Raw genomic sequence first — 59,287 nt, forward strand, 5'->3', positions numbered from 1 at the left:
TGGACATTTAGATAGAGTTTTGAGCTAAAATCTCTTTACAAATATACAAAAATAAAACCCAAGACTGATTATTTCCTAAGAAAAATGGGAAATTTAACCCAAAGAAAAAAAGATGCTGGCTAGATTCTAGCAGCAGGATTGGCATTTCCATAATAAAGAACAGTTTTTAAATACTAATAAAGAATATTAAAAAGTTAATTTCAAGGCCAAAAAGGAAAGTCAGTAAAATTGTCTCTGTTAAAAGAATTTACTAAAGAATATGCCTTAAAATAATAAATTGGATTTAAATCTCAAGAATTATTAAAATATATTAATTATAAAAATCTAAGTAGCCCAGGTAAAAGAGGCTACGCCCTCTATTTAAGGTTGGCTTCCCAAAGCAATTTCTAATAGAGGAAGGGCTAGCCTCTCTTCCCCCAACAGAGCAGGTAGGCCAAAAATTTCCTGCCAGTGACAATTTTTAAAGAGAGGCTTGCCTCTCAGTTTCCCATCCTTAGAAGAAAGAATGTAACTAATTTTCATTTTAATGGTTACCTGTTTTCAGTCAATGGTACCCCAAGATTTAGGAGCTTGCTAAATTGAATTAAATATTCTGAAATAACAAATAAAATATTAATCTAAATTTCCCTCACAAAAAATCTAGTAGACAGAATTAAATCTATTGATTATGTCATGTATTTTTGAAGTTTATTCTTAAAAATGTTACTAATTAAGAAATACTAAATATTTAACTTGCCAGCTAAGAGTTTAAAGTTCTGGTTACATAAATTGGAAGAAATCATATAATTATAATAAAATTTCAACATTTATCTAATTGAAAAAAGAGAATAAATTCTATAATCCCAACCAAAATTTTTAAATACAAAGATCAGTTTTAATTTAATTGATATCTCTTAATAATTATAAAATGTATATAATCTTTAAATTATATATACACATATATATTTAATAGTTTTTTAAGTTAGATTTCAAAACTATAATCAAGGAATGACTTTAGGACATTTCATGGGCCCTGAAATGTTTTCAAAAGTTTATTCTCTTTTCTTAAAGAATTTTTTAATAGAGCCAATTTAATATACTTGAAATCACATAGAAAGCTTTATCAGATAAATATTAATAAATATATATTTTAAATTTTTGCCTCTAAGAAAGGGAAAAACAAGTTATCTTATTTTATATTTCTTAAAATACAGCAGTAGAATTTTAAAATATAATTTAAAATAACAAAAAGATCATTAATAATTTTTAATATTTTACAACAGCATATTAACATTTATTCCAAACAAGCTTACAAACTAATTGTTTGGCAGGAATTTAATAAGAACATAAAAGGATTTTATCCCTTCCACTGTGTGGAAGGCCCCCTGGGAAGGCACTTAGGCATTCTATATTGACCTCTCTTGACTCTTTTTACCAAAGGGGGTCTCTCTTCCAATTGCCCACAGCTGTTACCTAAGCTCTCTGTTCATACTGAGGTTAAAGCCTCATGGTGGCTGGTACCATGGATCTGTCTCTTGCCCAATGGCGTAAGCTGGGCCCTCTTTGGAGAAGAAATCTGGGTTTCCCATGATCAATGCCAGGGCCCCGCCAGCTGGTGAGGGGATCACAAGGCAGTTACTGGGCATGGAGGCCACAGGGGCATATGCTACCAAGGAGACAAAACTAAACCTCACATCACCCTGCTTGGCTCCGGAGGATGGCTGGTTAGTCAACGACGGGTAAGACCCCTCTGGGAGGGGCAACCTAAGACAGGCACAGTCACAGGGGGACGCAGGGGAGAACTTGGGGGTCAACAGAGGTGGGGCAGAAATCCTCACCACCCCAACTATGCAGGGGCTTGAACACTCGCCCCTTCTGAGGGAGGTCTCCTGCCCCCATGGCTGCTGCGCTTCCCATGCCCAGCTCAAATCGGGACCCAGATAACAGAAAGAGACTTAGGCCAGCCGAAATCGGTACCCAGATAACAGAGACTTGGCTAACAGCAGCTACCCTATATCTAAATCCAGCTTAACACCAGGATGCTCAGGGCCTTCTCAAGGATGCAAAATAATCCTTTCCATTAATATTTACAGTGTAAACTAAGATTGTTATTAAATTATTAAATTTAACAGTAAAATAGTAGTCAAGTTTTCAGATTAATTAAATTTTACTAATTAATATAAGTAATTATTCAAAAAGTATTAACCAAAATTTTCATTTCATGGATAAATTGCTTAACACACAATAAACCTAAAACAATCATATTTTTATACAAAAAAATTAAAATTAAAAGTTATCAAGACTACATTATAAAATTTCCAAAAAACCTCCTAATATTAATAAATAAAAAATGGGGGGATAGTGGAATAATAAACTTTTAAGTAAATGCCTTAATTGCTTTAATATTTTTACTTGAAAATTAATTTTTTCATTTATAATGCTAATAGCAAGACACCCATGAAAAACATACGTGGTGTCAAAATAAGCCAAAGGAAAATCATTTGGACAAAAATTAAAAGAATCCCAAGTCTAAATTATAGATATGATTCCTTTATTAACCTTTGGTCGAGAATACATTTGTATATTTTCAGAAAACAACTCCAAGACCATGTGGATTCCTGCAACAGAGAGGAATTATCAGGACTGCTCCAGCCACAGAATAGCAGTGGCTCCGTGAGACAACAAGAAGAGAAGCAGTCCAGAAATGAAGAGGGTGACAACGCTTTATCATGCTAGCAGTCAGCAGCTGTGCATCACTGCAGGTTGCCCAGGACCAAACCAGAGAGGGTCGAACCTACATTGCCACCATTTGTCCACCATCCAGAACTGAAATATTACTGCTGACATGTACTCATAAAAAACTGTCGGACACTGAAACATGAACTTCGCCTAAAAAACAAAGAAGGGGGATCTGTTGGGGGCCAGATGTAAGCTGGCAAGGTCCTTGCACCTGCAGGGGCTAGCAAGGCTGGGACCCTTACCCACACAGTTTTCCCAGACTTGTTTGGATGGCGATTATCAGTAGAATGGGAGTAACATTTGTAGAATGAGAACAGCCTTTCATAGCTTGCCAAGAAGTCTGGAACTATTTACTGAGATATGCTGTACTGAGAACTTGTCCTTCTGCTGTATCTCTCCCTTAGAGAGTAAGAGGAACAAAGAATACATTCCTCTTGACAGACCTCCTATTCAGTGTGTTGTGTATAAATAGGATTGTATAGCTAATAAACTCGCTTCAGTTCATCAAGAGAACTGGGGTCCTCCCGACCCTGCTTTCCTGTCTTTCTTTCTTTTCTCAATTCCCACCTCCCTGCCTCAGCCCGGCTCAACCCTGTCAGGCTGGCCCTGACAGAGATAGATGATGACTAACTAAGAAAAACACCTGGATATGATGGCAAGAACATACATTGGAGTCAAGATAGTTTCTTCAATAAATAGTGTTGGGAAAATTGGACAGATACATGCAAAAAAATGAAACTAGACCACCAACTTACACCATACACAAAAATAATCTCAAAATGGGTAAAGGACTTAAATGTATGATGGGAAACCATAAAAATACTAGAAGAATCCAAAGGCAACAAAATCTCAGACATATGCCGAAGCAATTTCTTTACTGATACAGCTCCTAGAGCATTGGAAACTAAAGAGAAAATAAACAAATGGGACTACATCAAAATAAAAAGCTTCTGCACAGCAGAAGAAACCATCAACAAAACAACAAGAAAGCCCACTGCATGGGAGAACATATTTACCAATGTTATCACTGATAAGGGTTTAATCTCCAACATTTATAGGGAACTCATACAACTTAACAGAAGGAAGATAAACAATTCAATAAAAAAAATGGGCACTTTTCAAAAGAGGACACTTTTCAAAATAGACACTTTTCAAAAGAGGACATTCAGAAAGCCAAGAGACATGAAAACATGCTTGAAGTCACTAATCATCCAAGAAATGCAAATCAAAACAACAATGAGGTACCATCTCACACCTGTCAGAATGGCTATCATCAACAAACGGCAAGTGCTGGAGAGGATGTGGAAAAAAAGGAACACTCGTGCACTGCTGGTGGGAATGCAGACTGGTGCAGCCACTATGGAAGACAGTATGGAGTTTCCTCAAAAAATCTAAAAATGGAACTCAAATTTGACCCCGTGATCCCACTTCTAAGAATATATCCCAAGAAAACAGAAACACCAGTCAGAAAGGATATATGCACCCCTATGTTCATAGCAGCACAATTCACCATAGCTAAGATCTGGAAACAGCCTAAGTGCCCATCAGTAGATGAATGGATTAGAAAACTGTGGTACTACAGTTTTCTACACCAGGGGTCCTCAAACTACGGCCCACGGGCCACATGCAAATACAAATAATGTATTTGTTCCCATTTTGTTTTTTTACTTCAAAATAAGATATGTGCAGTGTACATAGGAATTTGTTCATAGTTTTTTTTTAAACTATAGTCCGGCCCTCCAACGGTCTGAGGGACAGTGAACTTGCCCCCTGTTTAAAAAGTTTGAGGACCCCTGATCTACATGATGGAATACTATGCTGCTGTAAAAAAGAAGGAATTCTTACCATTGGCAACAGCATGGATGGAACTGGAGAGCATTATGCTAAGTGAAATAAGCCAGTCAATGAAGGAAAAATACCACATGATCTCACTCATTTATGGATAATAAAGACCATTATAAACTTATGAACAAAAATAGATACAGAGGCAGAGCTGCCTCGAACAGACTGTCAAACTACAGCAGGAAGGCTGGGGAGGGTTGGGGGGGGGGGTAAGAGATCAACTGAAGGACTTGTATGCATGCATATAAGCATAACCAATGGACACAAGACACTGGGGGGTAGGGGAGGCCAGGAGATTGTCAAGGGTGGGGAATAAAAGTAGACATATGTAATACTCTTTGTAATACTTTAAGCAATAAAACAATTTAAAAAAATTGTAAAAAGTAAAAAGAAAAAGAAAAAAAACATATCCTTGACAGAGGATTAAAATATATTTATATATTAGCTAATTTTACTAGGGCTTTTTAGAAGGTAGTCCTTATGGTATTTTAATATATATTATCTCATTTAATACTTACAATCACCTGGACTAAGAACTATGATTATCTCCACTTCCCAAACGAGGAAACTGAGGAGTGGAACATTAAAGTCACCTTGCCCAAGGCCAAATTTTCCAGTCCATTGGGATTGGTGGAGGTCCCACAGCTATGGGTACAAAGCCTGGGGTGCTTGGGACTCCTCTGGTCTCCTCTGTCTGTCCTGCTTTTTATATTTCAGAACTTGTGAAACTGGGTTAGGACCAGCTTTGAGCTCTAGACATCTGGGTAAATGCCCAAACCCAATGCAACCTGCAAAAACCCTGCACAGGACTATGCCCTTCTCTGCCACTCCATATGCTTTGTAGTCACTCTGGAACAGTGATGGCGAACCTGTGACACACGTGTCAGAGGGGAAACGCGAACTCATTTTTTTGGTTGATTTTTCTTTGTTAAATGGCATTTAAATATATAAAACAAATATCAAAAATATGTCTTTGTTTTACTATGGTTACAAATATCAAAAAATTTCTATATGTGACACGGCACCAGAGTTAAGTTAGGGTTTTTCAAAATGCTGACACACCGAGCTCAAAAGGGTCGCCATCACTGCTCTAGAATAGCCCTTTAGAGTTACAACCTGCTTTCATACCCATTGATAGTTTTGCTCCCACAATAACCCATGACATAGGCATGAGAAGGCAGTTTTATTCTAAATTTACACCTGAAGAAATTATGAACCATAGGAGTGAGATGACTTGCAGTAGCAGATCCTACATTAAAATTACTCTGTGCCCTACCCAGTTTTGGCTCAGTGGACAGAGAGTCTCAGGTTCAATTCCAGGTCAGGGCACATGCCCAAGTTGTGGGCTCAATCCCAGTAGGGGGCATGTAGGAGGCAGCCAATCAATGATTCTCTCTCATCATTGATGTTTCTATCTCTCACCCTCTCCCTTCCTCTCTGAAATTCATAAAAATAAATGTGTGTGTATATATATATATATATATATATATATATATATATATATATATATATATATATTTTAGGGGCCCGGTGCACGAAATTTGTGCACTGGGTGTGTGTGGGGAGGGGAGTGTCCCTCAGCCCAGCCTGCCCCCTCTCACATACTGGGAGCCCTCAGGCGTTGACCCCCATCACCCTCCAATCGCAGGATCGGCCCCTTGCCCAGGCCTGACACCTCCGCCAGAGGCATAGACCCCCATCACCCTCCGATTGCCTGATCGGCCCCTTGCCCAGGCCTGACGCCTCCGCCAGAGGTGTCAGGCTTGGACAGGGGACCCCCGTCTCCCCCTGATCACTGGCTCTGGCCCCCCATTAGGCCTGAGGCCTCTGGCCCAGGAATCATGCCTGGGCAGGGGACCCCCATCTCCCTCTGATCGCTTGCTCCACCCCCCGCCCAAGCCTGACGCCTCTGACCCAGGCTTCAGGCCTGGGCAAGGGGACCATCATATCCCCCCAATCCCCAGCTCAGCCCCCCGCCCAGGCCTGATGCCTCGGCCAGAGGAGTTGACCCTCATCACCCTCCGATCACCAATCACCGGATCGGCCCCTTGACCAGGCCTGAGGCCTCCGGCAGAGGTGTCAGTCCTGGGCAGGGGACCCCCAGCTCCTCGCGGTTGCAGGCTCCGCCCTTGCCCAGGCCTAACGCCTCTGGCTGAGGTGTCCGGCCCGGGCAGCGGGGACCCGCAGCTGCAGCAGCCCCGCGATCGTGGGCTCTGCTTTAGGCCCAGGCAAGGAACCCCTAGCTCCCGGGACTGCCAGCTTCGACCGTGCCTAGCTCCCATCGCTGGCTCCACCCCTACTTCCTTCTATCACTGGCCAGGGAGGCAAAGGCACCTGATTCTCCGGTCATGGCTAGGGGGCAGGGCAAAGGCGGCCCCAGTGCCGCCTTTGCCCTGCCCCCAGCTCTTAGCTCCCCCCTGGGTTTTCGATCACTGTCAGTGGCAGGGGGCTTCTTCCTGCTTTCCCTTTCGCCTCCCTGCATTGTGCCTACATATGCAAATTAACCACCATCTTGTTGGCAGTTAACTGCCAATCTTAGTTGGCAGTTAATTTGCATATAGCCCTGATTAGCCAATGAAAGGGTATCGTCGTACGCCAATTACCATTTTTCTCTTTTATTAGATAGGATATATATATATATAATACAAGAGAATAATTTTGCTGGAGTAAAAACAGTTGCTAGGCATCACAACGTAATACATACAAGAATCATATACGATGGTTCTCCAAACACCATTGTTACCTATGCAGTTCATGCTATTAAATGGGCGAGTGAGCTAGTGGGTAGTATGAAGTCCCTGACCGACAGAACAGTATTGTTGGTGCTCTTATCCCAACATCAAGAAGGGTTCAGGAATCTGGAGAAGGGGCTGTGCATAGATGAATCCAGAGACTAATAAAGAGTCTGGAGACCAAAGATAATTTTGAAAGGCATTGGGGTTCAGAGGAGCTTAGCTAAAGGAGCTAAGTTCTAAGATCTTAAAGCAGCGGCTCTCAACCTATGGGTTGCGACCCATTTGGGGGTCGAACGACCCTTTCACAGGGGTTGCCTAAGACCATCGGAAAACACATATATAATTACATATTGTTTTTGTGATTAATCACTATGCTTTAATTACATTCAATTTGTAACAATGAAAATACATCCTGCATATCAGATATTTACATTACGATTCATAACAGTAGCAAAATTACAGTTATGAAGTAGCAACGGAAATAATTTTATGGTTGGGGGTCACCACAACATGAGGAACTGTATTAAAGGGTCGCGGCATTAGGAAGGTTGAGAACCACTGTCTTAAAGTCTAAGGTCTTAGGTTCTCTCCTCCTCCCCAGGACCCCATGCTTTTTATTAACACAAATTGTCCTGAGGCGAGGCAGAGATATACACTTCAAAGGGTCAGGGTTTGGTACGGAGTCCGAGTCTGTTGTCAGAATGGGAGAATTAGCCTGCTGCTGTTCAGGTGTTTGGCCAGTAGGAGGCAACAACATGTAGATTAAGATGCCTTTTAGCTGTCTGGCAGGAGCAATCAGTTTAATGTATCCTATTCAGGTTTGGGGACAGGCCTTTAGCCATTCCCAGATGCAGATGACTACATGTGTGACTCAACCCTGTTGAGTCCCCAAGTGTCATCAACCTTTTGATGAAACTCTTGAAATTATGACATGCTGGACATGCTGGAATTGGTAAACACTACGTGGTCTTGAAGTTCACTGTTACCACACCCTGTTCTTCAGAAAGGGGAAGACCCTTCTTTAAATAGAGAAAGAAAGAAAATGAGATAGAAATAAAATAGAAGGGGCTGGGGAACCAAAGATCATCCATATACCTCCTACCCAGAGACAGTGTTTATCTATCTATATTGATCCATCATCCTTCCAGGTGCTTTTCCTATGCATATCTACATGTAAATATTCTCTAATGAATTCATACTAAACATACCATTTGGTATATTTAGCAGTTGAACAGATGAAACCTAAAATATTCAACAAATGAAAGCATTCAAAAGCTATAAAAATGTCCAATTGAAATTAAAGTACTGCTTCTCGCTGAAACCGGTTTGGCTCAGTGGATAGAGCGTCGGCCTGCGGACTGAAAGGTCCCAGGTTCGATTCCGGTCGAGGGCATGTACCTGGGTTGCGGGCACATCCCCAGTGGGAGATGTGCAGGAGGCAGCTGATCGATGTTTCTCTATCATCGATGTTTCTAACTCTCTGTCTCTCTCCCTTCCTCTCTGTAAAATATCAATAAAATATATTAAAAAAAAAAAAAAGAAATTAAAGTACTGCTTCTCAAATGTAAGTTTCCAAAAGAATCATCTGGGTATTTTTAATAACATATAGATTCCCCCACTTTATTCCCTCCGAGACTCTGAAATAGTAGGTCCTGTCTTGTTTTTGTGTTTTGTTTATTTATTTATTGTATTATTTATTTATTTATTTATTTATTTATTTATTTATTTATTTATTTATTTTTAACCAAGAGATCTTTCTCAATCCTGTTGGAATCACTTGTGGCTTTAAAACCAGAGGTGCCTCCTTGGTTCTGTCCCTTGAGATTCAAATTCAGTTGGTATGGAGTGGGGCCTGGGCATTGTATTTTTCTCAAAACTCCCCAAGGCAATATTAATGGGTCAGAGAGTATCTGTAAGTGGCTTCAGCTTTATAATTCTAGAAATCTATAATATTCCTAAATAAAGAGCATTCTAAATGCTCTTTATTTAAAATACTAGAAAGACTATACTTTCAGGGATCATTTCTATAGTTCGTTAAAATACTAGAGGCCCGGTACACGAATTTGTGCATGGGTGGGGTCCGGCTGGCTGGACTGGATCGGGGCGATTGGGCCGGGCCAGCTAGGGGGAGGGGACGTGGGGGGTTGGCTGGCCACCCCACCCCTGATGGGATTGGGGGGGGGGGGGCGATTGGGGGTGGGGCTGACCGGGGCCGGGGCAGGGGTCTCGGGCAGTTGACCAGCCGGCCCTGCCCCCTGGTTGAACTCCTGGTCAAGGGAACAATTTGCATATTAGCCTTTTATTATATAGGATAAACACAGTGTATGATATAAGTTGTGTTTATGACAAATGAGGAGCACCAGGATCTGGTCCTATGCTTTCCACCACTGTATTTGAGATAGCGCTTTGGGTGTTTGGGTCAGTGTGTTGGGTATAGTCACATCAGGCACTGTTTTGGGCTTATTAAAAGGGTAACCTTCCTTTCCAGAGTCCCCTTCCCCTAAAGACATGCAGCATGATTGGTGAGACCGAGAGAGAGAGAGAGAGAGAGAGAGAGAGAGAGAGAGAGAAGAGGATGTGAGAGAAGGCGCATAGAAACTGGAAGGTGCAATAGAGATGTGAGGTCTAATAATAATATTATGAAAAGTTTTAGAAAACCCTAGCCAATTACTCATAGCCAAATAATGCAGAAGAAAATGACCGTCTTGACTAAGCAGTTTTGGGCCTTCCCAGGGACATTTTTTTCTTTAAAAAAAAAATTATATATATATTTAATTGACTTCAGAGAGGAAAAAAGGGGAGAGATAGAAATATCAATGATGAGAGAGAATCATTGATAGAGAGAATCGTTGATAGGCTTCCTCCTGCTCGCTCCACCCTGGGGTCGGGCCTGCAACTGAGGTGTCTGCCCTGACCAGGAATAGAACCGTAACCTCCTGGCTCATTGCTCAATGCTCAACCACTGAGACACAGCCGGTGGGCCCAGGTACATTTTTTACACTAATATAAGTATTTCAGAATTAGTTGAAAGCAGATGTACAACGTTCTCCTGAAGATGTCCAAAACTTCTGTCAAATTTTGTTTGAAATATATTAGTAAGAAAGGCATCAAAATGTTCTCATATTTTGTCAGCTTCGAATTTAAAGTTCTCTATTTCACACTTTAATGTCATACTTGGTTATTTTACGAAGAAAAATGTAAATAATGATTGAGTGCAAAAATAACATAAGAAAAATGACTGCTGCGATTGCTATATGCCCACTTCTGCACAACATACCTTAATTATAGTTGCTTTGAAAAAGAAATAACTACTGGACAAGGTATTTTTAAAATTAGGCAAGTTGTAACAATGCTATTATGTTTTAAAGCAGGGGTGGGGAACATTTTTTCTACCAAGGACCATTTGGATATTTATAACATCATTTTCGGGCCATACAAAATGATCAACTTAAACATTAGCCTGCTATATTTGGTCAAACATTTAATTAACTTACCCCTAATGTTTTGGCAGGGCCAGACCAAATGATTTTGTGGGCCTTCCTTATACAGCCCCTGGTTTAAAGCAACAACCATTTCTCACTTTGAGATGACACAGATTTTCTCCTTGAAATATACCAGCATTCTGTTCTTTTTTTATTGTTATTGTTTAAAGTATTACATATGTTTCCTTTTTCCCCAATTGACCCCGCCTCCCCACCACTCTTACCCCTGAGGACAAGCCCCAACGCCCCAGTGTCTGTGTCCATTGGTTATGCTAATATACATGCATACAAGTCCTTTGGTTGGTCTCTAACCGCCCCCTCCCCTGCCTTCTCTCTGAGGTTGGACAGTCTGTTCAGTGTTACATTCTCTCTGGATCTATTTTTGTTCATCAGTTTATGTTGATCATTATATCCCACATATGAGTGAGATCTGTGATATTTATCTTTCTCCAACTGGCTTATTTCATTTAGCATAATGCTCTCCAGTTCCATCCATGCTGTTGCAAATGGTAAGATTTCATTCTTTTTTACATTGTGTGGCTGTACCACAGTTTTCTAATCCACTCATCTGCTGATTGGCACTTAGGCTGTTTCCAAATCTTTTTTTTTTTTAATATATTTTATTGATTTTTTACAGAGAGGAAGGGAGAGGGATAGAGAGTTAGAAACATCGATGAGAGAGAAACATTGGTCAGCTGCCTCCTGCACATCTCCTACTGGGGATGTGCCTGCAACCCAGGTACATGCCCTTTGACCAGAATCGAACCTGGGACCCTTCAGTCCGCAGGCCGACGCTCTATCCACTGAGCCAAACCGGTTTCGGCTCCAAATCTTAGCTATGGTAAACTGTGCTGCTATGAACATAGGGGTGCATATATCCTTTCTGATTGGTGTTTCTGTTTTCTTGGGATATATTCCTAGAAGTGGGATCACTGGGTCAAATGAAAGTTTCATTTTTAACTTTTTGAGGACACTCCATACTATTTTCCCCAAGTGGCTGCACCAGTCTGCATTCCCACCAGTAGCGCACGAGGGTTCCTTTTTGTCCACATCCTCGCCAGCACTAGTTTGTTGATTTGTTGATGATAGCCATTCTAACAGGTGTGAGATGGAACCGCATTGTTGTTTTGATTTGCATTTCTCAGATGATTAGTGACTTTGAACATGTTTTCATATGTCTCTTGGCTTTCTGTATGTCTGCTTTTGAAAAGTATCTACTTAGGTCCTTTGCCCATTTTTTGATTGGATTGTTTATCTTCCTTTAGTTAAATTGTATGAATTATCTGTAAATTTTGGAGATTAAACCCTTATTGGAGATAACATTGGCAAATATGTTCTCCTATGCAGTGAGCTTTCTTGTTTTGTTGATGGTTTCTTTTGCTGTGCAGAAGCTTTTTATTTTTTTAAATATATTTTATTGATTTTTTACAGAGAGGAGGGGAGAGGAATAGAGAGTTAGAAACATTGATGAGAGAGAAACATCGATCAGCTGCCTTCTGCACACTCCCTACTGGGGATGTGCCCGAAACCAAGGTACATGCCCTTGACCGGAATCGAACCTGGGACCCTTCAGTCTGCATGCCGACGCTCTATCCACTGAGCCAAACCGGTTAGGGCCAGAAGCTTTTTATTTTGATGTAGTCCCACTTGTTTATTTTCTCCTTAGTTTCCATTGCCCTAGGAGCTGTATCGGTAAAGATATTGCTATGACAGATGTCTGATATTTTGCTGCCTATGGAAACTTCTAAGATTTTTTATGGTTTCCCATCTTACATTTAAGTCCTTTAACCATTTTGAGTTTGTTTTTGTGTATGGTGTAAGTTGGTGATCTAGTTTAATTTTCTTGCATGTATCTGACCGAATTTCCCAGCACCATTTATTAAAAAGACTGTCTTGACTCCATTGTATGCTCTTGCCTCCTTTGTCAAATATTAATTGAATATAATGGCTTGGGTCTATTTCTGGGTTCTCTGTTCTATTCCATTGGTCCATATGTCTGTTCTTGTGCTAGTACCGGGCAGTTTTGAGAACTGTGGCTTTGTAACATAGCTTGATATCTGGTATTGTGATCCCTCCAACTTTGTTCTTCTTTCTCAGGATTACTGTGGCTAATCGGGGTCTTTTTTTATTCCAGATGGATTTTTGGAGAGTTTGTTCTAGGTCTGTGAAATATGCCTTTGGTATTTTAATGGGGATTTCATTGAATCTATAAATTGCTTTGGATAGTATGAACATTTTAATGATGCTGATTCTACCAATCCATGAATACGGTATGTTCTTCCATTGGTTTATGTCTTCCTCTATCTCTTTTTTCAACGTCCTATAGTTTTTTGAGTACAGGTCTTTTACCTCCTTAGTTAAGTTTATTCCTAGGTATCTTAATTTTTTGGTGCAATGGTAAATGGGATTTTTTGTTGTTGTTGTTTCTCTTTCTGTAAGTTCACTATTGGTGTATAAAAAGGCCATAGATTTCTGGGTATTAATTTTGTATCCCGTTACATTGCTGAATTCATTTACTAAGTCTAGTAGTTTTATGTTGGTCTTTGGGGTTTTCTATGTATAATATCATGTCATCCAAGCATTCTATTCTTTATAAATTCTCTCTCGCCTCTGTAGAATTGCTGAATCTTTCCTCATATTCTGCTCTGCCACTGTATGAATCTCACAGAAGATGGAGTCTTGAGGTCCTAAGAAACCCCATTCCTTTTTTACTCCCAATTTTCCTCTTCAAATAAAAAGAAGAAAATGCTGGGTATCATTCATAACTACTCAACTTGTATTGCTCAGAACACTCATTCATTTATTCAACACATGCATTAAGGATCTGCTATGTACCAGGCATTTAGTTGCTGAGACTAGAGTAGTGAGTAAGCAGACAAAGTTCCTCTTCTTATCTCCCTTAGTCCTTTTTTTTTTTTTTACAGATTTTTTTAAATTAAATCTTTATTGTTCAGATTATTACATTTGTTCCTCTTCCCCCCCCCCATAACTCCCCTCCTCCCAGTTCCCGCCCCACCCTCCGCCCTCACTCCCCACCCACTGTCCTCATCCATAGGTGCACGATTTTTGTCCAGTCTCTTCCCACATCTCCCACACCCCTTTCCCCCCCAAGAATAGTCAGTCCATTCCCTTTCTATGTCCCTGATTCTATTATAATCAACAGTTCATTCTGTTCATCAGATTATTTATTCACTTGATTCTTAGATTCACTTGTTGATAGATGCATATTTGTTGTTCATAATTTGTATCTTTACCTTTTTCTTCTTCTTCCTCTTCTTAAAGGATACCTTTCAGCATTTCATATAATCCTGGTTTGGTGGTGATGAACTCCTTTAGCTTTTCCTTATCTGTGAAGCTCTTTATCTGACCTTCAATTCTGAATGATAGCTTTGCTGGATAAAGTAATCTTGGTTGTAGGTTCTTGGTATTCATCACTTTGAATATTTCTTGCCACTCCCTTCTGGCCTGCAAAGTTTCTGTTGAGAAATCAGCTGACAGTCGTATGGGTATTCCCTTGTAGGTAACTGAGTTACTTTCTCTTGCTGTTTTTAAGATTCTCTCTTTATCTTTTGCTCTTGGTATTTTAATTATGATGTGTCTTGGTGTGGTCCTCTTTGGATTCCTTTTGTTTGGGGTTCTCCACGCTTCTTGGACCTGTAAGTCCATTTCTTTCACCAGGTGGGGGAAGTTTTCTGTCATTATTTCTTCAAATAGGTTTTCAATATCTTGCTCTCTCTCATCTTCTGGCACCCCTATAATTCTGATGTTGGTACGCTTGAAGCTGTCCCAGAGGCTCCTTACACTATCCTCACATTTTTGGATTCTTTTTTCATTTTGCTTTTCCGGTTGGGTGTTTTTTGCTTCCTCGCATTTCAAATTATTGACTTGATTCTTGCGCTCCTCTGGTCTGCTGTCAGGAGTCTGTATAATATTCGTTATTTCAGTCCGTGTATGCTTAATTTCTAGTTGGTTCCCCAATATAACATCAAGGGTCTCATTAGTTTTCTTGTAGATCTCATTAAGTTTATCGGCGGCTTCTAAACAGTTCTTGAGAGACCTTAAAAGTGTGGTTCTGAACTCTATATCTTCCATTGACAATTTTGTCCTGTTTCTTTGTCTCCGCATTTTGTTATGCTTCCTTGGTGCACCCCCTAGTGGTCTTTGTTCGCAGTCTTATAGTTAAACCTTGATTGTTGTAGCTAATGCCAGGGAGGGTTTAACCTCCAGGCCAAGTGGCTATGAGAATCAGCTGTGTCAGCAGTGAGAGAACTTCTGTCCTCTAGGGAGGTGCTAATCTAGCCTTTGCCTGAGGCTATCTGGCAAATGCCTCTGTGCAGGGCTTGGGCGGGGCGGGTCGCACAGGATCAACAGGGTGGGCCGGAGAGAGCAGTTATGGCGGCTCTCAGTCCTGTCCCCAGGGGCTCTGCCTCTCTGAGTCCCAGCACCCGCTGCAAAGCTGGGAGAGAAAGCTGCACTCGCTCTGACCGAAGCCAGACAGTCCTGCTTCTCCCGTTTGAGTCTGGGTCCTTAAAGACTCACCTGTATCTGGAGCTCAGAGTCTGCGACTCCCTCCCGATTGAAAACGCCAACCGCGCCCTCCGCCGCCAGCCCGCTCTGCGCACTCCGCACCTCAGAATTTGACTTCAGCACTGCGCCTCCTCTGAGTGTCCGTATGCGTTTCTCTTTCCTCCTAGTTGTAGGACTTCCACTCAGCCAGCGTTCCTGTGGTTCTGGGTGATGTCCATTCCGTCTTTTAGTTTCACTTTTGAAGTAGTTGTTCAAAGCAGCAAACTCCGGCGTTAACCTATGCCGCCATCTTGGTTCTCCCGACTCCCTTAGTCTTTAATGTGTTAGATCCTGTGGAAAAACAATAATAAAGCAGGGTAAGTGGATAGAGAGTGAAATTTCAGAGAGTAATGTTTTGTTGAGAGGACAAGGAAGTCATCTCTAATAGGTAACACAGAGTAAATCTTAAGGCAGAGAGAGCTGTGTGGATATCTGGGGGAAGAGCTTTTCTCTAGTGCAAACGCCTTGCTGTGGGAGTGTGCTTGACATGTTCAGGGCAGTGAGGAGGTTAATGTGACAGATGTGGAGCAGGCCAGGAGGAAAGAAGTAGGAGAGGACACCAGTAAGGTAGCCAAGAACCATCATGTAGGGTCTTAGAGGCGTTGGCAAGGACTTTGCGTTTTATCCTCAGAGATATGGGAAATGAATGGCAAGCAAAGAAATAACTTGATCTGATTTATGTGTTAAAAGTATCATTCTAGCCGAAACCGGTTTGGCTCAGTGGATAGAGCGTCAGCCTGCGGACCGAAGGGTCCCGGGTTCGATTCCGGTCAAGGGCATGTACCTGGGTTGCGGGCACATCCCCAGTAGGAGATGTGCAGGAGGCAGCTGATCGATCTTTCTCTCTCATCGATGTTTCTAACTCTCTATCTCTCTCCCTTCCTCTCTGTAAAAAATCAATAAAATTTATTAAAAAAAAAAAAGTATCATTCTAGCCTTAGCTGCTTTGGCTGAGTGGATAGAGTGTCAGCCTGTGGACTGAAGGGTCTCAGGTTAGATTCTGGTCAAGGCCACATGTCCTGGTTGCGGGCTGGATCCCCAGTTGGGGGCATGCAGGAGGCAGCCGGTCAGTGATTCTCTCTCATCACTGATGTTTCTACCTCTCTCTCCCTCTCTGAAATCAAATATATATATACTTAAAAGTATCATTGTAGTCGCCTGTGAAGAACAGAATATACGGGACCAAGGTGGAAGCAAAGAGACTAGTTAGATAGCTGTTGTAATCGTATCGTGCTGGCAAGTAATGATAGTGGTGACGGTTGGTAAAGGTGATAAAAAGTGGTTGGGTTCTAGGCATTTTCCAAGAAAGAGACAATAGAATTTGTGGATGAATGGATATGGCATATGAGAAAGTAGAATCAAAGATAATTTTAATTCTTTGGCATGAAAAACTTAATGACTAGCAGTGGTTCTCAACCTTCTGGCACTTTAAACACAGTTCCTCATGTTGTGACCCCCAACCATAAAATTATTTTCGTTGCTACTTCATCACTGTAATGTTGCTATTGTTATGAATTGTAATGTAAATATCTGATATGCAGGATGGTCTTAGGCGACTCCTGTGAAAGGGTCGTTTGACCGCCAAAGGGGTCGGACCCACAGATTGAGAACCGCTGGACTAGAGCCAGCATTTACTGTGATGCAGAAGAAGGTGGAGAAAGTAGAGGATAGGAAGCAAGGGCTTGATTTGGTACATGTCAAGCTTTAGATGCTCGTTAAATATTCAAATGGAGATGATGAGTAGGATGGATATACAGGACTAGAATTTAAGAAAGATCAGAGTTAGAAATAAAATTGGGTATTTCAAATCAAGAGACTGAATGAAATCGATTAAAATATAGGGATAAAAAATGAGTAAGTTTAAGAACCGAACCCGGGAACTTTTCGACGTTTATTGATGGGAGAGATTCCCAACACTGAGCATAGGAGAATGAGAAGCCTTAGGTAGGAGAGAACCAAGAGTGAATGGAGCCCTGTGAGCCCTGTGGGCCCAAAGAAAGAATAAATAACTAACAAATGCTGCTAATACACTTTATTTTTCAAAGGCAATTTTTTGTTTTCACAGAGAATTTTTGTGTGGTTGTTGTTTCTCTTTCTAAATGCCTTGGTGGGGTAGCTTAAGGATATTTTACTGATCTCATTCCACCCCACTCAGGCCTCTTACCGTCTTAAGACAGCTTCTCTCCGTATCTTCCCAAAAGTCTTAGCTTAATCATTTCTAGGACAAGGAAAGCCATTACATGAAACGCAAAAGTGAAATTGTTTGAATTAAAATGAAACATGTTCTCCAACCCACCACTGGGTCCGTTTATACAAAAGACCTCCTTTCCAACTTTATTCTGTTTGTTAAGAATATCAGGAATCAAAATCACATTTCAAGCCCTAGCTGGTTTGGCCTGTGGACTGAAAGGTCCTGAATTCAATTCTGGTCAAGGGCACATGCCCTGATTGTGGGCTCAATCCCCAGTAGGGGGCATGAAGGAGGCAGCCAATCAGTGATTCCCTCTTATCATTGATGGTTCTGTCTCTCTCCCCCTCTCCCTTCCTCTCTGAAATCAATAAAAACATACATTTTTAAAAAATCACATTTCAAAACTGCTATTTCTACCATTGCCACATTGTACAAACAGTACCTCATAATGGAAAAATCACTGGATTTGAAGTTAGAAAAGTATCAGTTGTTTGCTGGAGTCCTTGCTCACTGTTTTATTGGTTCTTGTAATTTATCTGCAGATTTTAAAAAATTGATCTTAAGATGGTAATTTAATTCTCATTTTCTAATCTATTTATTTACTTATTCACTTATTTATTTATCTATTTATTTAGTCTCATTTCTTTGGCCAAGACACCAGTTAACTAATGAATAATAGCAGTGACTGGAGAAACCTTGTCTTACTCCTGACTTTCACAGTATTGCTTTCAAAGATTCAGCCTTTAAGTATGGTGTTTTCTGTAGCTTCTCACAAATTCTTAAAATTCTGAGTGAGTATTGAATTTTATCAGCATTTTATTACATCTTCTGACATGATCATATGTCATTTGCCTTAGTCAGTGTGATGGATTCCACTGGTAAATTTTTGTGATGTGGGCCTATTCTCACAATCCTGAGATAACTGATAATCAGTCCTGACATGTTTTTAATACATGAATGGATTTGATTTGTTATTTTTCATGTGGGATCCTTGCAACTTTATTCACAAGTAACACGGGTCTATAATGTTCTCTGTTTTAAAAAACATTTATTTATTTGTTTATTTGTTTGTTTGTTTATTTATTTATTTATTTATTTATTTATTCGCTGTTGTTGTTAATCCTCACCCAAGGATATTTTTCCATTGATTTTCAGAGAAGAGACAGAGAGAAACATCAATGTGAGGGAAACACATCGATTGGTTGCCTCCCACACATACCCCGACCAGGGCCAGGGATGGAGCCTGAAACTGAGGTAGACTTTGAGACAAAGTGATAATGAGGGGCATTTCATAATGATAAAGGGATGAATTTATTTGGAGGTATAACAATCATAGATGTATATCACTAGTAATAACAGATCTTCAAAATACAAAAGGCAAATAATTTCTTTGAGATCGATCTCCAGGAGTGTGATTGCTGGGTTATATGGTAAATATATGTTTAGTTTTTAAAGAAACAGACAAGCTTCTGACCCAGCAATTCCACTTCTGGGAATTTATCTGAAGAAACCAGAAACACTAATTTCAAAGAATATATGCACCCCTATGTTCACAGTGTGGTGATTGCAGGGGGTGGGGAAGTAGAGGGTGGGTAGAAGGACAAAGATTACATGGAAAAGTAGGAATTACAGGCATGGGGAAGGTCACAGTGGTTACAGGTTACGGGAAATGTGTGTGCTTCTAGGAGCCAGGATGCTGTAAATTCTTCCATAATGATGGGAAGTTCTCTGGACAGGAGAATGGACTGCATTCCAGTGTTAGCATTCCATGTCCTGGGGCGTACAGCTCTCAGCCAGGTTGGAATGTGCTTTCTCTAATAAGAATAGAACAATCACAGTTAACAGAGCCTGATTAATATTTCTTATAAATATAGCTATTCTCCATTATTCTATTTCTGCCCCTAGCAATCTTACTGTTTACTATACTCTTATTATAGAATGTACTCTTTCTACTTTTGCAAAAAAAAAAAAAAAAGTTTGGCCCTGACCAGTTTGGCTCAGTGGCTAGAGCGTGGGCCTTTGGACTGAAGGGTCCCAGGTTTGATTAGGTCAAGGGCATGTACCTTGGTTTCGGGCACATCCCCAGTAGGGGGTGTGCAAGAGGCAGCTGATGATGTTTCTCTCTCATGGATGTTTCTAACTCTCTAACCCTCTCCTTTCCTCTCTGTAAAAAATCAATAAAATATATTTTTAAAAAAAGAAAAAAGAGCCAAAGCCGGTTTGGCTCAGTGGATAGAGCATCGGCCTGCAGACTGAAGGGTCCCGGGTTCGATTCCGGTCAAGGGCATGTACTTGGGTTGCGGGCACATCCCCAGTAGGAGATGTGCAAGAGGCAGCTGATCAATGTTTCTCTCTCATCGATGTTTCTAACTCTCTATCTCTCTCCCTTCCTCTCTGTAAAAAATCAATAAAATATATATTTAAAAAAAAAAGAAAAAAAAGAAAAAAGAAAAGTTTGCTGTCAAACAGTATGCCATGTTAAGCCAGCAGCAGCAGCAGCAGCAGCCTCATACATCGTTTTTACTGCCTGTTTGATTGCATTACTTTTTCTTGTGTTGATTGGATTCAGCTCTACCACTTATGTTTCCTTTTTTTCCTTCTTCTTTTTTTAAGGAGGAAAAGCAATATCTATTGTTCTGAGTCCCTTCCCCAAGCAAGAAGTCTCTTCCCAGCGGTGCTGCTGAGTGTCACACCAGAGCAGGAACGTCTTCAGGGTCGTCCGGGTTTGGAGCAACGTCTTGTGTCACCAGTTCTGCTCGGCGTCCATAGTTCTCTGTCCTTCTGATCCTTTCCAGGCCTCCCCATGTGCCACCTCTGGCTCCGCGCCCCGGACGTGGTTGGTTACCAACATTAACCTCCCGCTGGGAAGTGATGTCACTGGCCGCCTTCGGAACACAGGGACCTCATCCACTCAGTCGTCCTCCACACTGTTATCTCTCTATCAGGACTTGGGTGTCACCACTGCTTCGGAAGGGACCGTGGACTCGCTTTCCGGATGTTACATTCAGGCTTCGGTGTGGACTGTTCTTGAAGAGTTTTCCACTCATCTAGGGTCATCCTTGAACCTGAGTTTCTTCTTCTACTCAGGAACTTTGGCTGGAGACGCCTCCTCCAGGGGGTCCGGAGACTCCTCCAACACCCCGGGCTCCTCCATAGGCGCAGCTGGCTCACGTCACTGGTATCTTTCCCGGATCCCCAGGTGCGAACTCCACATCCACGCGTGATGTCTTCCGTTCTGGTCGCTATTTTATCATCCCCGCCATAGCTCTCAGATTCCCGTTTTCCTCTTTGGTCAAAACGATCAAAAGCTCTGTTCCCAGGACCACCTCGGCCTCTGCTCCGCAGGCCCCCTCTTGGGCTGCCACGTCCTCGCAGGGGTCTGTCTGTCTCGATCAAACCTGCCCACTGGTGTTTCTCCTGCGACCTTCTCAGGGGTGAGGTCGGCCGGCCTCTCGGTCTCCCGAGGTTGGGATTCCCTGTAGGATCTCCGCTGGGCTCTATCCAGCATCACCTCTGTGCCCGCTATCATTCCATCCCTGCTGCTGCCCTCTTCCAGGAGTTCGCTCCTGACCCGGGAGCCTCCGGGTGCCCGGCGGGGCGCGCATCCCGGGGCTGTCAGGCTGCTGCGCGCCGCCCCTGGGGGTGTCCGCCTGCTGCGCGCCGGGCCCGGGACGCCCTTGCGATCCTTCCGGGACTCCCGCCGCCGCCGCCCGCGCTCGGTCGGTGGCCCGAGGCCCCGGCCCGGCTCCTGCCGCCGCCTTGTCCTGCCTCTTGCTCTGCAGCTGCTGCTGGCGCTCGGCCTCGCGCGGGATGTCGAACGGGTCTGACTGGTGGAAGCCGCTGGCCGCGACGCAGCCCAAACTTTCCGGCATCGCGGCGCCCACGTGGCGGCCGGGACCACCGGGCTCCCCGGAGAGCCCGTCCTGCCGCCGGGGGCAGCCCACGCGAGCGAGTCTCAGCGGAGCCGGCGGCGAGGACCCATCAAGCCCGTCGCTGCAGCCCTCCCAGCCCGGTGCCCTCCTCCCCGCTCCCGTGCAGCCCCCGCCGCCTGCCCAGCCCATGTTTCCTTCTTTTAAAAAAATCCGCTTTAGCCCCAGCTGGTTTGGCTCAGTGAGGAGAGCACGGGCCCTCGGACTGAAGGGTCTCAGGTTCCATTCCGGCCCCGATTGGGATGCACGTGAGAGACAACCAGTCCATGTGTCTCTCTCACATCCATGATTCTCTCTCTCTCTCTCTGTCCCTCCCCTTCCCTTCCACTCTCTCTAAAAAAATCAATGGAAAAAAATATCCTCGGATGAACATTAACACACACACAAAATCACTTTATGTCTCTGTTGACCTTTTAACTATTCCTATTGGCTTTATTTTCTTCGTGGTTTCTCTTGATTTCCCACTTGAATATTCTTTTCTATGAAGTACCTATTTGATTCTCTTGTCTATTGCGGTTGTCTGCCTGATTCTTAGTGATGAGTATGACTTCTTTATATATTACGGATACAAGATTCTTAAGGAATAATGTGTTACAAATCTTCGCCCATTATGTGGCTTGCCTTTTTACTCTCATAATGGTTTCTTTTGATTTAAAAAATGTTATAATTTTGCTGTTCTATATTCTAAGCCTTCATTTTTTCATCTGTAAAGTATGGATTATGATAGTATTTCACTCACAGAGCTGTTATGAGAATTAAATAGAAGAATGCATGTACTCCTGGCACTAAATGACACTCAGTGAATATTATTTTTACTCCTAGTGTCACCTGTTTCTTTCCCCATCAAACCTTCCATTTCCTTCTGTTTCCTCTGTTTTGAGTCTCAGAGAGAGCATGTTGTAACAGAAAAGGCTGGTCATTTGACCTTGATTCATTCTTAACTTATTCTGAGCCTGTGGTTATTTGTAAAATGGGGTTTCCATCACCTTTGGGGTACAATTTTCCCCCTTTCCTATTGAACATTACTATGTACCAGCCACTAAAAAGGGAAAAAACAAAATTAGACAGAACTCAAGCTCACTTGTCGATCTCATGACCCCTCCCTCCTACTGAAATGAAACCTCAGTGCTAGGGGAGAGAAGTGGTTCACTTTAACCACGGCCCTCCAGAGAACAGCATGCCTGTTTCCCCAGCGAGCTTCAGCCTCATCTTTCTCCTCTGCCAGCTCACAGGTGAGTCCAGCAGATGCTCCTCTTCTCCTGACTGCCTTTCCCATTAGGACAGCGGTTCTCAACCTGTGGGTCTCCAACAATGAAAATACATCCTGCAGATCAGATATTTAAATAACGATTCATAACAGTAGCAAAATTACAGTTATGAAGTAGAAACGGAAATAATTTTATGGTTGGGGGTCACCACAACATGAGGAACCGTATTAAAGGGTCGCGGCATTAGGAAGGTGGAGAACCACTGCATTAGGAGGTGTAGCTCCAGGTCCTGGGTCCACTCTGGGGCTCTCACTCAACTCAGGAGGCTCTGCTCCCTTATCTAATATTGCCTTTTACATCCTGTGGTCTCTGAATCACAGAGGCAGAAAGAGACTGAAGAGAGAGGAGAAGGACCATGTGGACTGGCTCCCCTTCTGAGTGTCCAGGGAAGGAAGGGCTAGAAGAAGTGGTGTTGGGTATCAGGAGGTCCTGTGTTCTAATCACAACTTCTGCCACAGATTACCAGTAGATGAAGCATGTCATCTTCCCTGGACCTTAGCCCTCCCTCCCTTTGAGGACATTTTTAAAAACAAAATAATATCGTACAGGTGTATGTTTATTTTTTCATAAATATATATTTAGCCCCGGCCTGTGTGCTCAGTGGTTAGAGTGTTGGTTTGCAAAGGGTCACAGGTTTGATTCCCAGTCAAAGGCACACAGTTGGGTTACAGATTCAATCCCTGATCCCTGGCCCTGCTTGGGGCTCATAGGGTTGGTAACTAATTAATGTGTCTCTCTCTCATCGATGTTTCTTCTTTCTTTCTTTCTTTCTTTCTTTCTTTCTTTCTTTCTTTCTTTCTTTCTTTTTCTCTCTCTCTCTCCCTCCCTCTCTCTCTCCCTCCTTCCCTCCCACTCTCTCTAAAAACCAATGGAAAAAGTATTCTTAGGTGAGGATTATATATATATCCTATCTAATAAAAGAGAAAAATGGTAATTGGCGTACGACGATACCCTTTTCATTGGCTAATCAGGGCTATATGCAAATTAACTGCCAACTATGATTGGCAGTTAACTGCCAACTAAGATTGGCAGTTAACTGCCAACAAGATGGCGGTTAATTTGCATATGTAGGCACAATGCAGGGAGGCGAAAGGGAAAGCAGGAAGAAGCCCCCTGCCACTGACAGTGATCAGAAACCCAGGGGGGAGCTAAGAGCTGGGGGGCAGGGCAAAGGCAGCCCTGGGGCCGCCTTTGCCCTGCCCCCCAGCCATGATTGGAGAATCAGGCGCCTTTTTCGCCCTGGCCAGTGATAGCAAGAAGTAGGGGTGGAGCCAGCGATGGGAGCTGGGCACGGTCGAAGCTGGCAGTCCCGGGAGCTAGGGGTTCCTTGCCTGGGCCTAAAGCGAAGCCCACGATCGCGGGGCCGCTGCAGCTGTGGGTCCCTGCTGCCCGGGCCGGACGCCTAGGCCAGAGGCCTCAGGCCTGGGCAAGGGGCCGATCCGGTGATTGGTGATCGGAGGGTGATGAGGGTCAACTCCTCTGGCCCAGGCATCAGGCCTGGGTGGGGGGCGGAGCCGGGGATTGGGGGGATATGATGGTCCCCTTGCCCAGGCCTGAAGCCTGGGTCAGAGGCGTCAGGCTTGGGCGGGGGGTGGACCAAGCGATCAGAGGGAGATGGGGGTCCCCTGCCCAGGCATGATTCCTGGGCCAGAGGCCTCAGGCCTGGGTGGGGGCCAGAGCCAGTGATCAGGGGGAGATGGGGGTCTCCTGTCCAAGCCTGACACCTCTGGCGCAGGCGTCAGGCCTGGGCAAGGGGGCGATCAGGCGATCGGAGGGTGATGGGGGTCAACGCCTGAAGGCTCCCAGTATGTGAGAGGGGGCAGGCTGGGCTGAGGGACACTCCCCCACACACACCCAGTGCACGAATTTCGTGCACCGGGCCCCTAGTATATATATATATGATATTTCCTTTAAATATATTTATAAGATACTTATATATTATATATTTAGAAATATATTTTTAAATGATTATGTAAAACAGTTATATTGGTGAAGGGAAACATTTTAATTTTATCTCTCTTTTTTTTTTTATTGATGAGAGTATTACAGATCTCCCGTCCCCCTTGCCCCCCCATTGCTCCCCTCCACTCAGTTCCCGCTCCACCCCAGGCCTTCACCACCCTATTTTCTGTTTCCATTGGTAATACATATATACATATAAGATCTCTGGTTAACTACTTCCTGCCCGCCCTTCCCTTCCCTCTGAGATATGTCAATCTGTTCCTTGTGTCCATACTTCTGATTCTATTTTATTCATCAGTGTATTTTGTTCATTAGATTTCTTGTTTATTTTGATTTTTAAATACAATTGTTGATAGATTTGTATTTACTGCCATCTTATTGTTCATATTTTTTATCTTTTTCGTCTTCTTCGTCTCTTAAAGAATACCCTTCAATATTTCATGTAGTGCTGGTTTTGTGGTGATCAACTCCTTTAGCTTTTTCTTGTCTTTGAATTTCAATTCTCTTTATCTGAACTTCAATTCTGAATGATAGCTTTGCTGGGTAAAGTAATCTTGGTTGTAGGTTCTTGCTTTTCATCACTTTGAATATTTCTTGGCACTCCTTTCTGGCCTGCAAAGTTTCTGTTGAGAAATCAGCTGACAGTCATATGGGCACTCCCTGTGGGTAACTAACTGCTTTTCTCTTGCTGCTTTTAAGATTCTCTCTTTGTCTTTAACCCTTGGCATTTTAATTATGATGTAACTTGGTGTGGGCCTCTTTGAGTTCATCTTGTTTGTGACTCTCTGTGCTTCCTAGACTTGTAAGTCTATTTCTTTCACCAGATAGGGGAAGTTTTCTGTCATTATTTCTTCAAATAGGTTTTCAATATGTTGCGCTCGCTTTTCTTCTGGTACCCCATAATGCAAATGTTGGTTCGCTTGAAGTTGTTCCAGAGGCTCCTTACACTAGCTTCATGTTTTTGGATTCTTTTTTTCTTTTTGCTTTTCTGATTGGGTGTCTTTGGCTTCTTCATATTTCACATAGTTGAATTGTTTCTCGGACTCCTCTACTCTACTGTTAAGTTCCCGTAAATTCTTCTTTATTTCAATTAGTATTTGCTTAATGTCTGACTGGTCCTTTTTTATGTCTTTGAAATTCTCACAGATTTTTGAAAGTCTCACTCAGTCCCTTGAAGCTGTCATTAAGTCCATTGAAGCTTGCGTTAAGATCCTTGAACAACCTTCTAGCCATTGTTTTGAACTCTGTATCTAGTAGTTTGCTTGCTTTCATTTCTTTCCATTGTGACATGTTTCCTTGAGCTGCTTCCCTGTGTTTGTTTCTCTATATTCGGTAGATCTGATATGTCTCCCAGACTTGGAAAAGTGGCCTTGTGTAGTAGGTGTCCTGCAGGGCCCAGTGACTCAGCCTCCCCTGTCAGCTGAGCTGGGCAATCTAGGTGTGGGCTGTGTGCACAGTCTTGTTGTGGTTGCGCCTTGATTGCCGTTGGCATCACTGGAAGGAATTGGCCTCCAGGCTGATTGGCTGTGAGGATCAGCTTCATCTACAATGGAAGAGCTGCTATGCAGGAGACACCCTATGGAGCAGGACTTTAGTGGGGCTTTGGTGCCTACTGAGTCTGCCCCTTGAATGTGTTGCTTGTGGATGTGTAGAGTTGTAATCTGGTATGGTCTGAGGCTGTCTACCAGGTTCACTGGCTCTGGGGCCTCCAGGGAGGTGCAAAGTCAGCCACTGCCTGGGGTCATCCATTGGGAGCTACAGAGAGATCTGAAGATGGCTGCTATTTGTATTGGGCTAGAAAGTGTCCAGGTGAGGCCCAGCTGTGAAATAAGGCGGGCTGGTGCTAGGTCTTAGGCCCATTATTGAAAGGTTTGGGGCACATTGACTCCAGCTGCTACTTGTTTAGAGATTTTAGAAAAGTCTGAAGTCTGAGCCAGGACAGGCCATCATATGAAAAAGTAGCTGCAAACAACTTGGGTGGGGCTGCAAATTGGATGAGGTGGGGTCTCAGGGAATCACCAGGGTGGAGCGAACTGTGTGGACCATGCTGATGAAGCCTCAGATATGGCCACCAGTCAGCTTTGCGATGGAGGAGGTCCCAGCACAGGAACAATGACCCCTATGAGCACTCCTGTCTGGAAGAAAGCTGCCCCCAAACTCCCACCTGGCTAGACAGTTCAGTTCCTCTCTGTATATCCCTGGATTCCCCCAAAGCCACTACCTGGTGCTGGAGCTGAGAGGAAGTGGAACCATGTAAGTTTGTTGGGCCCTTTAAGAGGAACACCTGGGACTTCAGCAGCCTTCATGTTAATCAGCCACAGTTCCCGCTGGTTTTCATAGCCAGAAGTTACAGGGACTTAACTCTGGACTCTGGGATGGGGGTCTGGTGTGGGGCTAGGATCCCTTGCTTCTCTAGGTAGGCCTAGGAGATATCCCTCTCAATTAAAGAAATGACACACATGGGTGTCAGACCAGCCCAGTCCCGCCTCTGTCCCCTACCAGACTCAATGAGCTTTCTTCTTTACTTCTCTAGTTGTAGGACTTCCATTCAGCCAGATTTCAGGCAGTTCTGAATGTTGGTTTTTCTGTATTTTGTTGTAATTTTGATGTAGCTGTGGGAGGCAGCATTTACCTAGGCCACCATCTTGGTTCTCTAATTTCATCTCTTAAGCCAAGCAATTTTGTTTGTTTTGTTAATCCTCATCCGAGGATATTCCATTGCCTTTATTTTTTTTTAATTAATTTTTTTTGAGAGAGAGAGAGTGGAAGGGAGGAGTATGGAGAGAGAGAGAGAGAGAGAGAGAGAGAGAGAGAGAGAGAGAGGGAGAGATCTATTGGTTGCTTCTCACACTTGTGAACCAGGTACATGCCCTTGGCTGGGAATCAAACCCCTAACCCTTCAGTGCACAGGCCTATGCTTTAACCACTGAGCTACACCAGCCAGGACTTAACACAAGCAATATAATCATTCGCTATGTAGAAAACAAACTCATACTGGCCCTAGCCAGTTTGGCTTATGGATAGAGAATCAGCGTGTGGACCAAAGTGTCCCAGGTTCAATTCCAGTCAAGGGCACATACCTTGGTTGCAGGGCGCAGGCTTTTCCCTGGCCTGGGCCCTGGCCAGGGCTCGTGCAGGAGGCAACCAGTCGATGTGTTTCTCCCACATTGATGTTTCTCTTTGTCATTCCTTCTCTCTTCCACTCTCCCTAATAATAATAATAATAATAATAATAATAATAATAATGGAAAAATATCCTAGGGTGAAGATTAACAAAAAAAAAAAAGGAAGAAAAAGAAAACTAACTCATATTGTAGGTACTTTGTGTTTAAGGCTATGAAGGAATGGAAACTTTCTCCACCTGTCACAGTACTCTAGTCTGAACATTTTACTATCCTCAGGGATCTCAGAACCAATCAGGAGCTCCATAAGTTAGGAGTATGCCTCCGGTCATCAGACTCCTGGGGGACTTCCAGCAGATGTCTCTCTCTGAAGATCTGACAGAGCTGATTTGTTTACATGAGCCCCGAGCCTGTGTGAAGTGATCTGCCCAAACCACACAGTCGGTCAGCACTCCCAGGCCTTTCTTCCCCACCACCTGGCCTCACCAACTGTTCAGCCTGAGCGGACACTCGCCCTCCTTGAGTTCATTAGAAGTTTATATGTTTAGGAAGCCCCTGGTTCTAAGCAGTTGATCCTAAAATGGGTTCTCACCTTATAAACTTTCCCCCTGAACAGAAATAGTGATTAAAGTGAGACTTAGAGAAGGGGAAGTGGGGGAGGACATGGCAGGGACTTAGCTTAAACCTGAACTGTGAGCAGACTTGAGGGAATAGGTTAGGGCAGCCGTGGGCAAACTACGGCCCATTTGAAATGAATAAAACTATTGAAAAAAAAGATCGTGCCCTTTTATGTAATGATGTTTACTTTGAATTTATGCCCCGACCCGCGGGACAACAACGGGGGAACGCAGAGACACCCTAGGAGAATGAAACAAACAAGGGACACGAAGGAATGGAGGCAAGACAAGTCCTGATCAAGCCTCCAACTTTATTCTCACAATGGCAGGATATATACTGTTTTAGGGACGGGGGTGGGTGGAGAAGCCTATTAGCTTATCAGCAGGGTTGTAGCAGGCTCCAATGTGGCGGTAGTTGCTTTAGGGAATAGGATGGTTATCTTTAGCTGCTGACCAAACCTCAGGACATACGTGGTTTCTGGTAATTAGGAGTTTCTGGAGGAACCAGAAACTTATAATTCTTAAGATCGCTTTGTCTAAGCCAATATCTTTAATGGCTCCCAACAAATTTATATTAGTTCACACAAACACTCCATCCATGCTTTTGTTCCGGCCCTCCTGTCCAGTTTAAGAACCCATTGTGGCCCTCGAGTCAAAAAGTTTGCCCACCCCTGGGTTAGGGGATGGAGCTGATAACCCAAAGTGCAGAAAAGTGGCTAAGGGAAGGAGCTCTTTCTACTATGGAAGGCATCTTAAAGCGGACTCTTCTGATACCAAAAATATCAGTGTCTTGGCTAAAGCAGAAGGCACAGTGTCTCCTGCCCCAGCTCCCTTCACCTCTGAAGGCAGGAATATTAGTGAACATTCCCTGCATGGTGTGAAGTAATCAGCGGCTGGTCTATAGGCATCAGGTTCCAGACCAACCTTCAGAAAAGCTTCCCTTGCCAAGAAGCTATGCCAAAACTGAAATCTGTGTGTGTGTGTGTGTGTGTGTGTGTTTGTGTTTTCAGTTTTAGCATCCTTATGAAAATGAGACAAAAAAAAGAGAAGTTTTAAGGTCTGTTTCTTATAAACACCCCCCCCCCCAACACACACACCCCTTCACCTGCTTCTCACCATGTTTTAGACTGCTCTGTGCTTCCCAAATCCAAATGCTCACTTCCTCCTCCCCCAAATCCTGGCCAATAAATAAAGGTTGTTCTTTTTCTCCTATGAAAGGTGAGACCACCGAAACTGAAAGTGGTAAGCGGTGAGACGGTAGTGGACAGAACGCAGACCTCCGAGACAGAGGAACTAACTAGCTTCTCCTCCCACTTCTCTCATTTTCAAGTGTGGGGAGTTGGGAACATCACTTAGCATCTTGGAGCCCCAGTGTCCTCAACCATAACGTGGAGCTTTACCTCTATCTCATGGAATTGCTTTGAGGATGAAGAAAGATAATGCCCTTTAAACTAGTGTTGTTATTATGAAGGAACCAGAAGGAAACCCAGCTCTCCTGACTTCCAGTTAACCCAGAGCTCTAACGTGTTCACAGCACTCTGCGTGCCTGGGAGGAGAAGCCAGCTCCACCCCTCCTGGGTGATCTGGAACCAAGTGCCTGTAGACTTTGGCTAATTCACAGAAAAAGGCTATGGCCAATAACCACCTTGAGGAACACCTCCTTCTGAAGAATTCAAAGTAAACGATAAATGACTGGTGGGTTTTTACTGGGTGGATGTGAGAAAGGGCTGGAGACTTCCTTGGGGAAGGGCTTTGAGCTAGGCTTTATGGGTCCTGAATACGGTTAGAGAAGCCGAGAGAAAGACACAGCACAAACAAAAGCGTGTGAGGTGGAAGGTAAATGGGATCCGGTGAGGACAGGGGACTGGCTGCTTGTCTGGTGGTAGTAGGTGGGTGGCAGCTCCGGGCTTCCTATCTTCCCACAGCATCGTATGGTCATCCGGCCTTAGAGCAAAACTCCTGGGCTTCTCTCAGATACAATCATCCCAGGTTATGTGGGAGCCCTGAATTAATTACCATGCCTGAGAAAGGCTGCCATCGAGCTGGGAACCTGCCATTCTTACCCAACCGCCTGGGTGCCACACAGTGAGGAAGGGGTGAAATGGATGCAAATGAGGGAAGTTACGCCATTCACTGCACTGATGCAGGAGTGAAGGTCAGATGAGTGTCATGAGGCCAAATCTCAGGTCTTGTAGGCGTTAGTAGCCACTCATGCTCTAGAATCAGCTGATCCCACAGTCATGTTACGTTCCCCCATTGTATTTTCCCCAAGCACTGGCTACTCTCCTTTTTATAACACGTACTTAATTATTAGATGACAATCTCCCAACCCCATGGCTGGCTTGCCCCCCAGTTCTATCCTCAGCTCCTAAACAGCGCCTGGCATAAATATGGAACCATAAAAATTCTTGTTAAAGAAAGGAATGGCTGAATGAGGAAAGCGTGACCTACCTAGACATGGTAAACTCTGTAGGGTCACCCTGGCAGGCGGAGAAGCCATCACAGAAAGGAAAAATGCAGTCCAGTTTGGGACAGTTGAGAAGTCTTTTATTTCTACATCACTTTTTATAGTAAATTGGAAAGAGGAAACAAAACTTTTTGGGACTTACCCACTTATTTTCTAAATTCATGTTTAGGGACTGGCATGGAGCTACTTTCTTCTTTCATGACCCCTCTTCCCTCCCTGAAGATACAATTAAGATAGAGCAATATACTCTATCTAGACTCATGTTGGCAATTTGTACTGTCATCCTCCAGTTTCATTTGAACTATAAATGTGGAGACATCTATATATATAAAAAGCCAGTGTCCATGACGACCAGGACGACCAAATGACCAGTCACCATGAGGTGCATTGAGCACCTCTTGTTCCCTCCCCCATGGCCCACAGGCTCCGAGTGCAGCAAGGCAGGTGGCGGACGGGCAGGGCAGCAAGCACCGTGAGCAGTGGCAGGTGGGTGGGCTGTGGGGTGGGTGAGTGGGTGGGGCTGTGAACAGAAGCAGGCTATGTGTGATTTTGCACACTGGGCCTCTAGTTTTCTTATATCACTACATATCACTACATAAAGATATCTTTTGACATTTACCCTCAGAATGTAGCACCTCTCCATGTGTGAAGTGTAAAGGGTATTTGTTTAAAGCTTAAATGTGTGCTAAAGCATGAAAGCCCATACTTACAGTTTTGTCACTTCCTTGATTTATATCTCCCTAAAACCTCAGGTGAAGAAAAAATAACTTATAGTTGCCCTAAATGCAAGAATTACACCTACTTGAGAACAAGTGATGCCCAACCTTTATTTGACTGTAAAATATTAATTCCTTCATCTCTGTTGTTGAAGTGAAAGAATAAATGCATTAACTGATCCATCAATAATTAAAAATAAAATTGATTTCATCTGTAACATTTACTGGGACTACTTTGGTCCCCTTGAGATGATCAGAGAGCAACTGAAAAACCATCCTACCTTAGAATTAAGGAGGCAGGGAGAGCAGTTGTTTGAAAATCAGATTCCTTAACAGGATGATTTAATAAAGGCCTGAGGGACTCAAAGAATATATCCACTGACCGATAATTATAGGGAGAATAATGTGTGTGTTTTGTGCATGTGTGTGTGTTTTCTGCTTTTTGAAAATACTCAACATTGCATTTATTTATTTATTTATTTGTTTGTTTTAACTTATCTTTATTATTGAAAGTACTAGTAGCCCGGTGCACAAAATTCGTGCACTGGGGTAGGGGGGAAAGGGGCCACTCAGTCTGGCCTTCACCCTCTCCAATCTGAGACCCCTCAGGGAATGTCCAACTACCTGTTTGTGCCCACACTTTTAACAGATAACAGCTCCATTCTTGTTTCTTTCTTATGCTTAAAACTATTGGAATTAGTAGGTATTCAAAGTGTGTATACATTTTGGGGGGACACCCTGTATATCTCTAGTCAGCGGTGAAAGAAACCAACAACAGATTTGGAACCCCCAGACAGGGAACCTCGCTCACTCCCCACATGTCTCCCCACTTCACTTTCCACCTTCGTGGGCAGCAGGAGAATCAACGTTTTCTCTCATTAATTCGGAAAAGCACGTCCTGTCACCCGCTGCCCGGCAGGAGTGCACTAGGCCCCAAGCAAGCGAGGCTCAGTCAGGGCAGCCTTCACTCCTGGGTGCTGGCACCCAAAGTGCACATTCCTCCTCTACAGTCGCCCGACTATCCCACTGTTTCACTGAGAGGACGGAATTCCTCTCAGCCTCTGGGTTCTTGATCTTGAACGCTGACCGAAGGCACCTTAGCAAGGGCCGCCCGTGCCCACCAGGTGTGTCTGTCTGCACCTGCTCCTGCCTCAGCACCTGCATTAACCCCCCAGAGGTGATCTCATAGCTGCACTGGCCTCCATGGGAACAGGGCCTCACCACTCCGCCCTCTCACTGTCATCTCACAGGCGCCCACCCTTAGCACCCAGAACACCCAGACACTCTCCAAAGGACGTGAGCGCATCAGAGGGGATGTGTGCACATCCTGTGGGGGTGTTAGGCATGCTGGGTTGATGGAAGTGCGGTGGAGAGGCGGGGGGAACTTGTGCACACCTTGGTTTGCAACTGTTGCAGGCGCGGGAGGGTGACAGTGTGCTGGGGGATGTTCGCATGCCAGGGGAGGATGTGCACACCGGAGGCCTCTGGCTTTGCAGATCCGCAACCCCCCATGGTGTGGCCAGGAGGACGTCAGTCTGGCCCACCATGGTGGCTGTCCCTGCGATCCTGCACCTTCTGGGCCAGGAGGCAGATCTTGCGCAGCCACTCCTGGGTGCTGATGGCCTGCAGGCGCTACTTCAGCTAAGCCTGCAGGCTCCGTTTGGTGTGCTCACAGCTGTCACCACTGCCATGTGGGGAGTACAGGCCACCCTCTGCCGGCCTGAATCCCCTGTCCAGAGGCTCTCTGCACTGTTCACCAGCCCAGAGTGACTGGGGCTGGGTGGAAACCAGGCGTCCTGCCCTGCCCAACCCTGGCCGATCCGCCCCTGTGTGAGCTGCTGCCCTGCCGGGAAGGGTCCCGGGACCACAGAAAGCCTCAAGCACTGCCCCCCTGTCCGGCAGGGTCACAGATCTGGGTCCCGGGACCGCAGACAGCCTCAAGCACTACCCCCGTCCTGGCAGGGTGACAGATCTGGTCCCAGACCACGGACAGCCTTGCCCACTGCCGCCTGCCTTCAGTATGCAAATTAGCCACCATCTTGTTGCTTCAGGGTGGGGGTCCCCACTGGGGTGCCTGGCCAGTCTGGGTGAGGGGATGATAGCTGTTTTCAGGCTGGTGGGTGACTGAAGCTCCCAACCTTTCCTTTTTTTCTTTTCTTTTTTTATTCTGGGATTTATTTACCTTCTATGGCTGTCACTGGAGCTGAGAGCCGGCTTTAGCTCTGAGGCTCAGCTCCAGCTCTGAGACCTCGGCTGCTGAAAGCAGGGATCTGGGTTTGTTTGGATTCTATAATTGAAACACTGTTGCGATCCTGCTGGCTGAAGCCCGGCTGGCTGAAAGCAGGTTTCTGGAGTTTGTTTAGCTTCTATAATTGCAACATAGTTGCTTAGAGTTGCAGCTCAGAGGCCAGCAGCGGCAGGCAGGGAACCTTGGCTTCCTCCATCACTGGAGCAAGCAAGCCTCCTGTTCGCTTCAGCTGCCTGGCTGCCGACCGCCATCTTGGTTGGCAGTTAATTTGCATATCGCCCTGATTAGCCAATGGGAATCGTATCAGAGGTACGGTTAATTACCACGTTTGTCTATTATTAGGTAGGATTACAGGTGACCCCTTTTCCCCCTATTGACACCATCCACCCACACCCACAGCCACTGCCCTCCTCCCCCCTCACCCCAGAGGAGAATAATGTTTGAAAACAGGAATCACCTCCTAAGACATTTATTCAGGGAGAGGAACCAGTTCTTTTGAAAATAAATTTAGCAAAAATATTGGTCAAGATCCAAGACCTATAATCAAGGGACTAGGTAAACATTTGGTAGCATCAGATTCTCTCTCTCCCCTCATCCCCCATTGATTTTTAGAGAGAATGGATAGGAAAGAGGGAGGGGGAGACAGAGAAACATTAATATGAGACAAACATATCAATCAGTTGCCTCCAACACATGCCTCGACCTGGGCTGGGATTCTGCAACCCAGGTATGTGCCCTTGATCGGGAATCGAACCCGAGACCCCCTTAGTCTGAAGGCAGCACTCTAACCATTGAGCTCAACCAGCCAGGGGGGCATCAGGTTCTCTTAGTCTCAAGTACTGGGAGAGCAGCTGATGCTGAAGGGAAGGTCACCAAAAGACATAAAAGGGAAATCGGGATTCTCAATTGCACTCTACCATAAGAGAGAAAGGTAACTAGTCCTCAGATGTCTAAGCTATCCCTATCAGGAGGCACTAACAGCTGACCTCCCACTGTTCTGATCTGTGCTTGAAAACCTCTGCCCCGTGTCAGGAAGGCTCTCCTTCCTCACCTGCATCTAGTTCGGCTCTCCCAGGTGCAGTGGGCAGGGACTTGGTCTGTAACCTCCCAGCTCTCCTCCTTCAGGAGCGTGTCAGGGGTGGAGTGGGGTCTTCTGTTCTACCTCAGAGCTTTGTCTCCAGCCAGAGGCCTCTGGGAGTGGGGTGGTTCACCCGAGCCACTCCTTTCAGGAAGAGTTCTGACCTCAATGCCTTCATGTGAATGAGGTTCCAAAAGGTTTCCCAGGGCCGGGTGGGTTGGACGGAGCGACTTTCTTGGGACCTTTCTAGAGCCCAAAGGGGCTGAGTAATTGGTGGGAAGAGCAGGGACTCACGTCTATTTTATGGTTCTCTGTGTCTGCAGGGCCTGCAGCCTCTGGAGCCCAGCAGGAGCTGGTGGGTGCCGTCGGTGGGTCTGTGACTTTCCCTCTGACACACTCACTAGATCGGATTGAGAGCATTATCTGGTTCTTTGAAAGTACTACTCTTATCACCATACAGCCAACAACGACAAACAAACCAGACACTGTCATAGTGACTAAAAATCATAACAAGGGAAGGGTAGGCTTCTCACACGGGAACTACTCCCTGAAGCTCAGCAAACTGAGTAAGAATGACTCAGGTGCCTACTCTGTCCAAATACACAGCCCGTCCCTCCAGGAGCCCTTCGTCCAGGAGTATGGGCTGCGTGTCTATGGTGAGTACAATGACTGCCCTGGTAAAGTGGTAAACTCCCTGATATTGGAGATGTGTAAGCAAAGGCAGGATAAACACTTGGCAAGAATGTGGAAGATGGAACTCCTGAGATGGCTGAAGTGATGCAGCTGACCCTTGAGGTCCCCTTCTACTCAGAGATTCTGTAAGAGGCAGTGTGGTGCAACAGGTGGGTGAAATGGGAAGTGCAATCACACAGGTCAGATGCTGGACTCTCTGTTTACTAGCTGCATGGTCTTAGCCAAGTTACTTAATCTCTCTGAAACTTAGTTTCCGTAATTGTAATGGGGAGGAAAGTGATGCCTGTTGTAGAAAGATTATCAGGTATAAACATCAATCACACCTTTCTCTATATTCCAATCAATTAAGAAATAGACACAAGAATTGAAAGAAAGATAAAAATAGCTTTATTTTGCCTTGTCTTGGTGGCTCAACTGGTTGGGCATCTTCACGCACACTGAAAGATTGTAGGTTTGATTCCCAGTCAGGACTCATACCTAGATTAGGAGTTCGATCCCAGGTGGGAGCAAGTACTTGAGGCAACCAATTGATGTTTCTATACCTATACCTATACCTATACCTATACCTATACCTATACCTATACCTATACCTATACCTATACCTATACCTATATCTATATCTATATCTATATCTAAATCTATATTTCTATCTTTTTCTTCCCTTCCTCTCTTTCTAAAAATCAATAAAAACATATCCTTGGGAGAGGATTATAAAAAATAATTTTTAAAAAGCTTTTTTTTTTTTAAAGCAATCTAGGAGAAATATTTTTTCCCAAGTCCAGACCTTGGAGCCCATTCAAGAAATATGGATTTACAAAACAATTATTCAACCAGCTAGCTAAAAGATTAGTTGCCTCACTCACTGAGATGCAATATCACAGACACCAGGCAATGGCCTTCCAGGTTTGCTTGTAGGAGGTAGGCCAGTGGTCAGCAAACCATGGCTCCTGAGCCACATATGGCTCTTTGGCCCCTTGAGTGTGGCTTTTCCACAAAATACCAAGTGGAGAGCAAGCACGTACAGTGCGATTGAAACTTTGTGGCCCATAAGCAGAAGTCGGCCTGGGCGGGTCTATTTTGAAGAAGTGGCATTAGAAGAAGTGGCGGTACCTTCGCTAAGGTCGACCCCTCAGATTGAGGATGTTTTTAGCAAAGGCCAGCCTAGGAGTACCCTAATTAAGTTAATAACAGTGTACCTAACTGTATAGTTTAAGTTTAAAAACTTTGGCTCTCAAAAGAAATTTCAATCGTTGTATTGTTGATATTTGGCTCTGTTGACTAATGAGTTTGCCGACCACTGAGGTAGTCCATTCACCTTGATCCATGTATGTCTTCCATATATACATAGCCAAAGGGAACAGAAGAATGCATTCTGCAGGCACGCTAGCTAGGGGAAGGAGGAAAAGGGCAAACCACATTTAGTAGCAATCTTCACAGTTCAACCACAAGTACAGAAATGCAGATGACAGAAGTCAGACTCTCACCATCTCAGCAATGAACCCATTGCTCATCCTCTGAGGGAGAGGAGTGGGCACCTAGTAGGGAGGGGCCCCAGAAGTATTGTTCATCCGGAAGAGTTCAGGGAAAGGCTCTTCAAGGAAGCCTAAGGACAAAGAAATGGAGAGCCTCTAAAAGAGAAAATTAGCTAACACCTAAAATACTTTGAACACAATGCTTGCCATATGGCTGGGCTTAGTAACTGGCAGCTGCATTCTTGTGGACTTGTTATTATTTACTAGAGGCTGGTGCATGAAATTCATGCACAAGGGAGGGGAGGGTCCCTCAGCCTGGCCTGCATCCTCCTGCAATCCAGGACACCTTGTGGGATGTCCAACTGCCAGTTTGACATCCAAACTGGCAGTTGGACATCCCTCTCACAATCTGGGACCACTGGTTCCTAACTGCTGGTGTGCCTGCCTCCCTGACCGCCCCTAACCACTCTGCCTGCCTGCCTGATCGCCCCTAACTACTCCCCTGCCTGCCTGATTGCCCCTAACTGCTCACCTGACTGCCTGATCACCCCTAACCCCTGTGCCTGCCTGTCTGATTGCCCCTAACCCCTCTGCCTACCTGCTTCAACATCCCTAACCACTCGTCTGCCTGCCTCGTTACCCCTAGCCACTTGCCTGCCTGCCTGATCACCCCTAACCACTTGCCTGCCTGCCTGATCACCTCTAACCACTTGACTGCCTGCCTGATCGCCCCTAACCCCTCTGCCTGCCTACCTGCCTGATTGTCGCTAACCACTCACTTGCCTGTCTGATCACCCCTAACCACTCTGCATGCCTTCCTGATCACCCCTAACTGCTTGCCTGCCTGATCATCCCTAACTGCCTCTGCCTTGGCTCCCACCACCATGGCTTCCTACAGAAGGACGTATGGAATGACATCTGGAAGGTTGTTTGGCTGTCCATCTAATTAGCATATTATGCTTTTATTATTATAGATCTTACTATTGTAGTTGTTGCTGTATATCTGTGGACAAGCAGACCTAGATAGTTCTCTTTTCCAGATAAGAATGAGAATTCTGCTCTAAATTGCCACTTCTGCTCCACTCTGCAGCACCTCAAAGAGGTTCAGGTCCAGGGCTTATAGAATAATTTAGGAAAAGAGTGCTATAGGCATAGCTGCCACCCTTGGTTGTCCATTTCTCTTTTCTAGAGCACCTATCGAAGCCCCAAATCACCTTGGGTCTGAAGAGCAATAAAAATGGCACCTGTGTGACCAACCTGACATGCTTCCTGGAACGGGGAGGAGAGGATGTGACTTACAGCTGGAAGACCCTGGGGAAGACCTCCAATGAGTCCCATAATGGTTCCGTCCTCCCCATAACCTGGACGCTGAGGGAAAAGGACATGACCTTCATCTGCATGGCCAGGAACCCCATTAGCAGCAACTCTTCAAACACCATCTTTGCCCAGAAGCTCTGTGAAGGTGACTGTCTCTCCCCTTTCTCTAGAAGCCTACAGTCTCAGGAGCGATGCCTTCTTTAGCTCCTGGTCCCCATGGGAATGGGCCCTGTGTAAAAACCGGAGGCCCTGGGAAGTCACCAGACTGGGAGAAAAGTAGCAGTTGCTCTAAATGTTGGGTCATTTTCCTTAGCTAACTCTGCTTCCTTCCCTGTGTCTCCACCCATTCTCTCTTTAAAGATATTGCTGGTGACCTAGATTCCACCATGGGCCTGTGGATCTCCTTGCTGCTCATTGTCCTTATACTGGTGTTAATTATTTTGACTATGTGGAAACAAACAAGAAAAGGTAGAGCATGTACCATTTTTGTCTGCGCCCTCATTTATGCGCTTTCTTCCTCATTAATTCAACAAACCAGTGGTAGGCCTAAGGATACAGAAATGAAGAGGCCCTAGTCTCTGCCTCAAGGAGAACACCATCAGCCTGCATCCCTTAGTTCTGGCTTCTCTCCTAAGGCCAAGGTCCTTCCAGTTCTCTCCCCAGTGCCTACGCCTTTCAGAGCCTGGTTAGTAATGAGGGTAACCAGAAAATCCTGGGGTTTTCCTGGGGTTAGCACTTAAAGTCCCATTCCCTGGGGAAAAAAACACACAAACCTTTAGTTACAGAGAAACCAGTATAATTGTTCACTCTAAGTAGGTTGTCAGATGGGGTGGGAGCCAGTGGGGGTGGTGAGTAGAAGGAGGGGCCAGCTCTGATACTCTTCCAACTTGGTTGTAGAGTCCACTGAAGAGAAGAGAATGGGCACTCATCCAGAAATTCCTAACTGCTACCCGCCCTCTGGAGAGACCGCAGAGTATGATACAATCTCTAACCCAAACGTGAGTCCATTCCTATATTTTTGGGGGCCTTATCCTCCTCTCTGAGGCCCTTCTTGCTTTACTTGAGATTTTCCCATGGATTTGAACAACATGGGAGATGAGGATATACAATCCTTGAAACCCAATGCACCGTGTCTCCCCTGAGTCCTTGTGGATTCTTTCTTATGCAGAAGCTGGTCCCCTCTGGGCCACCTGGTTCTGATCCAACCAGTAATGCTCACACTGTGATCTATGGAATGACCCCTTCTCTCCACAGTTCACAACAGCTACTCAACAGGCCTGGTTCCCTTTGCAGAGGACAGCAGGTAGAGTAGTGTGGTTTTGACAGGATGTTTGAGTTGTGATGCCACTAGACTGGACATAGAGATGCCTTTTTGTCAAGAAGCCATCAGAAAAGGACTCAGAAGGCCCATGGTGGCTCTGGGCCACACTCAAGGCTTCCCAAGCCTGGGTCACCGAACTCCAGTAAATGAGCACAAGGTTAATCCAAAGGAAACTCGTTGAAAAGAAGAGTATAAACATAAAGTTTTTCAAAAGCTAAATAAACAGAGGCAATCTGGAGACGTGAACTAGAGAACTTCAAAAGCCTGCCGCTGCCCCCCCCCCCCCGCCCCCACACCCCCCGCCGCCGCCCCAGGAACAATCACTGTAGTCCAGGCTGGACTAGCACCTTCACGGTCATAGAGGGCTTTTCCACATCAGCCCGTTTCATAAAATGAGCACTTTAGAGCCTCCAAATGCCAGTTTGACTCCAGCCTCCTACTCTCACCTACAACTTTTCCAAGAGGAGACCTTACCTTTCCTCTTCGAAGTTGTTAGTGTCCCGAGAGCTCTTTTCTCCTGTAGGGAGACTGCTCTGTGCTCCACTCAGCCTGGCTTCTGTCAAAATTGATCACTTTATGGTTCATTCTGCCTGCTGGAGACACATTCACAGGCGACCACAGGACTGGATGTCCTGGGTGTTCGGGAATAAACTTCATTGATCCAGGATCATTTTCCCCAGCCCAGAAGGCACTTTTGTTATTGCTGTTATTGTTTTCTTTTATTCTGTCCCATCAGTCATCTTTGCTGACTGGTCCAAAGGCCATTTTGACTGATGACAAGGTTTATTTGCCACAATTAGCAATATGATTTCAAATGATCTTTTAATCCCCTTGGAGGCTCATAGCTCATAAGACTTATATCTTACATATATATTTTTAAAAAATATATATTTTTATTGATTTCAGAGAGGAAGGAAGAAGGAGAAAGAGAGATAGAAACATCAATGCTGAGAGAGAATCACGGATCGGCTGCCTCCTGCACGCCCCCTACTGGGAATCGAGCCCGCAACCCGGGCATGTGCCCTTGACCAGAATCGAACCCAGGACCCTTTAGTCCACAGGCTGACGCTCTATCCACTGAGACAAACTGCCTAGTGCTAGATCTTATATATTTTAAGTTCACTTAAACACAACACAGTTTTAAAATAATCTGATTATTTTGTAAACAAGTTATTAATAATTATAATCTCAGACATCAACAAGAGCATTTCCCACTACCCATTCCTGTTCCAGGACCTTCTGTCCCTCTCACTTTCTCCTCCCTTTCTGTTTTCTTCCCTTTGGATTCTCGGCATCTCTTTGGCCTTGTTTATGTGACCCCGAAGATGAATGATTTCTTCTTCTTTTTTTTGAATAGAAAACTATTCCAGAGGAAAATTCAGTCCATTCTCCTTATTGCACAGTGCAAATACCCCAAAAGGTAAGAAACATTAGAGCTGAGTTTAATCTTAGTTGTTCTATCACTTTTGCTAGTTCAAGCTTAGCTTAAAATTTCTTGGGCCCCAGGGATTTCATGTTCCCTGCTATGGAATTAGAAGTTCCCCAGGATGTCCCCATTCCCTTTGCGTACAATTACAGAGAAGATAGAGACTAGAAGAGAATTGTGTTTAGGAATCTAATGGGGGCAATGTGGGACAAACAGAGTAGGGGAGAGCTTCTAGGTAAGAATGATAGCAAAGTCAGCAGGACCCTGACTGGGGACTCAGATAAGGTAGAAAAGGCTGTGGGCAGGCTGTGCCTGGGAGGAGACTCAGCTTGCTTCTGAGCCACCAGTTAACTGCAAGCAGGAGAGATTTGCTCTGCTTTTCTGTGTTCTACCGATGATGCATCTGGTGTGCACACCCCCCTGAGTCTACCTACAAAGGTAGTAAGCTTTAAAGTTCATTCCTTCACAGATCACACTTGGCAGAAGCAGTGATGCCTTCTGTCTCCCCTTCGGACCAGATCAGAATAGATGAGAATGGGAAAGCAGTTTACTTAGTAAAAGGAAAGGTTGGTTCTGGTGGATTATTGGAGGAAAAGTTCAGCTCCTTAAGCATTCGACAAGATAAATGTGGGTTAACCTCAAGGCACGGTTTCTCTAAGGTCGGAGTGATCACGCAGTGGAGCAGGCGCACTTGCGAGGCCTGGGTTAACCTTGGCAGTAAAGAGTATCTGTGAGGGGTCGGAGGCCTGCCTACCTTCAGCGCTCTACATTCTTGTGTTTGCTTGGCAGGTGGAGAAACCCCACTCACTGCCCACATCGCCAGACAGATCAAAGCTATTTATCTACGAGAAAGTCATCTAAACCGCACTGCACTCCCTCCTGTGTCATCCCAAAGAAAACAAACGAATTCAGACATGACCACAAAATCTGAGGAAGAACAAAGAACACAGTTCCTTCCTGGAAAACTATCCTTTTGATGCTATTGTAATTAGCTAATCCTATCTAATAAACAGGGAATATGCTAATTGATCCTCATGCCATCCCAAAGATGGCGGTGCCCACAGCCAATAAGGAGGGAATAGCTAATCAACTGCCACACCCTCAAAGATGGCAGCATGCACAGCCACAAGATGGCCAGCAGGGTAAGGCAGTTGTAGGTGATCAGGCCAGCAAGGGAGGGCAGTTAGGGGCAACCAGGCCAGCAGGGGTGGTCAGTTGGGTGTGATCAGGCCAGCAGGGAAGGGCAGTTGGGGATGACCAGGCCAGCAGGGAAGGGCAGTTGGGGATGACCAGGCCTGCAGGGGACGGCAGTTGGGGGCGATCGGGCCGGCAGGGGAGCAGTTAGGCATCAATCAGGCTGGCAGGGGAGTGGTTAGGGGGTGATCAGGCTGGCAGGCAGAAGTGGTTAGGGGTGATCAGGCAGGCAGGCGAGCAGTTAGGGGCAGTCAGGCAGGCAGGTGAGTGATTAGGGATGATGAGGCAGGCAGGTGAGTGGTTTGGGGCAATGAGGCAGGCAGGCAGAGGGATTAGGGGTGATCAGGCAGGCATGCAGGCATGCAGGCAAGCAGTTAGGAACCAGTGGTCCCAGATTGCGAGAGGGTGCAGGCCAGGCTGAGGGGACCCTTCCCCCGCCCCCCCCACCCCCAGTGCACAAATTTTGTTCACCGGGCTTCTAGTTGTTAATAACAGTAAAGGAGCAAATAGGAGGCCAAATATTACTGGAATGTCATTTGGGCAGTTTCACCAGAACACTAAAGCTTTGCACTCCCCAGGGAGCCACAGGTCTACTCCCACAGATTGGACAGAGAGGAGAATAGACACACGCCCAGTAAACTGAGGGTGACAAAAGGAAAGTGCTTGCTGTCAGTCACACCTCAAAACAGCCCACTGGCCAGAGTAGGTATGGCCACTGCAAGGGCATGTAACGTGGGATATTTTTCCCCTGAACAAAGACGTTCATTCTCTTGGTTGCTCTTGACTCCTGACTTGTGGGGCTCTCTGGCTCCTGCTTTCTGCATTTGCCACGGCCGTGTGGACGCCACACGAAATGGACTGATGGGCTGTCACCAGCCTGATGCTGAGCGGGACCCGGCTACACCATGGGACAGGAACCCGGGGCCCCAGTTCTGATTTAGCTTCACTGAAACGCCAGCTACACTTCCTCCAGGAAGGGAATGGGACCTTAGGAGCCCAGGGATGTAATTCCACACAAATAAAAGTCACTCATCCTCCCATGCAAGTCTCAGAAAATTCTTTTTCTTGAGATATCATAAGGACCCCACCCCCAGCATCAGGTGGGGAAGAGGACACCCCAATTTCCTTGATAACACTTTATGCTCCTTCAGATTTATGAGTGCCTAATTCTACCTCCTGCTGAGAAGTCTCCTCAAACCCAGAAGATATAATTACGTCTTCGTGGATATGTGACTGTGGACTTATCAGCCAAACCGAAGCAAGGAGCTTAGAAGTGTCTCTGCTGAAATATAAGTGCAGTGTCACACAGAGGAATGATGGCTTCATCCCAGGGCTTGGAAGTCAGGAATAGTCCAAGGGTCTGGTTGTCAAGAGGCAAACCTGTACAAACAGCAGACATTCTCAGCAGAGGCAGACATAGCAGCTGGAAACAGATTCATTAACTAACTCCTTAACTGTGTGCCTGGCACTGTGCTGAGCTTACACTGGTTTTGGCCAGTCATGCCCTCTGCTCTGGTGAAATTGGCCCCTCATGAACCATTTCTGTAGCAGTCCCAGGAGGCCTGGCCACAGATTCCCAACAGACAGGACGTCCGTCAGCCACAGATCCACAGGACGTGGAGGTCAAAGTGCACAAGGACAGAGAAGCCAGGTGGAAGACTGGGTTGAGCTGGACGGAAACTCAGAAGTGTGGCTGGAGGAGGTGGAGAAAAGGGAACCCTCGTGCCCTGCTGGTGGGAATGCAGACTGGTGCAGCCACTGTGGAGAGCAGTGCCAAGTCTCCTCAAAAAGTTAAAAATGGAACTGCCTTTTGAGCCAGTGATCCCACTTCTGGGATTATAGCGTTTCACAAAACACTGATGCGAAAAATTATGGACCAAAAGGGGCCACAGGCTAAACTTGACAAGTTCTGGGGAGGCCTCAGAGACCGAAAGTAAGCTCATAGGATGGTCTAAACTTTCTGAACTGAAAGTTTATGGCAGGTGGTCTTGTCCTACGCTAGAATCTTCCCTGACAAAGGTCAATCTTCACCTTAACGAAGACTGTCGTCTTTTTGCATCTAAAACAACATACCTGGTAAACATGCCTTTGCAGAAAACAAAGTAATTTCCCTTTGTCCGGACCCTCAAACCGCAGGCGCCGCGGAGCAGAGCCAGAGATCACCAGTGGATTTCACGTAGCCCACTTCGGCTTTCTCTTTTGATAGTGATGTATATATAAAGCAGGGTGTGGAGCTGCCATTTCCTCAGTCTGTTGAGGTTTTGCTTTCCAGCAATCATTGTCAGCTTGGCTCAAATAAACTCATAAAAATTCTCTACAGTTATGAATATTCTTATGCTGACAGAATATATGCACTCCTATGTTCACAGCAGCGTTATTTACAACAGCCAAGATCTGAAAACAGCCCAAGTGCCCATTAGTAGATGAGTGGACAAAAAAGTAGATGATTGGTACATTTACATAATGGAACACTATTCAGCCATAAAAAAGGGAGACCTTACCTTCTGCAACAGCAGGGATGGGCCTGGATTATTATGCCAAGGGAAATTGGCCAGTCAGAGAAAGAGAAAGACCGTATGATCTCATTTATCAGTGGAATCTAAGAAACAAAATAAACGGATGCACAAAACACAAATAGAGGCATTGATGCCTGGAATAGACTGACTTATCTCCTCCCATGCCTATCACCCTGGAGTCTGAAAAGAGACTCTTCCCGCCCACCTTTCTGATGCTCCTAGTAATTTTGCAGGAGAGGACCCCTGCCCTGGCCCCTCACTGGCGTGCCAGGCCTGGTTCTCATCCTGGTGCTGGTGGGTGAAGCCCAAGAGAGCCAGGACTCATCAGGGAACTGTTACAGATGAGTCCTGGCCTCCCCACTGTGCATCCAGCAGGAGCTGGCTCCTCACACACATCGCTTGCAGACTCTTCTATGGAAATACTCCCAAAGGCAGACTCTTAACCAGGTAACCCCTGACCCTTACGTTTAGAGCATAACCCAAAGCAAGTAAAACATTTCTTTCCTCTTTTAAAATTTAAACTCATGCTCGGCTGGCGTGGCTCAGTGTTTGAGCATCGACCTATTAACTGGGAGGCCAGGGTTTGATTCCTGGTCAGGGCACATGCCTGAGTTGCGGACTCGATCCCCAGGGTGAGGTGTGTGCAGGAGGCAGCCAGTCAATGATTCTCTCTCATCATTGATGTTCCTAACTCTCTTCCTCTCCTGTGGAAGACCACCTATGTTTTCACTAGCTGATAAGCATAGACAGAGAAGCCTACCTCCCCCTCCAAGGCTGGGTGCCTTTGAATCCCTAGCAAAGGTCAGAGCTGGGCACCACCTGTTTGTCCAAGCAGTGGTAGCTGAAGCAACTTCCCCATTTATTATTATGTAAATCCTTGCTGATGGGCTAGTCTGCCTGTTGTCAGGGGTCACCTGCCTAAGGGCTATGCTATGGGTGTATCCCAGACCAATAAAAGCTTGGTGAGGCCTGAGCCTGAGAGGAAGTCCTCCTGAGTTGGACTTACTCGCCTGGTCCCCCAATATTTCCAAATTATCTCATGTATTTTCTCTGTCATTTGTGTGCGGCTCCGCTTCTAGTTCCTGAACCCTGATCCACACGGGCTGTGGGAAGGAAACACTCAACACTCTCTTTTCCTCTCTGAAATCAATGAAAATATTTATTTAAAAAATAAAATAAAATTCAAAGTTCACGTGTTGGTAGTTTACCTCGAAATACATTTCCCTAAAATTTGTAGTAGTATTACTACTGTTAGGTCAGAGAGAGCCCAGGATCAGATACATGTGATGAGACAATGGACTTCCCCTGGAATTTCTCACAGATCAACGTGCCAGACACAGATACCGGCTTCTTCTCCCTGAATCCACATACCCCCACACAGATATGGACTTCTTCTGAATACCCCCGCCCATCCCCTGCGGCAGAGAATTCCTCAGCTCATGTCCCCGCCCCTCACCCAACTGCAGTATAAAAAAAGCGCCCCCCTCCCTGTTGGTGTGAATCCACGTGCCCTGTCCTGGGGGTACGTGGGTCTCCCGGGGACGCAGAATAAACCTTTTCCTTTCCTTTCTTTTCTGATTCACTGGACTCTATTTCTTGCGCCGCCTCCTGAGCCACCTAACCTAACAACTACTCTATACTGTGCTACCTTGAGCTCCACTTGTCCTTGGCCCAATATTTAAACCACTTGGAGTATTATCTCCTCTCAGTCCTGCACATCCCCATGCCATACAAACCACTATCCCCCTGGCAGATTCGGAAACAGGCTCAGAGAGGTTGTGCAGATTGCCCAAGGCAACACAGAGAGTAACAGGTTGAACTGGGATTCAGATCCTGGTCCATCTGCCTCCAGATCCTTGTCCTATAATCATCATTTTTCAGGAAGTAAGCATTTCCCTTAGGAGGCATTTACCCACTGCCCAGTGATGGCACTTGTTGCTAAGGGATCTTGCTGACACGGGAATTAGCATAGAGGGGCACCATGAAGGAAGCCATCTCCTAGCTTTGGGGACCGAGGGCCACTGACTCCAGCAGGTACCACCAACTCAGCCTCGCAAGATGCCTAGAGGCTGGAGAGGAGCTGTGACTAGCACAGGACCGGTGGGTGGGTGTGGGACTTCCCCACACATTCCTTCTCCTATTGCCCTGGCCTGGGGGGTAGAGGGGTGGGAGACCACCCTGGCCAGCACCTCTGGGAAGAAACAGCTCCTTTGTGAGCTGCCCACAGTCACCAGGACTCATTTCAGCCTGAAGCCCAGAGGTGTCCAGGAGAACTGAGGCCGAGGTAGTCAGGGTCTGAGGAAAGCCGGACACGGACACTGTTTCAACTTGCATGTTCTCCAGGAGAGAGGAAGAGGGGCCCCTCCAAGGTCAGGCCAGAGCCCCCTGTAATCCAGAAGATGCTGAGCACAGAGGGAAGTGTGACACAGGAGGTGCCTGATAAGTGGTGGTGCTCCACCTTCTGGCCCTTTAAATACAGCTCCTCATGTTGTGACCCAACCATAAAATTATTTTCATTGCTACTTCATCACTGTAATGTTGCTACTGTGATGAATCGTAATGTAAATATCTGATGTGCAGGATGGTCTTAGGCAACCCCTGTGAAAGGGCCATTCGACCGCCGAAGGGGTCGCGACCCTCAGGTTGAGAACCGCTGCATAAGAAAGCCATGATCTAGGCCAGAGCACCTGCTCCCAGACAGAGCCCCCAGCGTGGCCGCAGCCCCAGAAGTCCCCCAACCTTCACACTTGGGGCCACTTACCCTCCAGCTGCACGCTCAGCGCTGCTCCCTGCTTGGGGCAGCCATGTGACTCCTTGGTAAAGTCATCTGGCTTGTGTCCCCCATGAGTGGGAATCCCCCAAGGGAGAGGCATTGCAGGCCCATTCTGGTGGACCCCCGGTTCCAGCACCAGGACCCCCTACCCACGAGGCATGTACTGGTAGACACCCTGCCCCGAGGCGTCTCTCCGGCTGCAGATCTGTTGAACGTGGGCAATTCGTTTAGCCCAGGTGCTCATGGCATGGCCGGCATTCAGAGATGGGGAACACGGTAAGGGATCGGGCCTTGTCCGGTGGGAGCGGTGCTCCTGGAGACAGTCAGAGGGCACGCCTGCCTCTTCCCTGGTTCTGCAGTGAAGGAGGCTCCAACTTCCTGGGGGAGTCTGGGGGAGTCACAAACTTACTGAGCATCATCTCTCCTTCCACCCCGCAAGGAGGGGAATCCTGCCTCCGGGAGACAGAAATCTCTTTCACTCCCTCTGGTTCCCTGGGAGAAAGGGGAGGGAGGGAGACAGGCAGTGTTACTGCTCATCTCTGCCTCTCCAGAGGATCCAGTGCAGAGATGTTCCCTGTGCCTCTGGGATCCTCCCCCTGGTGTGGTCCTCAGGCTGGCCAGCAGGGGGCGGCAGGCCTCCGTCTTGTCTTCCAGCTGCCCTGCCTGGGAGCAGGGCTGGCAGTTGAGGAAATCAGGCCTCAACAGATGTTGCTTCATGCAAGGTGTGTTCCTTGCAGCTCAGAAAATATACCCGGTCCCCAGGGGCCTAAAATAGCCGATTGTGATTATTTAAAGCCGGTCACCATTTCTCACCACCTGACTTCCTCAGGGGGTGTGGGTGTGGGGGTGCAAGTCCTTGAGGCCAAAGGAGCTGGAAATGCCTGTGCTTGTCTCTGGGCTTTGTCCTCAATGGTGGGAGGGCTTCTCCTGCAGCAGCCAGGCCTGTCCTGTGCTTGAAAGGGTGCTGCTGGGGCTGGGGTGTTCCACAACCACTCACTTGTGTTTAGCCCAGGGAGGAGTTGTCTGCAGGCCCTGCCCGGGGGAGGATCTGCCTGGGTGGCCTCCGGAGATGGCCCCTGGAGTCAGCCCTGACCTGTCCCCTGCAGGGACCCCTCCCTGTGCTCCTGTCCTCCAGGTCAGAGGGGTCCGGGGCAGAGGGAGTCTCGCTCACTTCTCTGGCTAGAGGAAAGGGGCCAAAAGGTTGCAAAACAGCCTTTAGGTTCTTAGACAAGAAGGCAAAACAAGAGCTCAGCGAGATCACTGTCTTACCCAGAGGCAAGTAATTGCTCATCAGATCAGCCAGCCTGGGCTCTGTGGCCTGCTGAGCCCCAAGAATGAATCCTGCCCAGCTGGGGGTCAGTCTGATGGGGGCAGGTAGGAAAGCGTGGCTTCTACCCCAGTCCCTGGTCTGGGGTGGGGGTGGGGATGCTGACCTCCCTTGGGGAACCACAACAGAGATGCTATTCCAACTTGGATGGTTCAGGCTGGTGGAGAGGGGCCTGCAGCCAGACTGACAGAGGATGAACTCAAACTGGAGGTACACCAAGTGCGGGACCCTTCCTCCCACCCAGTTGCCTCCTGACCGCCCAGAACCCCCTTTTAAACACTTACTGGAGGGCCACCATGTGACCATCCTTCCCAACTTGGGGGTACAGACAAGGAGCTTGGGAGTGACATGCCCTGAAGAAGCCTCCTGCCTGGGGACAGGAGTCCAGGGGCTGGACACGGGGGCCTGCCTTCCAGAGACTGAAGGAAGCAGATGACAGCAAGGCCCACTCTGCTTCCTGCCCTGAAGTGACTCAGGACCCGTGGGCCAGGCAGGCACGCACAGTGGCAGCAATAGTGGCTGAGCTCATTGAGGAAAAGACCACAGAGCACTTTAACTTGCAGTGATTTCACATTCCTTTATTCTGTGAGACAAATTAGACCATGAAGCTCAGAGAAGTTAAGTAACTTACCTCCAGGACACCCAGCAAGGATCTTGGATTCTACAGCCCAAGGCCTCAATGGGTCTTTAGGTAGCCCGTGCCCCTCACCGCCCCAACTCCCGCAGGCAGAATGTTAGTGAACATAACAGCCTGTCTTTGCTCAGCGGGTCTGGGACTTGTTTTTGTTGTTATTCCTCAGGTCACCAGAGTCAGTGACATGTGGAAGCCTGGCTCGCAGGAACCAAACACCCCGTGGGCAGATGGGCAAACAGAATGCCAACATATGTGTTTGGAGGGACTGTGACTTGTCACCAAGGCTGACTTGTCACTTGGGGTTCTGTTGGAGCCATCCCTGCTCACCCAGGCGGCCCCCAGCGAAGGGAGCACGCCCAGCCGGGAGGACGCACATCAGAGGGGACAGGAGGTGGTGACCCGCCAGAAAGCCTCAGGGAAAGGCATTCTGGGCTGACAGTGTCCCTGGCAGAGTCCTCAGCCTCTTCATCGGCCACATGAGCCAATCACAGAACAACCCAGAAGCGCTGGGAGGAGTGTAAGACGCCATGGGCACAGGACAACATGCAATCACCGGGAGCCCTTGCATCTGGGGCAGTGGCAGCTCCCAGTCCCTGGCGACGGGTATTTACAACAGCTGCCTCTGGATACAGAGCTTCCTGGCCGGGCTGCGCTGGATCCGCCACGGATTCTTGCCATTCCTCTGAGCCCTCCTCTTACACAGCGTCTCTCCAGAGAGCCAGATGCCCAAATAAGTCACTGGCTGCCTCTTTATTAGGTGACGTTCTTCTCCGGAGGGTGTGCACCCCTCAACTTCACGGAGACCCTCTGTCCTTCAGGATTGGAAGACACTGCACCTCACTCTCCTCACCCACACGCCCTCCCTCAGGCTTCCAGTCCGGGACCTGATGCCCGCCTGTCCCCACGCTTCCCGGGTGTGACATCAGCCAGGCGACTTCCCCTCATAGGACCCTAGTTTCCACACCTGTCACTTGGGGCACAGCCACCCCTAGGTGGTAGGGAGGATTAGACTTGAAATGTGTAAGATGTCTGGGGAGGGGGGTGTGGGGGGGGTCAGTAAATTGGTAAATTGTAACTTTTGCTATCATGAGAGTGAGGCAGGGTTCGTAACCTTCAGTTTAAAGATCTTGTCTCTGCAACTGTGGTGTGACTAGGGAGTACTAACGATAAGACTTTTGTTTGTTTTTCTACTATATTTTATTGATTTCAGAGAGGAAGGGAGAGAGAGATAGAAACATCCATGATGAGAGAGAATCACTGATTGGCTGCCTCCTGCACCCCCCACACTGGGGATCGAGCCCACAATCTGGGCATGTGCCCTGACCGGGAATGGAGCCGTGACCTCCTGGCTCATGGGTCCACACTCCACCACTGAGCCACACTGGCTGGGCTTGTTAATAGTTCTTAAACCACAAGAGTCGAAGGGGTTTTCTGAAAGGTGCTAAAAGTAAAATGATTTAATGTCTTGAGCATTTAATTAAAAGTCTACCAAATTCTAGATTGTACTCAACCATCTCACTTGCCTAATGCTGGGAGTTTTGCTGGCTTCCTTCTCACAGGGGCCGTGCTCTGGCTTGGGAATGGGGAATGGATACCAGGGTACAGACTCTGTATGTGAACATTTGGGCAACAAAGATTTGCTCCAAGCTCAACGTGGAGGCCACTGTCTTTGCAAATGAAGGCATAGGAAGTTAAGCTTAGAGTCAGAGTGACTGACTCTATTCAGTACTGGAGTCTCCCATCCTGAACAAAGGCTCTCACCACCCCGCAGAGCCCTTTGCCTACTCTGGAGAGGCAGCCGGAACACGAGGTGACAGCACGGCTCAGAGGCAGGCTGCCTGGTCCAAATCCTGGGCGGGACAGTGACCTGGGCCAGTCACCTCCCTGCTCGGTGCCCCAGCTTCCTCAGCTGTGACACAGGAGGGCAGACTTATGGACGTTCTTATTGAGGTGCACAGTGTTTGTATACATTGTGAAATGATCACCACAGTAAGTCTAGTTAACACCCATCACCATACATAATGACAACACTATTTCTTTCTCGTGATGAAGACGTTTAAGATCAACAGCAAAACCTCGATGTAACGGACTAATTCAGGCATTAAAGCCGAAAGTCCATCCTATAATAAAGTAGGTTTTCTGAATGTGTCTGTGAAAAAATTGACCAATTAGTTTACCTGTGTATACTTATGTAGACGTGTTTGTGTAAGTGTATGAAAAGTTTAATTTCACAGGAACACTTTCCATATGCATTACTGCAATTTTAAATTTATACTGAATAGACCTAGTAAATGTGTGCACTCCCCAGTCACCGAGTAAAAGGATGTACCCGCTGGGCGTGGCCTAGTGCCCCTGGGAACAGCGTGGCACCTGTTAAAACTGCTGCTCAAAGTCACGCCATGTGACAACAGAGCCAGTTACTGCTCACTCTGCGCTGTGATCACCTGTTAATCATTTAACATTGTTTATGAGTGGTGACTCTGGATTTAAATATGTAGACTATAGTTGTAGACATGTGATATTTATTTCTATTTGCATTATTACTATAGCTTTTTTTCCGACATATGGCCTTTTTGCTAAAATTTGTTCAAAATAACAGTGAATTAACAACAACAAAACAACCTGTTAATTTAATTATAACTGAGTTTTGGTTAAAAGCATTTTAAAATTAACAGGACATTAATTTTCACATATGATACATGGATTAGAAATTTTGTCTGTTAAACCCGAAGTCCATTGAATTGAGTCCACAATATCAAGGGTTTACTGTACACTCAATGATTTTTAAATGTGCAATGCAGTATTCTATACTATAGACACTGTGCTTACATAATTTTATCCCTAGGATTTATTTACTTTATAACTGGAAGTGTCCCTTTTGACCACCTTCACCCATTTTGTCCACCCTACCCCCATGTCTGGCAACCAGTTCTCTACCTGTGAGCTTCATTTTTTATTTTTTGTTTTTCTCTTAGATTCCACATGTAAGTGAGATCTCTCTATATCTTCCAAAAAGACTTAGCTTAATCATTTCTAGGACAAGGAAAGCCATTACATGAAACACAAAAGTGAAATTGTTTGAATTAAAATGAAACATGTTCTCCAACCCACCACTGGGTCCGTTTTTACAAAAGACCTCCTTTCCAACTTTATTCTGTTTGCTAAGAATATCAGGAATCAAAATCACATTTCAAGCCCTAGCCAGTTTGGCCTGTGGACTGAAAAGTCCTGAATTCAATTCTGGTCAAGGGCACATGCCAGGATTGTGGGCCCGATCCCCAGTAGGGGGCATGGAGGAGGCAGCCAATCAATGATTCCCTCTCATCATTGATGGTTCGATCTCTCTCCCCATCTTCCTTCCTCTCTGAAATCAATAAAAATATATGTTTTTTAAAAATCACATTTCAAAACTGCTATTTATACCATTGCCACATTGTACAAACAGTACCTCATAATGGAAAAATCACTGGATTTGAAGTTAGAAAAGTATCAGTTGTTTGCTGGAGTCCTTGCTCACTGTTTTATTGGTTCTTGCAATTTGTCTGCAGATTTTTAAAAATTGATCTTAAGATGATAATTTAACTCTCATTTTCTAATCTATTTATTTACTTATTCACTTATTTATTTATCTATTTATTTAGTCTCATTTCCTTGGCCAAGACACCAGTTAACTAATGAATAATAGCAGTGACTGGAGAAACCTTGTCTTAATCCTGACTTTCACAGTATTGCTTTCAAAGATTCAGCCTTTAAGTATGGTGTTTTCTGTAGCTTCCCACAAATTCTTAAAATTCTGAGTGAGTATTGAATTTTATCAGCATTTTATTACATCTTCTGACATGATCATATGTCATTTGCCTTAGTCAGTGTGATGGATTCCACTGGTAAATTTTTGTGACGTGGGCCTATTCTCACAATCCTGAGATAAATGATAATCAGTCATGACATGTTTTTAATACATGAATAGATTTGATTTGTTAATTTTCATGTAGGATCCTTGCAACTTTATTTATTTATTTTTTTATCAACGCACCCTTTTAAAAAGTGTTGTTGTTTTTTTAATTTCTGAAAGCAGATTAATATGAATCAAAAGCAGTTCCTGAGTAACTGCAGTAAACAGTGTCTTTTAAAAAAAAAAAAATATATATATATATATATATTTGCAACTTAGCTCATTTTGGTTCTGCCTTAGTTTACCTCCCCAGCTTTTAGTTTAATCAGTTCTTTTCCTTTCAGTTCACAATGTGCAAGTACAATAGCATCAGCTCTGAGAGTTGGCGTGGTGCAGACGTTTCTTGCACTTCTGGTGATCATGTGCCTGTCTGTCAGGCCAGGTTTCCAGAGTCACTGTAGGTCACAGTTCTCTCAATCTCACAAAACCTGTAAGAGCCACAGACACCTCACGTTTTCTTCAGCAGACGTTGTGACTGCCACGTGTGGAGCTTGTTGTAGGCTGTCTGGAGCATCTCTTCTATGTGACTTACCAAGTTTGTGCTTAAATGCTGTCTTCGAATTTTTTCTTGGAATGGGCAGAGCTTTGTAACCTGGAATCGTTCCAAATTACTTTTCATTTTCACTACCTTTTCTTCGAGGAATGGTGTATTAACAGGAAAGCAGGACCAAAAGTGCCGAAGAAGTTCCCCAACAGCCACATACAGGTGTTTCAATTCAGACTGAATATCATTTGGCACCATCTGGTTTATGGCTTGCTGTGTCTCTCCCTGCATAAGTGCTCCTCCAGGTGACAGTGCTGTGATGGTGCTGGTGGCGGCACTACTTGAGAGAACCTGAATTAATTTGGGTGTATAAGCTTCCATCTCTTGTCTAATACTTTGAAAAGAATTAATAATATCCTGACTTGTTGATTACTGTAGTGACTGGATTGGAGCTGGACCATGATAATACCTATCTGACTGCTTGAGGTTTAGCTCAATCGTTTTTATGGAATTATTTTTTCCCAAGTCTTCATATTCAATGGACTCTTGTAACTTCGCCCTTTTGACTGCTGGCTGAAAGCAGTCTGCATCTCTGGAATTTCCATCAATGCTGCTGGGCTCACCATTTTGCTCATTTTGTGCTTCTTGTTTCCTGAGACCTGCTGCTAGGACCATGGCACTGTGATGGTTAAATCTCTTGATGATGGCAGCATTACTATTCTCCTTTATGGATTTAGAATTAGAAGTAGATGGCACAGAGGATATGCCATAGCCCTCATCTAATGGTTTATCTTCCAAAGCTGTCAAATCAAGTAGTGGGTTTTTCACTCCTAAGGAAACCATTGTTTTTAACCCTTTTTCATCTATTTTGGCACATTCTGCAAACAGGTCCTTTGACCCTGTATTCAGCCGGTCCCTGTGAAAATAATGGGACTGAAAAAAAACGCGTCCAGAATTCCTTTTCTGTCATGCTGTGGGGAACATTTTCTACATATTTCATTTTTACTGCGGGATAGGTCCTAAATATGGACTCAATAATATCAGAGGTTAAATTATATCTCAGACCATTACATCCATCTGTTTGGGGCCGGACATCAGCCAGAAATGCTGCAGAAATGCCAACATCCTGCTTATGATTGGATGTGGAAGAACTTTCTGTTGAGTTCACATTTAAACAATTGGCCCAGAACTCCTCAGCACTGATCACTTGACTCACAACAAGGTCTTTATAAAGCCGAAACAAAACAGGCTCTTCTTGCAGCAAGCATCCTGTTTTCCTCTTCAAGTTCTTTATTAGCTTTCCTCTTGAATTCAGGCAGCAGTTGCTGAAGAAGGTCTTTCACTGCATCTCGCTCTTTGACTGCTGTGCTTTCATGGGAAAATGGAAGTTAGTTGTGTCCCCTGCGTGCAGAACCAGCTGAAGCTGAATTTTAGCTTTTCTTTCTGGACTGATTTTCTGACATTTAATAGCTCCATACGTGTGGCTGATTGTAAATCTATCTTTGCCTTCAGGTGCCCAAGCAATTCTTTCTGCCAGGAGGTATAGAGCTCCATCCTCTTCTTCTGACGCACCTTCCTTACAATCAGCAAGACTTCTCCAGATGAAGTTGCCATGATGGCTAGAAGGTGCAGGTGGGAGCTGCGGCCCTGGGCAGGGAGCAAGAAAGTGGGATGGGTCCGGTCGAGTGCCGCTGCGCTTCTTCCTTGCAACTTTAATCACAAGTAACACGGGTCTATAATGTTCTCTGTTTTAAAAAACATTTATTTATTTATTTATTTATTTATTTATTTATTTATTTATTTATTTATTTATTTATTTATTCGCTGTTGTTGTTAATCCTCACCCAAGGATATTTTTCCATTGATTTTCAGAGAAGAGACAGAGAGAAACATCAATGTGTGGGAAACACATCGATTGGTTGCCTCCCACACGTACCCCGACCAGGGCCGGGGATGGAGCCTGAAACTGAGGTAGACTTTGAGACAAAGTGATAATGAGGGGCATTTCATAATGATAAAGGGATGAATTTATTTGGAGCATAACCATCATAGATGTATATCACTAGTAATAACAGATCTACAAAATACAAAAGGTAAAAAATTTCTTTGAGATCAATGTCCAGGAGTATGATTGCTGGGTTATATGGTAAATATATGTTTTGTTTTTAAAGAAACAGACAATCTCCTGACCCAGCAATTCCACTTCTGGGAATTTATCTGAAGAAACCAGAAACACTAATTTCAAAGAATATATGCACCCCTATGTTCACAGTGTGGTGATTGGGCAGGGGGTGGGATGGGGAAGTAGAGGGTGGGTAGAAGGACAAAGATTACATGGGAAAGTAGGAATTACAGGCATGGGGAAGGTCACAGTGGTTACAGGTTACAGGAAATGTGTGTGCTTCTAGGAGCCAGGATGCTGTAAATTCTTCCATAATGATGGGAAGTTCTCCTGAGAGGAGAATTAGGAGAATGGACTGCATTCCAGTGTTAGCATTCCATGTCCTGGGGCGTACAGCTCTCAGCCAGGTTGGAATGTGCTTTCTCTAATCAGAATAGAACAATCACAGTTAACAGAGCCTGATTCATATTTCTTATAACTATAGCTATTCTCCATTATTCTATTTCTGCCCCTAACAATCTTACTGTTTACTATACTCTTATTATAGAATGTACTCTTTCTCCTTTAGCAAAAAAAGTTTGCTGTCAAACAGTATGCCATGCTAAGCCAGCAGCAGCAGCAGCAGCCTCATACATCATTTTTACCGCCTATTTGATTGCGTTATTTTCTTCTTGTGTTTGATTGGATTTAGCTCTACCACTTATGTTTCCTTCTTTTTTTTTTAAGGGGGGAAAGCAATATCTATTGTTCTGAGTCCCTTCCCCAAGCAAGAAGTCTCTTCCCGGCAGTACTGTTGAGCATCACGTCTGAGCAGGAAAGTCTTCACGGTCGTCCGGGTTTGGAGCAACGTCTTGTGTCACCAGTTCTGCTCGGGGTCCATAGTTCTCTGTCCTTCTGATCCTTTCCAGGCCCCCCCATGTGCCACCTCTGGCTCCACGCCCCGGACATGGTTGGGTACCAACATTAACCTCCCGCTGGGATGTGATGTCACTGGCCGCCTTCGGAACACACGGGCCTCATCCCCGCAGTCATCCTTTACACTGTCATCTCTCTATTGGGACTCGTGTGTCACCACTGTTTTGAAGGGACTATGGACTCGGGTTTCCAGATATTAAATTCAGGCCTCAGTCTGGTCTGTTCTTGAAGAGTTTTCCACTCATCTAGGGTCATCTCTTGAGCCCGAGTTTCTTCTTCTACCTCCAACTCAGTGTTAACGTAAAAAAAAAAAATACATTGAAACCTGTAAAGAATTTTTGTGCCTATATTTGAGCCAAACTGTCAACATATGCCGGGAAGCAGAACCTCAACCAATTGAGATAATGCTCCGGATAATGGCGGGGTTACATCCGTATTTATACATTGCAATCAAAGGAGGAACGTAGGTGGGTTACATGAAATTCATTGGTGACAGATTAAGGAGGAGGGATAAAGCAAAGCAGGGAAGCCACTGGGATTGGATAAAAAGTAAAATGATGGACACATACTTAGGTGGGTGCAGGATCAATTAACATGATGATGAAGGAATTTGTGGTATCTGTCCTGGGGCCCAGCACACCTGGTTGTGCCCCAGGGGCTCCAGATACAGGGAAGTCACAAGTTACCCAGACATTTCAAGGGTATAGATGCAGAAAGACAGATGGGCTCAGTTAAGGTAAATGTTGACCTTGTCAGTGAAGATACTGGCCCAGGACGAAACTGCCCACCATAACTGCTTTTAGTTAAAGTTTAATTTCAGACCATCCTTTGTGGTTACTTTAGGTCTCTGAGTTTGCAAGACTGCCATGCCGGCCTCCCCTGAGCTTGTCAGGTCAGCATGTGGCCCCTTTCATCCAACTCAGGAACTTTGTCTGGAGACCCCTCCTCCAGGGGGTCCGGGGACTCCTCCACCACCGGGGGCTCCTCCATAGGCGCAGCTGGCTCACGTCACTGGTATCTTTCCCGGATCCCCAGGTGCGAACTCCACATCCACGCGTGATGTCTTCCGTTCTGGTCGCTATTTTATCACCCTCGCCATAGCTCTCAGATTCCCGTTTTCCTCTTTGGTCAAAACGATCAAAAGCTCTGTTCCCAGGACCACCTCGGCCTCTGCTCCGCAGGCCCCCTCTTGGGCCGCCACGTCCTCGCAGGGGTCTGTCTGTCTCGATCAAACCTGCCCACTGGTGTTTCTCCTGCGACCTTCTCAGGGGTGAGGTCGGCCGGCCTCTCGGTCTCCCGAGGTTGGGATTCCCTGTATGATCTCCGCTGGGCTCTATCCAGCGTCACCTCTGTCCCCGCTATCATTCCATCCCTGCTGCTGCCCTCTTCCAGGAGTTTGCTCCTGACCCGGGGCCTCCGGGTGCCCGGCGGGGCGCGCATCCCGGGCTGTCAGGCTGCTGCGCATCCGGGGCCCGGAGGCCCTTGCGATCCATCTGGGACTCAGGTCGCCGCCTGGTCCCGCCTCTTGCGCTGCAGCTGCTGCTGGCGCCGCGCTCGGCCTCGCGCGGGACGTCGAACGGGTGCGATTCGTCATCCAGCAGCTGGTGGAAGCGGTTGGCCACAACGCAGGCGAAACTTTCCTGCATCGCGGCGCCCACGTGGCGGCTCCCAGGAGAGCCCTTCATGCCGCCGGGGGCAGACCACGCGAGCGAATCTCAGCGGAGCCGGAGGCGAGGACCCGTCACGCCTGTCGCTGCAGCCCTCCCAGCCCGGTGCCCTCCTCCCCGCGCAGCCCTCGCCGCCTGCCCAGCCCATGTTTCCTTCTTTTAAAAAAATCCGCTTTAGCCCTAGCTGGTTTGGCTCAGTGAGGAGAGCACGGGCCCTCGGACTGAAGGGTCTCAGGTTCCATTCCGGCCCCGATTGGGATGCACGTGAGAGACAACCAGTCCATGTGTCTCACATCCATGATTCTCTCTCTCTCTCTCTCTCTGTCCCTCCCCTTCCCTTCCACTCTCTCTAAAAAAAATCAGTGGAAAAAAATATCCTCGGATGAACATTAACACACACACAAAATCACTTTATGTCTCTGTTGACCTTTTAACTATTCCGATTGGCTTTATTTTCTTCGTGGTTTCTCTTGATTTCCCACTTGAATATTCTTTTTTATGAAATACCTATTTGATTCTCTTGTCTATTGCGG

General features: G+C 45.8%; 1 protein-coding gene and 3 pseudogenes across 3 annotated transcripts; 1 reads left to right on the forward strand and 3 right to left on the reverse strand.

Annotated features, from left to right (window-relative positions):
* Positions 1 to 20,150: 20,150 nt before the first annotated feature.
* LOC132221081 (intracellular hyaluronan-binding protein 4-like) lies at positions 20,151 to 21,595 on the reverse strand (annotated as a pseudogene).
* Positions 21,596 to 21,610: 15 nt separating this feature from the next.
* LOC132220386 (SLAM family member 7-like) lies at positions 21,611 to 44,758 on the forward strand. 3 transcript variants are annotated; one of them, XR_009449775.1, is made up of 8 exons: positions 21,620 to 22,695; positions 35,265 to 35,597; positions 38,296 to 38,568; positions 38,784 to 38,891; positions 39,321 to 39,421; positions 41,102 to 41,164; positions 41,960 to 42,380; positions 42,445 to 44,741. XR_009449775.1 is itself a non-coding variant. In XM_059673409.1 (7 exons), exons 1-7 carry the CDS (start codon positions 22,641 to 22,643, stop codon positions 42,029 to 42,031), a joined length of 1,005 nt encoding a protein of 334 aa, XP_059529392.1. In that variant the 5' UTR covers positions 21,620 to 22,640; the 3' UTR covers positions 42,032 to 44,742. The 3 variants fall into 3 exon arrangements, 2 of the variants coding, with proteins under 2 accessions (XP_059529393.1, XP_059529392.1); XM_059673409.1 differs by having other exon boundaries at positions 41,960 to 44,742; XM_059673410.1 differs by lacking the exon at positions 35,265 to 35,597 and having other exon boundaries at positions 21,611 to 22,695; positions 41,960 to 44,758.
* An 8,989-nt stretch (positions 44,759 to 53,747) lies between these two features.
* LOC132220328 (general transcription factor IIH subunit 1-like) lies at positions 53,748 to 55,708 on the reverse strand (annotated as a pseudogene).
* A 1,193-nt stretch (positions 55,709 to 56,901) lies between these two features.
* LOC132220272 (intracellular hyaluronan-binding protein 4-like) lies at positions 56,902 to 58,773 on the reverse strand (annotated as a pseudogene).
* Between the last annotated feature and the right edge of the window lie 514 nt (positions 58,774 to 59,287).

This window comes from Myotis daubentonii, chromosome 18 (assembly GCF_963259705.1).
Source record: "Myotis daubentonii chromosome 18, mMyoDau2.1, whole genome shotgun sequence".
NCBI lineage: Eukaryota > Metazoa > Chordata > Mammalia > Chiroptera > Vespertilionidae > Myotis > Myotis daubentonii.

What these genes read in the sequence shown, in the direction of transcription:
- LOC132220386 (XM_059673409.1), top strand. Translation starts at nt 22,641, where the DNA reads ATGCCTGTTTCCCCAGCGAGCTTCAGCCTCATCTTTCTCCTCTGCCAG. An exon ending in TCTCCTCTGCCAGCTCACAG is followed by an intron (nt 22,696 to 35,264) that starts GTGAGTCCAGCA and finishes CTGTGTCTGCAG; the next exon opens with GGCCTGCAGCCTCTGGAGCC. An exon ending in GTGGAAACAAACAAGAAAAG is followed by an intron (nt 38,892 to 39,320) that starts GTAGAGCATGTA and finishes ACTTGGTTGTAG; the next exon opens with AGTCCACTGAAGAGAAGAGA.